General features: G+C 28.8%; 1 protein-coding gene and 1 pseudogene across 1 annotated transcript; both read right to left on the bottom strand.

The window, feature by feature from the left end:
* Positions 1 to 47,632: 47,632 nt before the first annotated feature.
* LOC136089676 (uncharacterized) lies at positions 47,633 to 48,542 on the bottom strand. Its single transcript, XM_065815729.1, has 2 exons — positions 48,476 to 48,542; positions 47,633 to 48,429 (listed from the first exon to the last, which is right to left on the bottom strand). Exons 1-2 carry the CDS (start codon positions 48,540 to 48,542, stop codon positions 47,633 to 47,635), a joined length of 864 nt encoding a protein of 287 aa, XP_065671801.1.
* An 8,990-nt stretch (positions 48,543 to 57,532) lies between these two features.
* On the bottom strand, positions 57,533 to 57,632 carry LOC136090410 (U2 spliceosomal RNA; annotated as a pseudogene).
* Between the last annotated feature and the right edge of the window lie 14,457 nt (positions 57,633 to 72,089).

The following is a 72,089-nucleotide window of genomic DNA, read 5'->3' as shown; positions in this document are numbered from 1 at the left end:
TTCGTTAGCTAAATATATGAGAGACGGTGACGGCAATCGCTATACACCCAATACAAACGATCATGTTACTATTGAAGATGTTTTAGCGCAAGCCGACCACGAAAATCATTTATTGCAAGAAGCAACAAGTGGTAATATTAGCGCAGAATATAAAGCTATATTAAATGAAAAATATCCTGGTTTTCCAACAGCTCAAGCTCAAGATGAAGTCATTGCTGTTAATAATCAAAAATTTTCTTACGATCTTACTTCCGACATGGCTAAGTTAATTACTTTTACCACTAAACTTAATGAATGGACATATCCACAAGATTGGTATTTGGATTTTGATTTTTTTATTTATAAAAATTTGACCACGCAAACAAGATTTACACCTACAACAGACGATGTTTTACTCAAAAAAATTTGTCTTTGCAACAACTTTATTCATGTTTTATTTAAAACTGTCAAGTTTTATCCCAATTATCAAAAAAACAACACTACTTGCGCTAACAATGCTATCGTTAATCGCTCTTATGATCGATTTAAAACAATGTTGATAAAAAAAAGTTATACAAAAGCTTTTAGAGAATTGATGATTAATCCTAACTTGGGATTAATAGAAGAAGCTGATACTACTGCTAACGCCGTCACTTTTGCCGAAACCAAAACACTGGTACAAGCAGCTGACCCTAATGGAGTCGTCAGAGCTCTCAATTCAGCAACACCCCCTCCTATCAAATAGTTCTAAGAGATAGATATAATGCTTTCTTGAATGGGGATAAAGGTTATAAATTTAGAGTACCTTTGAGTTTATTGTGCGAAGTTTTTCAAATGAAAGAATATTTTGGAAAAAATAAACAAATTAGATTGGAATTTTATATTGAAAATGATATGAATCAACTATTAGAGTGGATAAGACCTATTACCGACGCCAAAATAACATCACTTGCCAATGTGGGAGTAGCTATTAAAAACCCAATGATTTATTGCAATACGTATAGACTCAAACCCAGTTTACCCTTGGAAAAATCTTTTTATCTCAACAGTAAAAAAGACGAGATGTATACATTACTATGTATCGCTCACTACGAACAAGTTGTAACCAATGTAGAAAATGTCGCAGAAGTTACTGTCAATTTAGGAAGTATAAAAACAGCAGATCTTGTACCCCACAATATTATATTTTTAGTTAATTCAAAAAAAGAAAGCGATCATTAAAACAAAAATTGTTGTACACCCGTCGAAATGTCATGCAACATTATTAAAAAAGTCACCCTTTATAATTACAAAAGAACATTTGTTAATTCGGCGGGTGATACTACTGAATACGATATGACAAAGCAAGACGATCAATGGTCGATTTGGAGAAGTTATGCTTCCTGGTGTAAAGGAAATACACCCTCTACTTTTAAAATTAACAATTTTGCAGATTTTTATAACAGTGACGCGATGATAGTTTTTTGAGACATCCTAGTCGATATTTTAGTACTACTAACACTTCAGAACCTTTAGTCATTGACACTACCAGCGATTTTAATTTCATCAACGACAAACCTCCTGCTACAATTGCTGGAAATAATTCGTTTCAAATCAATGTTTAATGTACAGAACAATTAAGAGGAACACTTACTATGTATTTGCAATATCCAGCTCAACTTGTAGAAAGCGGGGTAGGAGACGAATATGAAGTCAACTATATTCCTACCAAAGTTAAATCGTCTTAATTTGTTAAAAAAAGATTTTTACTTTTATTAAACGAACCCTATTTGTATTCATTATTTTATAAGCAAACGACCATTTATTTCTAGAAAAAATCTTAAAAATCATAAATCTTGTTTTTTTTTTTAATTTCTTGTGTTAATGGCTCGCAGGCGTACAAGAAGATGCATCCACCGTCGTCGTCATCATAGAGGTAGCGCATGTCATCATAGAGGGAAAGGAAAATTATTTACCAATGTTCAAAATTTTGCTAAACGTCTACTAAAATCAAACGTAGGAGGTTACGCTTTGGATTATCTTTAAAAGCAACGCAATGCGTAAAAAAATTTGTTGCACCGCTTGTAAAATAAAAAAAAGTTCATGTAAAAAAAGAGGGAGGGGAAGAGTTTATTTATTTCCTTAAAAAGGTGCTGGTAGAAAGCGCTTAAGAAGACGAAGAAATTTACGAGGAGGAGATTTAGCAAACTCTTTAAGAAAATTTAAAGTTTACCCTTGGTATGTAGCTTAAAAGAAACAAATGCAAAAAACTAAATTTAATCATGTTAAAAAAACACAACTTTACAATATAAATTTACTTTAACCGACCTTAAACATGTTGTAATGCATAGAAAAAGAGGAAGAGGAAGAGTTTATTTACCTCCGTTAAAAGGCGCAGGTAGAAAATGTTTAAGAAGACATTTAAGAAAACGCATGCGTGGTAAATTTCTTCCCTTGTTAGCTGCAGTTTTAGTACCGACTTTATTAACATCTATTTTACCACGATAAAAAAATGTATAAAAGAAGACTTAAAAAAAGACATTATAAAAGACATTATAAAAAACATAGAACAAGACGTATGCGTGGAAAATATATAGGACCCTTATTAGCTACACTAGGAAGTCGTCTTATACCTCTTTTACCTACGATTGGAAAAGCTGTTTTGGGTGGCGCTATTTCTGGAGGAATTTCTTACGGAATTAGAAACTTTAAACCTTAATTTTATTATAATATACAACAAAAAAATTTACAATTTATTTTTTATTATTTTATTACAAATATATAGTCCCAACATTGTTCCAAGTAATATAAAAGCTGCCAATAACGCTCCAAATAAATATCCTTCCACTACAATTACAATAAACAAGCTTGAAAGTGCAAATATTGTTACTATTTTTTCTTTATTAATACACTTCAAAATATCGAATACGATCCCCATGCGAGTCGTGTGTACCACCATTATCTATTGGAAAATCAGGTTTATAAGGTTGAACTTCTGGCACTGTCATTGTAGTTTGAAGTTGTTGTAACGGTTTTTTTTCGATTCCATTAATTATGAAGCTATTTTTATTTTTTTTCACTCTTTATATACTTTTTTTCACGCTTCATTAAGCAAATTAAAATTCCTGAAAATAAAATTTTTTGTCAATACGCATTAGTTTTTTAACGACAATAAAAATTTTTCTTAAATCGTAAAAAATGGGTTCTTAAATCTTGACACACTTTTCCAACATTCATATAACATCATCACCATATATATATATATAAATATATATATATATATATATATATATATATATATATATATATATATATATATATATATGTATATGTATATATATATATATACATATATATATATATATACATACATACATACATACATACATACATATATACATACATACATACATACATACATACATACATACATACATACATACATACATACATACATACATACATACATACATACATACATACATACATACATACATACATACACATATTCATTAGGCCATGCCAAAATATCGCGATTTTCAGAAAATGAAAGGTCGCGGTATAAATACCTGTTTTATACATAAAATGAAGTATATAAACCAAATTTGACCTCTCTAGAACCATATTTAGTGCTAGAAGATGATTTTAGGTTTTTACGCAAATAGGAGAAATCATTGTTTTTTTCTGAAAAAAATATCCTTTTTAAAAAGAAGAAAAAAATAAGTTAGAAAAGGTATTTTTTAGTTTAAAATCAAACATTGTTACTATAACAGACTCTTTTCAATTTGGCCAGTGCACTTTGGTCAGCTTCTAATGATATCAACACCCCGTGCTCTCTGACAACTAGCAGCATATTTTGCCTTTTGTCCTCCTTTAACGCGCTACTGATATATCTTTGTATTAGATTGATATTCCGCTCTGCTGGGTCATTTGTAACATTTAGAGATTTATTAGAATTTTTTTAGTTTACTTTAACTTATCAAGTGAAGAATTTTGAAAAACTTTGCTTAAAAATTTGTGTTTAAACACTTTGTAAAAGTTTTAGCTCATTCGATTTTGCCTAGAACAATAAGCAGAGCCCAACCTTCCTCTGTAATCAACTCTATTACCTCAGAGGTAGGTAAAACTAGGACAGCATCAGGTTTACCATTGAGATTGATCTTGATATCTGGTACCTCAAAGGTCAACAGCTTATCTAGAACTGCAAGCTTCTCTTCAAAATCTTGATCTACCAGAATTAACACAGCAACCTTTGGGGCAAGGTACCAAGACTGCTGCTGAAAAAATTTCAGAAAAGTATTGCCAATTTTGACATCAAACTCTTGTATAACATAAGCTGACTTGAATGACAGGTAATCATTCTTAACAGCATATTCTGCATTAAATGAATGTAAATACCATGGAGCATAAAAAACTGCACATATAAAAGCTGACTTTTCCAGGTGAGGTAACTGATCTTTAGGCAAAAAATCTCTTATACCTAATGTCATAACAATAGCTAAATTGTAAAGACTGTCAGCCATGAAATGAGCATTGTGATTGGCTCCTGGTTGATGAATTTTAAAACCATTCAGCTTTGGTTATGAGACATTTAAATAAAATGCAGCATACTTGACAAGATAATTATAATCATCTCTTGGAAACACTTTGTAATTAAGAGCAAACCTCAGATATTCCTGAGCTTCCAGGTAAAGTTTATGAAGTTCAGATCCAACTTCCAGCTTCTCATCAAGTTTCTTAAAGTCAGGCAGGTTAGCTTTTGAATTATAGCATGGTATACTTCCTAGTCTTTCTTGAAAATTTTATAGAACTGTCTATCTAGTGCAGCAGTAACTCCAAGGATAGTTACAATTGCCTAATGTTTTGCTATTTTAAACATGTGATGTCTGTATAACAGCCAGAGAACATATAGCTCAACCTGGTTATAATTATATATATATATTAGGGATATGACTTTTTTGCAACCTACTAGGCCTGTATCGTAATTCAATGAACTTTTATGTAAAAAGAACGAATAGATGTTTCATTTTGACATATTTTGAAAAAAGGTCACCCCAAAACCAAAAAATCGAATTTTTAATAGGTACACTTTTGTACAGTAAATGAATATTAAAGGCTGAAGATGTTGTAAGAGTCATACTCCTGTTGTTATTTTATTTATTTATGCAACATGTACTGTGATATAACAAAAAACATTATGTGATATATAATTATACAAGTATTACAAAATTAACAGTATCAAAGCGTCTAGTACAACAATATACATAACTGTCTGTGTCTATAGGCCTACTGTGTTTAGTACATGGGTCACATGATGCTCACGTCTCATAAAGAGTCTAGCGCTTATTACTTAGAATGAATCGAAGTTGCAGTTTGTCTTTCTTTCTGCAGGAAGCATACAGGTCTTGCATCACCTTGATTGCACGTTCAGCTATCTGATTACTTCGTGGTATGTCGATGACGGATGGCTCTTTCTTCCAGTGATTTTTGAATGACTGCAATGCCTTTTTTTAAGGCTTCAATACATCAGATAAATTCTTGAAGTCATTGTCATTGTACTTTTGACTACTAAGCCAATGTTCTGCCCACTCATATGAAATGAACCTGCAAACCTTCTCCAAATTCTTTCTCGCTTCAGGCATAAGAATGAACGCCAGAATGGCGAGAATGGCTCTTGAGTTCCATCTGGCATTGCTCATATTAGGAATGTTCTGAAAGTGAATCAGAGGGAAGTTTCTTTGTTCTTCATAGAACCTAAACACTCTTGTTAAATGGTACAAAAACTTCATATCGTCTCTCCACCCTGATTTATCAAGAATTTCTACAGTTCCATTCACAAACTTATCGTTCAGTTCATCATACTTATTCAACAGTTCAGACACAAATGGGTATTCAATGTTTGGAGATTTGGTATCACCCCCAAGTTCTTCGTCCATCACCAGACGGAGAATCCTGTCTAGTACGTGATGCTGACAACCGATAAATTGTGGTATTGTGACACCCTTTAATTTAAACATACGTTGCAACTTCACAACAACTCCATTTCTCTTCCCAGTATTGACGTTTGTTGTATCAGTAATGATCATCTTAATTGAATTCCACAAATTGTATTCATCAATAAGTTTGGCAATTTTTTCAGCAACAGTTTCAGCTTTGCCATCTTTTAAACGCAGTGCATCAAGTTTCACGTCAGTTCTTTCATTCTGAAGTACAACTACCTGATATTCCTTATCATCTATTCGTTTGCCGTCAAAGTGTAAGGACCACTGTTCCATTTGAAGTTGTTGTATCATTTCTTTTTTTAATTTACCTGCCTCTTTGAATATGGACTTGTAAATTGCTGATTGACTTGGAGTTGGAATATCAATACCTTGTTGTGATAATACATTGCATATTTTAGCAGCTTTCTTTGTGGAAACTCCACTTGATGTAACCATACTTACAGCAAATTTACTTTTGTAGTGCTTTCTAGTTTTTTTCTGAGTGTCCTCATCATCGTCTTTATCACCGTCGTCGTCTTCATCATCTTCACTCTTACTTTTGCAGTTTTCAGATTCAGTACCACTGTCTGTGGTAGACAGGACTTGTGATGTGGAAGGTATTGCTGTTCCAGACTGGACTTTCCTTCTCTTGGAAGGGTGAATGGTTTCTTTACTTGCCACTTGTCCTGTTGAGTACCCCACCTGTCCTTTACTTTCTTTTTGTAGGTGGTATAGACGTTTATCTTCCGAGGATAACCACTGGCCATTCACTTTCGTGATGTCAAATAATGCATTGAGAACATCATATTTTCCACGCTTGACACATTCATCATAGACCTTCAGCACCTTCATAAGCTTTGCTCTTATCACTTGATGAGACACACGTGGAAAATTCAGTTTATTGTCCCACAATTTTGTAATTTCCTTAGAAATTTGGTCTATTCGTTCTTTTCTTCCTTTAACATATGCTCCGAGAAACTGGTATCTTCCTACGATCTGCAATTGAAGTGGTATTCTGGATTTTTCATCGAGTGAATGTTCTTCTACAGCCACGCTTCCTCTTCTTCTGTGTGACTCTTGAAATCTCACCAAATTTTTAGTCCGAGTCTTCTTGTTCTTTGTTACTGTGGTATGACTTTTCTTGTGAGACATCATATAATATTGTTACGACTTTACGGATAGCTGAGCGTAAATATCCGTTTAATAAAGTCGTTTAATTAATAAAATACTTTAACTGTATAGTAATCCAATTATAGTTCGATAATCCAGTCAATGTTGATAACAGTTCGATAATCCAGTCCGTATCCTAACGATAATGCTACAACTACTTATACTTCGTACACTTACAGCGTCTTTAGTTCGCTACAGTAGTTCCTTATTAGCTCAGTTACACGCAGAGTACTTCATAGAACTATTCACATTATCAACACTGAGCTCTGACAGCAGCTCGCTTATATAATTATTTAGAGCTTCCAGAATGTTCTACTAAGTTCTATAATCTTCTACAGTCTGTTACAGTCGTCTATATCACCGTGGTAACACAATGACGTCATCACATAACAATTCCAAGTATTTGCCGGTACACGGCCGTTTCGTTGCCATGGTAACGTGTGGCGTTATATTTATAAATTCATAACAAAATAATGAAATAAATAGAATTAAGCTGAGAATTAAGCTTAAGATTAAAACATCGGTCAAAAATGAATGTATAAAAATGGTAAATCAAATTTTTATTTTGGGGTGACCTTTTTTTGTTGCAGAAAGCTATTTGGGCCTTTTTTCATGATTTTAGGTAAAAGTTCATCGATTTATGATACAGGAAACATTTTATTTGAAAAAAAATTAAAAAGTCATATCCCTAATATATATATATATATATCAGGGGCTTTTCTAGGAAAATAATTTGGGAGGCGGTCCCCCCTGTGCTGGCACCTGCCTTTAGGAAGTTTAGCGGAAACACTCGCTAAAAATACAAAAAAAACAATATCAGCCATAAACACAGTTAAAAAACAAAATTATCAATTAAATATACAAATTTATCCTTAAGCCATTAGACAAGTTCTTCATTCATATCATATTTCCAATATTGATTTTGTTACTTTATGGTTGACTGGTAATGAGAGAAACAAAGAAATTTTCACATCTTCAAAATTCTGTGATAGTGACGACTCTGAGTACATGAATATTGCTACAGAATTTGTCTCCACAGCTGTTTTCTCAATGCGAGTGCAGCAGGTCAGAGATTTAAATCTCTCAAAGGAGACAGCTGAGTTCTTAGGTTTAAGACTAAAAAAACTTGCTGGCTCAAGGAAAAACATTTCATTTTACAGAAGTCAAGAAAAATAATTACTACCACTATTTCAACAAGATGTTGATTTTGTATTCTGTAGTGACATTTGATCTCTGATTCAGGAAATGGGCTATTGCTATAACTCATTTGACTGGAGCTTTTATAAATATTATATATTACTATTGAAGATTACATTTACTAATAAATATAATTTTTATAACTTTAAATATTTTTTTTGCTCTAGCCGAAGCCTCTCTCTCTCTTTCTCTCTCTCTCTCTCTCTCTCTCTATATATATATATATATATATACATATACATATACACATATATATATATATATATATATATATATAATATATATATATATATATATATATATATAGATATATAGATAAATATATGTATATATATATATATATATATATATATATATATATATATATATATATATATATATATATATATATATATATATATATATATATGTATATATGTATATATATATATATATGTATGTATATATATATATGTATATATGTATGTGTGTATATATATACATACATAAATACATATATAAATATATATATATATATATATATATATACATATATATATATATTGTTGTTTTGATTATGTTACAATTTTTTCGATTTGAGAGTGATCAATATAAAGTAAAATAATCACAAAATAGATCAATGAATAAATAAAACAGTAAGATGATAAAAAATAATTTTTTTACGGTACTTAAAGTTTCATGCCGTTTGCGGCACTCTTTAGCCATATATTTAAATCAAGAAAAAACCGTTCAAAAATACAATTAAAAAACCGTTACAAAATTAAATAAAACAAAGGAATGAGTTTTGACGTCAAATAATAATAATAGTAATAATAATGACAATAATAATAATAAATTTAATGATAATTTGGAAAAACATCTTTTTTAATCGCCAGTGTCATATTTGGAAAGAAGGAATCTGTTTCTATGTCTACACTTAGAAACACCTTTTATTCAATAAATTAGTATTTTTATAATATAGAATTTCATATTCTTCGATGAGACATAATTTGCATGATTTGGATGTTGGATTATATGCTTTACATCGCCTGAGAATTTTCCACTTAACTATAGGGGCTAAATTAGCTTCTTTTAACTTCCATACATGTTTTAAGAGTTCAGTATCATTTTTGTATTTAGAGATGTTAAATGATTTAACGTGATTAGCGTATCTTAATTTAAAAGGAGTCTCACTTATACCAATGTAGGATTTTTCATTAGGAGATGAATCAAGGTTATCTGTTGTAACAGTTGCTTGATATACAATGTTGCTTGTTAAACATTTATTAAACATTGGACAGAGATTTTTATTATAGCAGTTACAGTCCTGTTGATTAAGGTTTGTATTGTTGCATAAAATGTATTTGTTGTGCGAATTTATAATAGATTTTACACTTGGCATACAACTGTAGCTAACTTTGACTGTGTTCCTGTTAAAGATTTTATGCAGTTTATTATTATTAGGAAAATGTTTGTCAATAAGTTTCAAAAAACATTTTCCCACATTGGTGCTAACGTTTTTACTAAATGGAGGGTTAAACCAAATGATATTGTGGGCTCTGTTCCGTTTTGGAGTTGATATTATTATAGGATTATATGTTAGACTACATTTATAACCAGACTTTAATTAAGCTTCATTATATAGAGGAATAGTATTTTGAAATATTTCTTTGTTAGATGAATTTAGAAAAATTGTTTAGCTATGTATTATAAAAGACATTTTAACAAATTTTTATCAATTTTTTTTAAAGCCAAGAATATTTAGGCATATATATTTTCTTATCGATCAAATTATGCATATCTCAAATTTTTTAACTTATTTGTTTCTGTTTTACATAGTTTATACATCTCTCATTCACATAGAAAAGTTATTTTTTTAAAGTCATTTTTTATAAATGTATCTTTTCAATATTTTTCTGATCTAAAATTTTCGTATTTTTTTGATTGCATTTTTACAATTAATAAGCTTTCTGAATCATGCAATTCGATAAAAATTAAGAAAAAATAGAACAATATTTCAAAGATATTTATCGTTTTACTTGCAGTAACAGTTTATAAAAAATATACTTATCAAAACTTAGGTATTTAATTGTACAATGTTTGACAAGCATTCTTAAAAAATATTTCAAAACTTAATGCTTTGTTATAAGTGTATTTTATATATATATACATATATATGAGGAGCCCATATGCAAAAGGCGCTAAGTCCGAGTAAATTGAATTTAAGAAAACAACGAAAAACTGTACTCCTTATAGTTGCGCATCAAAAGAAATTGATATATTTCCATTGTCTGTTTTAGAACAAAAAAACTTTCAAGTGGTCTAATATTTAAATAGAAGATAAATTTTAGTATATATATAAATATATATATATATATATATATATATATATATATATATATATACATATATATATATATATATATATACATATGAAAATTTATATATATATAAATATATATATATATATATAAATATATATATATATATATATACATACATTATATATTAGTGACGGATCCAGGAGTTATTTTTTCTGGGGTGGGGGATGTTGAAATATTTTTGTATTTTGTCTCATCTATATAAGTATATACAAAAATTTTTGTATTTATATATATCTAACTTTTATATGTATATATATAAAACTTTAATAGTAAATATATAAAAATTTTATATGTTTATATATATATATATACAGTATCGGACAAAACGAGTGCAACCAAATAATGCTAATTTAGTTTCTTTATATTAAAGTGCTGCATTTTTTCAATTTAGAGAAATAACTATGTAACTGTATAGAGACAACGTTCTTCGAGTTTTATTCATCACAAAGTTCATTACTTGTGCACGAAAATTAATAGATTAATCAAAAGTATTAAAAAAGTCGATTTTCTTCTGGACAAAACAAATGCAACTCTAAAAAATGTTGACCAAGCTGTATTTCGCAATCAATATTTCGTGGCGAATCCTTTGTTGTAGATCACAGCCTTGCATCTTCGAGGCATAGATTTGATCAGGTAATCAATGAAACTTTGTGGAATCGCTGCCCATGCCTTTTAGATTTGTTCAAACAGTTGATCCTTATTACGAACACCTTCACGATAAATTTTGCGGTTGACGATCTCCCACAGGCTCTCAATGGGGTTGAGATCCGGAGATTGAGGCGGCCGATCCATCACCGATAGGTGGTTGTTTTGAAACCACTGCTTGATTACTTTTGCAGTATGTTTCGGAACGTTGTCTTGCTGAAAAACCCGTTTTATTGGCATATTCCATTCAACATGAGGTAACATAACATCTTTTAGGATATTTTTATACATAAAACGGTACATTATTCCATCGTTTTAATGTATTGGACCTAGACCGTTAGCATAAAAACTCCCCCAGACCATAAGATTGCCTCCACCATGCTTCACGGTCTTATGACAGTAACGTAAGTCGAGGCGTTTTCCGGCCGGTCGATGTACAAGGCAAATGCCATCGCTCCCAATGATATTGAACTTCGATTCATCACTGAGCAGGACAGTTCGCCATTTCTGCACATTGCAGTCAATATGAGATGTAGCAAACAGGAGTCTTTTCTTTTGGTTTTTTAGTGAAATCAGCGGTTTCTTTACAGTGCGTCGAGAAAACAATCCGGCTTCAACAGCACATCCTCTGATTGTTCGGTCCGATACAGGCAGCTCTAATTGCTTTTATATCTCGACTGATGATATCCAGTGACCCTTCTTGACGGATCTGACGCTCATAGAATTCTCTCTAGAAGTGGTGGAACGCGGTCTTCTACCTTTGTTATCTGCTGCCAACTTCCCCGTAGAACGATATTTGAAACATAGTCTTGATACGGTCCATTTTTTCACGCGATATTTATTACAAATACTTTTTTGTGACATTCCACTTACGTAATTGCCAATACTTTTCTTTCTTATTTCCGATCGAAGACTGTCGGGAGCCATTTTTGCACTTGAAGTCAAAAAAATAATAAAAATCAATAATCACGCTTCTCAAGGCTTACCGTGTTACATTTACCTTGTGATGATACAATAATGCTCTGTGGAACACAACGTCTTGATTGGATGTGGACTGTATTGATGTAATGAAACACTTGTCGTATTTCAGTTCTTGTATTGATGTTCTTCAATAAAACACTTTGATAAAACTCACTTCGATAAACTGTCTTGATAATACTGACTGATTGACTTCCATATACTGACTGAATTACATCTCGATTAACATGTCTCTTATACAGTAAAATGAACCTGTGTAAACCTGTTCTGGAAGCTTCTGGATGCGTCTGGATGCTTCTGAATGTTTCTGGATATTTCTGGATGCTACTGGATGCTTCCAGATGTTTCTTCTGGAAACTTCTGGAATCTTCTGGAAGCGTCTGGAAACTTTTAGATACTTCCTTTAGTTATTAAAAAACTTCCGTGACGTTGACACGGACCAGACCTAAGAAAATAAAACAAACCAAAAAAGTTGCACTTGTTTTGTTCGCTGCAAAATAGCACTTGTCAATGAAATTCTGCCTGTGTGCTGTCACCTGTCAGCTGATTGCTCATGTCATAGCATGCTATGACTCCAGACTCCTGAACTGTTTGCTGTGGTAGTATAGTTCGTTTCGTTTTTAAGTCATGTAAAATTAGGAACACTTTTTAGCATTGTTCGATGTTGGTTGCAAATGTTTTGTCCAATAGTGTATATATATTTATCCTAATTTAAATTTTGTTGTTATTAATTTAGCATTTGTGAAACCAAATGGATTTCATAATCTATTTTGGTTGGTTTGGTTGTGGCTACTCATTCTAGGTGTTGAAATACTGTTTTTGTTAAGGCTTAATGAGTGTCATAAGAAACAAAGTTCACTAATTTATTTGACTCAATAGTCAGTCAATACATGAAAAAAAAGACAGTATACTTGTATAGTGTATACGACGGTATACGACTTTATTAAACAACAAGAATTGGAGTTTCAAAGTAAAAAGTTTGACAGTAAACCAACCCGTGCAAAGTTTATTAGAAAGAATTCAACTTGACTTGAAAATGATTTTAATACCACATTAATGAAGGATAGTAAAAATAAACAATTCGGCAGACCTACATTATTATTTCAAGAACAATCATCAAAAACAAAGAAAAGAAAAGTTGCAGCTTCGTCAGACTTAAATTCTTGTGAGTTATTGTTTGCTGAGCTTGTACTACTTCGAGCATACAATGTCAAAGATTTTTGGTGAATGTAAATGCAAAATAACAACCATACAAGTTTTAAAAATTCTGTAGACGCTCGTAAAATCTGCTAATTCGAAAAACTAGTTACTTAAGCTAGAATATAGTTTTTTTTTACAGGAAAACAACTTTATCTAGTAACGAGTAATGGCACGTGAAATAACGTTAGTTAATCATATTAAACTTAAATAAGTTTTGCTTTTCACGAGCGAGGATCTCATAATAAAATACGTATTAAATAGTGTACATAGCACAAATAAAATCGTAGTGGACGCCGAGATGCAAAAACACCACGCACAATTATTATTAAGCTGTTAGACTACAAAAATAAGGTAGAAATTTTAAAAAATTCTTCTAAATTAAAGGGTAAAAATATCTACATAAACGAAGATTTTTGCTTCGAAACGAACTTAATAAGAAAAGATCTTAGAGAAAAAATGAAAATTGAGCGGTAGCTGGGAAAATTTGCATACATATCATATGATAAGCTGATTGTACGCGAGTGGGTGTCTAAGAAAACGAAAGAAATCCCGAAACCGTGTCAGTAAGAGTTTGGTTTATTACTTTTCTTTTAACTATTCCTAACTATTTTATTAACTATTTTTGCGTTTAATTATATATGTGTTACTTTAAAATGGAGGAAAACTTTATAATTGAATTTCTAGATAAAAATGTCGCACTCAGTGACGATGATGACTCTAATAACTTTAATCAAAAAATTGAAAGCCAATACTATACAGTTATTGAATCTTCTCAATATCTTCAAAAAAATAAAAATAGTTTTTCAATTTTAAACATTAATATTCGAAGTTTAAATAAAAATTTTGAAAATCTAAGGTTTTTGTTGGATGAATTAAAACACGATTTTAAAATTATTTGTCTAACGGAAACTTGGTGTAAGCGTGGTGAAACAAATGCCCAATTTGAACTAATTAATTACTCATCAGTTCATCAACCACGTGGTTTTGGTGTTGGTGGGGGTGTATGTATTTTTGTTCACAACTCAATTAGTTATAATTTACGTCACGATCTCTGTGTAAATGAAAAAGATTGTGAGTCATTATGCATTGAAATAATAAATAAAACCACAAAAAAAAATAATTATAAATGCCACATATAGACCTCCATCTTCTAGCTTAAAAAAATTTAAAACTCATCTTAAACCATTCTTAACAAATATTAATAAAACCCGAAGTCATGCCTACTTAGTTGGGGATTTTAACATAGACCTAATAAACCATGCTTCAAATAATAATGTTAACAATTTTATTAATACTCTTCTTCAATATAATTTAATTCCGTCAATAAACAAGCCAACGAGAGTGACTAACAACTCTTCTACACTTCTTGATAATATAATAACTAATAACCATCTTAATAACAGTCTTTACACAGGCATAATCAAAACTGACTTATCAGATCATTTCCCAACATTTCTAGTTACTAACAATATATTATTTAACAGTATTCTTTCTCAATCCATTATATTTAGGCGACAGATCAATGAAAACTCGGTAAAAAAATTTCAAAATCTTTTAAAAGACAACGTTGATTGGAATTTGGTATTGCAGTCACATGACGTTAACAACGCATATGATCTATTTTTAAATCAATTCTGCAAGCAATATGATAAAGCATTTCCTGAAAAAAAAATAACTGTAAAAACCAAAACTGTTTTAACTCCATGGATGTCTAACGGGTTACTAAAATCTTCAAAAAGAAAACAAAAGTTTTATGATAAATACTTGAAAAAAAAAAACTTATAAAAACGAAATGACATATAAAAATTATAAAAGTATATTTGAAAAAACAAAAAGGAACTCAAAAAAGCTTTGTTATGCAAAGCTAATAAGCAAAGCCACCGGAAACACTAAAAAAACATGGAGTGTAATTAAAGAAATAATAGGAAAAAATATTTATGCGAGAAACATTCTGCCAAAAAAAATAACAATTGCTAAAAACACAATTTATGATAAATCAATTATTGCTGAAAAACTAAACAGCTTCTTTACTAATACTGGTCCGAATTTGGCATTAAAAATTCCTATGAATTCAACACCATTTGAATCTTATTTAAAAAGTTACGATAAAGTCATGGATGAACCTAATTTAAAACTAATTGAATTGCAAACCGCCTTTTTTTGCCTTACAACTAACAAAACTGCTGGATTTGATAAAATTAACGTTAATGTTGTAAAATCAGTATAAAATATAATAGAACCCTCGTTATTTCACATATTTAATCTTTCACTTAAAACAGGTATCGTCCCTGAAAAGCTAAAAATTGCACGAATCACGCCGATATTTAAGTCCGGAGATGACTCAAATATTTCTAATTATAGGCCAATATCTATTTTACCTTATTTTTCAAAATTACTTGAGAGAATAATGTACAATAGACTTTTTAATCACTTATCAGAAAACGACATGCTGTATTCAAAACAATTTGGTTTCAAAAAAAAAAAATTCAACGGAGCATGCAGTGATTGAACTAGTAAATCAAATATCAAGTGCATTCAGTAGTAACTACTTTACCTTAGGAGTTTTCATTGATTTGTCAAAAGCTTTCGATACCGTTAATCATAATATACTAATAAAAAAACTTGAACACTATGGTGTAAAAAATAACAATTTACTTTGGTTCAAAAGTTATTTGGCCGATAGAAAACAATTTATAGTTTATGAACAAATACAAACATTTCCGACTGCCGTAACTTGTGGGGTTCCCCAGGGCTCTATTTTAGGACCACTGTTGTTCCTAGTGTATTTTAATGATTTAAATTTAGCAACAGGCCCATTAAATTGTATTCTTTTTGCAGATAACTCCAATCTTTTTTACTCCCACAGTGATATTAATACACTATTTGAAACAACAAACGAACAATTATTGAAAGTTAATGAGTGGTTCAAAAGTAATAAACTTTCTCTAAATGTGGATAAAACCAAATTTATTTTGTTCCACAAAGTTAATAAATCAAAAAATATTCCCATCAAATTGCCTAATCTAATAATAAATAACACTAACATTAAAAGAGAAAACTCAGTAAATTTTCTAGGCGTAATCTTAGACGAACATTTACGTTGGAGTTTACATATAAAAAGTATTGAAAATAAAATATCAAAAAATTTAGCAATGATATATAGGGCTAAACCATTTTTAAGCAGTAGTTCTTTGAAAAGTTTATATTTCTCTTTTATTCATTGTTATTTAACTTACTGCAATATTGCATGGGCAAGTACAAACCATACAAAATTAAAAAAATTGTACCGTAAACAAAAACACGCGTGCAGAATAATTTTTGGAGCTAATAGAACACTACCTTGTGAGCCTCTTCTGCGTATACTTGGAGCATTAAATATATATAAAATCAACTTACACCAAGTTTTAATGTTCATGTATAAAACAAATTTAGGATTATCTCCTAAAATATTTCAATCCTATTTTGACAAAATAGTTCATAAATATCCAACAAAATTTTCAAGTAACAACTTTGTTGTCCCAAAATATAATTCAAAACTAACTTCATATTCATTTCTTTATTGTGGACCCTACTTGTGGAAAATGTTTCCCAAAATTGTAAATACACATAAAACTAGTATAGAGCAGTTTAAAAATGAATCAAAACAAGCATTCTTACTTATGGATTTTAATATATCCGATTTTAAATGTTTTTCTTAATTAAAACTCAAATACATAAAATAATTAATACAAAATGTCACTGAGTGTATCAACATTTTTTTTTTTTTTTTTTCATTATGGTATTACCTCTATGACGTTTGCTAATTTATATACGTTATTTCTATGAAGTTGACTAATTTATTTTTGTTATTTCTATGGTGTATATTAATTTATTTACTTTTTATTTTTAAATCTTACTTTAAATTTTTTATTCTTAAATAAATGATAATATCTTACTTATTTTTTCTTATTCTGAAAAAATGATCTTACTCTTTCCTTAAAGTTTTATTCTTTAAGTTTTTTTTAAATGATAAGGAATTGTTATATATTTTACTTTTTTACTTTTATTTATAATTTTTTTTTTTTATAAATAGTTTGTTAACTATAGATATTTAAATATTACGGTTTTTGTAAATACGTGAGAATAGGGCTCGGTGATAAGGCTAAATTAGTCTTCTTCTTGCCCTGCCAATATTTATTTTTATTTATGTGCTTCGGAACTGTATGTATTATTTAACGGCAAAAAAACAAAAAAAAAACATATATAACTAATAAAAGTTAGCTGTTGCTAAGCAAAATTAGGTATCCATAGCAACTAAATAAAAAATATTTTCATTTTTTTAAAAAGCGCGACCTTATTTAGTACTTATGTAAAATTTGGTAAGCATAGCACTCGTAAAAGTATCTGCAAATACCAAACCAGAATTTTGCTATTCAAAATTTGGTATCCATAGCAACGAATTAAAAAAAAAATAACACCTTCTTATGAAGCGCACACATCATAATATTACTCATCCTTATTGTAGTCAAAATAGCCCTAATATTAAACTAGTTATAAATTTTGTCTAGTAAAAGTGAATTCTGGCCCACTGTGCATTGGAATTAGCAAAAGCTCGCACAACCTCAGATATAAGATCACATAAGATCTTTTAATTTCTGAAAAAGTCTAGAAACTTAAGAAAACAGGTACCCATGCAGCACAAAACATTGGGGCAGCATTGGCCTAACATTTCCAACAATGTTCTGATATTAGTCCAACGTAATTTACTGCTCGGGTATTGTACCCAAAATTGATAAAGTTGTAACTTTTGACATTTTTTTTAACGGTTTTTAAATGATATGGCTGAATGATTGTTGAATACCATCAAACTTTAAATTCTATAAAAAGTAGTATTATATATTTATATACATTTACTTGTATATTATATATATACATATATATATATATATATATATATATATATATATATATATATATATATATATATATATATATATATATATATATATATATGTATATATATAGTATACAAGTAAATGTATATAAATAAATAATACAACTTTTTATAGAATTTAAAGTTTGATGGTATTCAACAATCATATATATATAAATATATATATATATATATATATATATATATATATATATATATATATATATATATATATATATATATATATATATATATATATATATATACTTTATATATATATATATATATGTTATATATATATATATATATATATATATATATATACTTTATATATATATATAGTTTTAAAATTTATACAATTTAATATTGTATATTTACAGTAGTTAAGACATTTTCGACCTCCTGTAATTTTTATTTTTAGTATAAATTGAAGTTTTATTAATTTGATCATTTATTTCTGATGAGTCTTCATTGATGAAACACAGTGTTAAATGAGAAAATTTTTTGTTAAGTGATTTTCTACTAATTTATATTTGATTAAATCTTTCTTTCAGAGTTTGAGTTAAGCGACAAAAACTTCGGAAAATTATTAGATATATCTAGTTTTAGGATACCTGTTTGGACACCATTGTCGGATATATCTGTTGTAATAAAAATTCGATCAAAAACGTTTTTATTATTTTGGTTGTCCGATCGATCGAGGAAATAGCTCCAGCTTAAAAAAAAATCGTTAAAGTTTTTAATTTTATTATCTTCATTGTATAGAAAGCAATTCATACTTAAGTCCCAAAAAATGAAATTCTTTTTTATTTCCATAATACCTTTTTCAAAAATACGTTCAAAAAATTGCTCAAGTTCTCGCTCACGAGAGATGATCTTGTCGACCTCAAGTGGTCACTAAGAACAGCTCAATAGTATGTTTTTTGATTCATTTTCTATAATTTCAATAGGTAAAGTTTCTTTATCACCATCAGAAGTACTTAAACCATATATAAAAACACTTTTGAGCAAAATTAATTTAAAATGAGGAATATAAAATTTGAAAGTATTATTTAAATGATTCGAAGTATACGTTTTAGTAACACAAACTATATTAAAATGTTTTTTGTTTCCTCAAACAAGCTATGTGCAAACAATTTTAAAAAGATATCCTTCTAATTTACCTAGAGGTTTGATTATTTGATACCAGCAATTCTTAAGCGTGTCGTGGAAGAAATATATATTTAGGTTTATATTTTCATTAGTATTTATTTCAGGAAATTTAAAACTTATGGATTCAAAATTTCTTTTAAAAACCTAATGTTTAAGATAGGGTTTCTAAATTCTCTGCAAAAAAATAATATTTTGTAACACCATACTTCTCTTCTTTGTGTAGATTTTTTACTTCCCTCCATAACATTTAAAATTCCAAATAGTTTCCTTCGCATAATCTTTGTTAATAGACACACCGGTTTATCTATTTTCGTCACGTCATTAATTTGTATTAATGACCGTGTTAATTACTTTTAATGACTTTTAGTGTTCAAAAATAATGACAATAGGAAAATTGGGCCTTTTCGCCCTTGTATTTTGGAGTTTTTTAAGAGTGTAATCTTTGGTTAAACTCAAATCTATTTCTTAATTTCAACTGAATCCTAATGTTAAAATTTCTGATTATCGGTATTGTAGTTACCAGGCTTCGAGCAGCAAGGTAAAATGTAAAAAATTTAATCTAGGCATGAACATACTTAAGTTTGAAGGCACAATTTGCAAAAGTGACGTTATCTAAAAACTTCCACAATTTCTGCATGTCCAAAAGTGTCATAATCTAAACATTAAAAACTTCCGCCAATGCCTATGAAAACTGGACCAAAACTTAAATATGTGTCTCAAAATATCTTGCGACGAAAACATCAGTTTAGAAGACAATAACCATACATCATTGATGTATAAAATTGTTTTAAAAATAAGGTTTGTTAGATTAAAATGATGTTTCAATGTAAATAAACCTCTTTTCTCTACTGTAGTTAATAAAAATTATTGTCAACATAACAGTTTGCTTAAAAATATTTATTTGCTTTTGTACTTATTAACTTAGTGTATTCAATTATTTTGTGCCATGGCTGCAAAAATTGATTTAAGTGAAGAAGCATACGTATTGCTTTTAGTTAAGAGGTATTGGAATTGAATTAAGTGAGGTAAACGCATTGATTTTATATCAAAAAAAGATCAATGCATTTATTATTTATAGAACAGTGATTTTTGTGTTGATTTTAGTCAAACGATGAATTAATGAAAGAATTTACTAAAATTTTTAAAATAATTATAACAACTTTAATATAGTAAACTAATATAATATTTATTAGTTATTTATTAAACATTGTTAAATAATATCATTATATATAAAAATTAATTATTAAATATTTTTTTAATAGTACTAATAATAATGTTGCACGTAATTTAAAGTTTGAATTTTTTTTCAGGTTGAAATGTATTTTTATGTGCGAATGGTAATTTTTATCAATGGATTTAAATGCAATCTTATATTTGAGGTTGAAAGCATGTACGGGAATGATAACATTAATTGCTTAAATGGTAAAAAACCATGCAAAGCTTAAACTATGTGTTTACAAACATCAAAAATATGAGCTATTTAACTTTAAAGATTTTAAAAGGAGTACACGAAATTTCTACAGACATTCGGGTAAATGATTCAGTTTCCATGGAGATAGTGTCTTTTGACAATGCATTGCTCAAATGCGTTAATTCATCTGGTTTAACATTTATTTTTTCAACGAACATTACAATACGAGGAGTTACAATAAAAAATTGCGGTGCAAAACATAATAAGATTGAATACAAAAAAGAAGGAAACTTTTATCACTCCTTCATGAGCACTGCAATTTGTTTTATTAAATGCAAAGATGTTTTTATAGATGATGTTATATTTCAAGAAAATGAAGGTGTTGCTCTTGCCTTCTTTGACGTTGGCAGTTCTGTGCAAATTTACCAATCATCTTTCGAATCAAATGTAAATTATATTACAAGAGAAAACATTTCAGTTGGCGGTGGGATGTATGTGACTATTACCAATTATACAAGTTTAAACTCTTTAATAAATGAAGGTACCAAATACCTTATTAAAAAATGTAATTTTTCAAATAATTTCTTGGCCAGTGGATTAAAACAAGCTGATATGTCCATCAAAGTCCAACGGAAAACTTATGCTAGAGGCGCTGGTCTCTTCATTGTATTAAAAGCCGATGCAAGAAGGAATTTTTTTAACATTGTTGAATGTTTGTTCATAAATAACACCTCCCTTTAAGGAGATAGTATGTTTGTATTACTAGCAGAAGCATCTGAAAATAACTCTATAATAGTCAATGGTTGTATATTTAAAGCAAATAAAGCCTTTTTAGTTGGTGGTGGCATTCGTGTTTATGATGAATCCAAGCAAAAAATATCAACGAACAAAAATAGTATTAAACTAGAAAAAGTCTGGTTCATTAAAAACATAGCTATATGGTGAGGAGCAATATTTATTAAAGGTGCCATGCAGGCCTCATACAAAAATGAGCATTGGATTTGTTATAAATAATTGTTTATTTTATAAGAATCAAATGACATTGACTGAAGATGAAAAAGTCAGAGGTCAAGGTTGTATTTACTTCAAAGAAGCATTCCTAGTACTTACTGGCAACAATAATTTCACATATAATCAAGGAACAGCTATTGTGTTGGAATCCGAATCTTTAACATTTGGTAACTTTAGCACTTCTGTGTTTCAAAATATTTCGGGGACAGAAGTAGGTGCAATTGCTTTGTATGGAACGTCATGGTTAGAACTACAAAAAAATTGTAACGTTATTTTTGATCGAAACTCAGCATTGCGAAGAGGGGGTGCATTATTTGTCAAACGTAGTGGTCCACATCAAGTTAAGTTCCAAAATACAGAATTACAGTCTTCTCTTTGTTTTCTACGTTGTAACAATATAGATACATATGATTGGCCTGATAACATAACTTTCCGAGACAACAATGCCCAACCAAGTTCAGGAAATTCTATATACGCTTCAACGCTACAATATTGTCGCTCCGAAGGTGAGAGTCGCATTAACTCAACAGCTTTAGTTTGGCCTTTTATAAAATACGAGAGTTCAAGTCAAAATCCAGAAATTGTAACAAGTCCTATAGAACTAAACTTTAATAAAGAACAATGGAACGTTTCACCGTACTTTCCTTTTTCAACATATGTCCGTCAAATTGATGAACGTGGACAACGTCTTTCGGTTCAGTAAAAATAATTATAACTAGCAAAAACCAACCGGTAAAATTAGATCCTCCATATTATGATTTTCTTGTGCGAGATAAATCTCTAAACTAAAGCTAGTAGGGAAGGCTCTAGCAAAGTTTTCTGTGACATTATTAACTATTAAGGATCAACTAGTTGTTTCGCCTACATATAATGTTTCTTTAAGTTTTCGTTTATTAGGCTTCCGTCATAAAGAAAATAAATGTGTTTGCATGGATTCCGAAGTCGGAGATGTTGTTCATTGTTTAGAAAATGGTACGGTGTATATTTTACGTGGCAGGTGGGGTTATGTACGTAATAAAACCAGTTTGCTTAAAACGATAGTGTGCCCAAAATCTTACTGTAAATGCTATAGTGATATCGAAGAATATCTATGCCAGTTTGATGTAAAAGTGCAATGTTCTCAAAATCGACAAGGAAGACTTTGTAGTCAATGTTCTGAAGGATATAGTGTGGCTGTACTCAACGAAGATTGCAAAATCTGTACAACAAATGGGATGCAAATTGCTTTAATACTTTTACTTATTTTATGTTTGCTGCTATTTTATTTCATCCTGTTAGTTGCTCTCTTATATTTTGATGTAGATTTTTGTGGATATTTTAATGTTTTCTTTTATTGGTACCAAACAACTGATTTAGTTATTCCCGCAAATATACAGCTTACCCGAGGTACACTGTTTTTAGTTGATTTTTCATCATTAACTGGAACAGGTGGAAACACAGGCTTTTGTTTATATAATGGACAAGATAACTTAACAAAACTTGTATTGAATTACATACCTCCAGATTTGTTTATAATTACTGCTGTTATGTTGCATTTTGATTGCATATGGAGACTATTTCGTCAATTTAAATTTAAAAAGTTATCGATAAAGGAATATAGTGATCAACAAAAAATCTATTTCGGAAAAGCATTGGGCTTTGTAATTGTCGTAACATTTTTTCAGATTATTACAGGTTCGTTTAAACTTCTTGACCCTATTGAAATTGATGGTGAGTTATATGTATACAACGCAGCGTTTGCTAAATACTTTCGACCTCCGCATATATTTTGCGGATTACTTGCGGTGTGTTTTTTATTTATAATTGTGTTTAAAAAAGTTTATAAGAAGTCATAAATATATAAGGAAACAATATTTTCGATATATTGTCCCTGTTTTTGATGCGTAAAAATCTTGCTCCAACAAATCAAAGTTAATTGGTAAAGATACAGCCAACAGGAAAGAGTAATAAAAATAAAGTCAAAGCATTAGCGAATGTTTGCCGCTTTTTATTTTGTGTGCAGAGTTGTAATGATAATGATTTTTGTTATTATTAATAACGAAATTATTAAACATATGTTTCTCTCTTCAGCATCTGTTATAATTTTGACAATTTTCGCTACTTATCAGCCTTATAGAGAACCTAGTTTTAACTATTGGGATATTTTAACTTTAACTAGTATGTGCATTGCTAGCTTAATTAGTTTGATTCTTAGTGTTCCATATGCTGCAAGTCATGCTAACTTTAATGGTATTTTAGTGTTTTTGGAAATCCTTATATGGCTGCCAATATTAGTTTTACTTGTAAGTCTTGGTAGAACTATTTGTATATGGTTTATAATAAAGTGCGGTTTGAAAGATTCCTACAAAGATGATATGTTATGTTTTGATTGTATATGTTTTTTAAATATTTATTGCTTGTTCCTTTTTTTATGTGTTTTTTTTTTTAACTTTTGTGCAACTGTCGACTTAGTATAAAAACACAGCTTTATATGATCATGGCTAAATTAGAATAAAATAAATATTCTAGAAGTTAGTAACAAAACTAGAAAAAAATCTATGTAATGCAATCTTCTGTTGCACCAAAAATAGCTAGTATGGTGCCATACTGAACTCTCACATATGAGAGACTAGTTCTATCCATATCAGTTTCTGTTAATTGCTTTGATCACAACTGCTGATTTATGAGGAGTAGTAAAGTTTTTTTCTACTTATAATTATTTAATTTTGTCTTAAATCAAATTGATTTTTAATAGAATTCTATAAAAATAAAGACTAATAAAACAAAGAAATTACCAGAGTAACAGCATATATGCTTTCACTTAAATGATTTCTTTGTTTTATTAGTCAATATTTTTTACAACATATTTTAATGATATACATTATTTTGTTTGTGGAATTTGTTGCATGATTTAGCTTAACATAGCTATGAAAAGTAATCCCATCAGTACGATCTCTTGTAGTACATCCATAAGTAAAACAAGATGGCATGTCAAGTTTAACCTTTTTATCGTTCTTATAGATTACACTCAGTATAAATCATGTAAAGCTAAAAAAATGAATTATTTAATATATATGTATTTAGTTGTTTATATATATATATATATATATATAAACAACTATATATATATATATAAATATATATATAAACAACAAAATATATATATATATATATATACTTGTTCATATATTTACTTGTTTATATATATATATATATATATATATATATATATATATATATATATATATATATATATATATATATATATATAGAGAGAGAGAGAGAGAGAGAGAGAGAGAGAGAGAGAGAGAGAGAGAGAAAGAGAGAGAGGCATCCCGAGGAAGGGGTGTAGGGTGGTATCTAGACCCTAAAAAAATTTATTAGTCGGCAATGTGGACGCTGCACAGTGGGCCAGAATTCACTTTTACTGGACAAAAATTATAACTAATTTAATATTAGGACTAGGGTTGAAAATCTCCGGGAAATTTGGCTCAAAATTCCGGAAACTTTGAAAAAAATTTTATAGCAATAAACTTCATAGTTATATAGTTATATAAAATTCACTTCTTTATTTCAAAATTATGTGCTTTAACATCGTGGTATTTAGGTATTCTTTAAATATTTCAATAAAAATTATAAAATAATAAAGACCCTCAAGCAAAAAATACATCTTTTAATAATTACGCATTTTTTTTAAAATTAATCAAATTAACGCTTAAGTTGTTATATTTTACTTCTGTTGTTACATTACTTCTGTACTTACATTACTTTTGTAAAACAAGTAGATGTTTTCCGCGTTAGCTTGTCTTTTAAGTTGCTTATAACGTATTCACTTCTCTCAGCTACGATGTAAAATATTTATAAAAAACACAAAGAATGCTGTCTTTTTTTTTGAGAATAATAAATTTTATTGCGTATTTTTTTTGTAGAGTGTTTCAAAGAAACAAAGATTTTTCATGCGTACATATTTTTTTATTTTTTAGGTGCTCCCAGATGTCCTTACGGTCTTATCACGGAGCACCGCGGGAGAGCATTTAACAAGTCCACGCCTCCTTCCTTAGCAATGTCACTTATCGGGCTTGAGCCGGGATCGAACCCGGGACTTCTTGTTCTGAGCCAGAAATCTTACCAATGCGCCACGGCTAACTCAAATATTGCATACAAAGACGATTTTAAGGGGAGGGTGTGTTGGGGAAGGGGATGTTTTACCCCCTCAAAAAAAGTGATTTTTAAGTTATAGTCGGTTTATTGACGAATTTAGTTGGGTATTTGACACGATTCAGTCGGGTGAATTTTAGTTTAGTTTAAAAACCTCTTATTTTTATTTTTAAAAATAAGTCATTATAAGTTTTATTTCAAAGTATAAACATAATGCTAGGACACTTTGTTTAAACTACGTTTTTAATAAAGAATTCAAGATAAACTTGCGTAAGTTTCATTATTTAACAAGAAAAACCTATAACCACGGTTAAGCGCGGATTTTTTTTACATTAAAACCGAAACCGCGGTTATTTATAAACGCGATTTTTTGGAAACCCTATGTAAAACTAAAATTATAATTTTGTAAAAAGTAGCAAAACAGCTTTACTTGCTAAATAAAAGAGGTAAAAGAAGAAAAACTTTGCAAAACTCGATTTTTACACCTTATTAAAAATTAACCTTCAGAGAGTAACACAAAAATGGTGTAAATTTAGAACTTTTGCTTACATAACTTTTAAAAAGCACCGTTTGAAGTTATATTAACACCAAAACGGTCTAATTTTACACCTTTTATTTTAGAGTGAGCTGTCGCAGATAAGTACAAAAAACATTAAGACTGAAAGTTTTGGACGCAATTTAAACTAGTACTGAATTAGATGACACTTAACCCTTTCGTGACGAGTGACCCGTATGGCGGTTCATAAAATTTGTTTCTAAATGACGAGTGACCCGCATGGCGGTGTATAAACAATTTTGAATATTTCAAATCATCTATAGCAATTGGGGAAAACTTTAAACTTATTTTTGAAATGTGAATAATTTCTTAATGAATAGTAAATAAGTTAATGCTTCAAACCGTTTGTTAACTGCTTTTATAGATCGCTCAAAAATTTATTTTAAAAAACGACAAAAACAGATAAAAAGTCTACTGTCATGAATGAGATCCTTGATATTTTTTTCAGTAATAGTGGTGAAGATTTTTTTTGTTTGATCACCAAAATAAATGTATCATTTATTTAAATTCAAAAACGGTATGTTTATGTATTTCTTCTTTATTTGTTAAAGGTTACATATAGAAACTATATATTTTTGTTAATTTCAACATGATATATTTTGATAACGTTACTAAGATAATAATTTTTTTTTTTAGTTTTTTAATTTCATGAAAGCCAATTCTTTGACAAAAAAAACAAGGTCTTATTTGTAAAATTCTGACTAGTAATTTTTATTTTATACTCTTTTAATTGATCATGATCCTAGATCGTTATTTTACTCGCAGTCATAAAGCTGTTTTTAAGTCAGTCGCGAAAGGGTTAATTATGGGTAAAAAATTAAAAACAATTTTAAGCGCTAACATAAAATAAGTTAGCCCCCAAAATGATATAACTACATATTACCTTAGTAATATATATAAACTATATATATGCATAATAGTATAACTAACCTATTAATTAATCAGTTTTGAAATAAAACCTCCTTCAAGTATGAAAAGACATGTTAGTGAACTTTTACATGACGCACCCAAACTCGGTAAGATTCGTTTTTAAAACCAAAGTATTAGGAAGGCAATTATTTCTGGGAGTCCGCCGACTAGACTTTTGTTTCTTATTGAGATTCTTATTTTTGCAGCAATATAGTTTTACCAAATTTAAATTTTTTTTAAAAAACTGTTTATGCTTTATTCAAACTGAAAGCTAAAAAATATATTTTTAATAGAAATTCTGCTTTTTTTATTTATTTATTTTTTTAAGTTTCTTTTATCATTTTTTGTACATTGTTCTGTTCAAGAATTTGTTACTATTACTTATATTAGTAAGTTACACGTAAATTTAGTTTTAAAATACCCCCTTTATTTTTATTTTTAAGAAACGGTTCTTTTTACAACTCCCCCTACCCCCTCATTTTTAATATATTGATTTATAAAGTCAAAAATCTCCTTGCAAAATTGTGGCGAGTGAGACTTTTTTTTTTTTTTTTATTGGCGCCCCAAGATGTCCTTACGGTCTCATCACAGAACACCGCGGAAGCACATTTGATAGAAAGTTTACGCCCCCTTCCTTACCAATGTTGTAAAACTTGCCCTGAGGTGGCATGGAACAATGAATCTGTAGCTTTTAAGGCTAGCGCGATTACCGCTGCGCTACGGCTTAAACGCACTTATTTAAACATAGTGGTGGACTTAAGAATTAAAAATCACTAGTTTTTTATTTTCATCGCTAACTTTATATTTAAATAGTTCAAATTTAGAAAAAATATTTTCCATACTTTTGGCCTTTCATTAAATCAATAACGTCTTTAAATCAAGAAAAAATTGTAAAATACTGCAAATATTGATATCAAATCTTTTTATATATAATTTTACAGTTTTCAGTAATTTATCGTTAAATTTAATAAATATTGACAAATACTGCAATGAACATCAATATGCACAGCAAATAATAGGATAAAACCGTTTTAGAAAATTTTGAAAACAAATGATTATAGTTGCTACTTATAGTTATAATGAAAAAACTCAAAAAAATTCCAATAAAAGTGTTTTTCAAAGGGGGTTTTTTAAAATTTGTATGATCTACTTCACAATATTTTACAATAAAATTGTACATAACTGCCTAACTAAGACATAAAACTTTACCCATTAATTAGAAAATAACTTATCTTTTTTGAAAGTTCAAAATTTCCAAAATTTCCCGAGTTAAAAATTTCCGGAACTTTTGCAACTCCAATTAGGGCTATATTCACTAGAATTAGCAAGAGTACTAAATTGATGTCTACGCTTTTTATGAAGGTAGAATTCTTTTATTTCGTTGTTATGAATACCTTTATTTTGCTTAGCTACAACCTATTTTTGGTATTTGCAGTTATTTTACGGGTATAATATATCTGTAAGTATAGTAAATATAGCTATATTACGATATTTGACATGAATATGAGATCACACTTATAAAAGTGATAATTTTTTTTAAAGATAATTTAGTTGCTATGGATACTCATATTGCTTAGTTAATAGTTACTTTCGTTAGTTACATTGAAGTAAATTGATTTTTGAATATATTTTTTCGGATTTTCGACCCACCTATTTTGAATAACAATTAAGTATTTAGCTAAATAATGTTTTGGCAATAATAAAAACAAAAACTAGTACAAGAAAACAATTTTAAAATACATCAAAAATTTATAAAACAATAATACCGTTTGAAGGTTGTTTGAGTAATTGTAAAATATCTGAAGGAAATGTTTTATGATTTGTTCGGTCAGTCTTTTTCCTTTCCTAATGAGCTTCTCTGACATAAGTCCGATGGGTTATGTAAGGCTTTTATTTATGTCATGTCCATGTATCAATACTTTGTGCACAGATTGAGCCACGTACTACCGTGGATAAGAGACACATATAGTTCTAACAGAGTCAGAAAAATAATAATTGAATTTTAAGCAGTCTATTTTATATCCTGAATAGAGTGTTACCAAGGCAATGTAAAATCTGAATATAAGGTTTCGATCATCACCTAGAGTTTCAGCTGTTTGTTCATATGTTGCAAAAGCAGGTCTTGAAGTATTGCCATCATTGCTTGTTCTAAAAACACCACTTCGAGGGAAATGAACAACAAGTCCAATTTTGTTTGTAAAATAAATCTGAATCATTTGTTTAGCGACAGATACCTTTTCTTTGTATTCTTTAAATCTTGCTTGCCACTTTCTTGTTTCTTTTTTATACGCAATGTGCAAAATTATCCCAAAAAATCGAATCAATGCATGGACAATGGAAAGACTATGTTTGAACTTTCTGTTAGTATGATTCATATTAAGGATATAAAAACTATTCGTATTTTTTGGAGAGAAACCACACACTAAACAGCATTGGTATGAGTTTTTCCCCATGATATTGTTTGAACCTTCCCATCAATCATTGTAAGTTCAATAATAAAAATCACTTCAACAAAAGATCCGCAAGCCTCACATAGAATTATACCCAAGTTTTCTATCTCACTTTTAATGTACTGATCTTCTTCAATTACAAGTTCCTTGGATTCCGTTTTGTATGCAAACCTAATGGGTCCAAAATAGGCTGTGGATGACAATTTTTGATTTATCCAAATAGGTAGATTTTCGTTGCTATTTTTAAATCCTGTCAAATACAATGGGATTAGACAAGTAATAAATAATGATTCTTCTCGTTTTAAATTTTTTTAAATTTCAGATTCTGATAAAGCTTGTAAATAAATGCTTTCGCCAGTAGCACCATCAAAACGATGATGGTTTTCTTCTTTTAATTTGTAAAGACTCCAATAGTCACATGCTTGGCCTGGGTATTTACATTCGTAAGAATTCACCTATTTGTTAGAAACTTGGTTTGAATTCACAGACTATTCTTTTATACGCTTTTGTTTAGCACCACTTCACTTTACCACCTTTCTCTTTGTTCTATATCGCTATCCTTCATTTCAAGACTACACTGTTTTTGATGTTATTTCTGATCAAATTAACCAAGCCCTCTCTCTTTATCCATCAGCCAATATTTTTGTTTTTGGTGACTTTAATGCTCATCACACAGAATGACTTGGCTCTAGAGTCAATGATTCTACAGGCGTTACAGCCCACATTTTGCCTTTCTCAATCCCTTACTCAAATAGTAAACTTTCTTACTCGCTTTCCAGACAACCCGAATTGTTTACCTCTCTACTCGACTTATGTCTTGTTTTTGTTCCTAGTCAGTGCTCAGTTTTTCCAAATTCACCCTTAGGTGGTTCTGATCAAGGTTTGATCTCTTTAAAAGCATTATTTCATTCTTTTTCATCATCAGAAATCCCTTATCATTGCAGCTCTTATTTAACTATCTTGAAGTTGACTGGGACTATTTCTGTGACTTTCTTCGTGATGGCCCATGGGTTGAATTCTTTTGTCTTGCTGCTGACAAATGTACTTTTTCTTTAACAAATTGAATTCAGGTTGGCATAGAATTTTTTATTTTCTCTCGACAATTCCAAGTCAAGCCTCACTCTTCTTCATGGTTTTCCTTTCATTGTGTTTTTGCAATTTCCATTCAAAACCATTACCTCCAAATCTATAAGCAAGACAATTCTCCTGAAACAGACGTCTTTTTGATATTGCTAGAAACCATTATAAAAAGATTTTGTCTAACGCCAAAACCCGCTATTCTCAGGTCATGAAATCTCGTGTTTTATCACAAAATTAGGCTCTCGCGATTTCTGGAGAATCTTTCACAGTATCAATACTAAGGGCAAATTGGTTATTCCACCTCTTTTGTATGGTTCAGACTTTGTCACCTCACCTTAAGACAAAGGTGAATTGTTAACTTAGAATTTTTCATCAATATCATCTCTTGAGTCCATTAGCTGCATTCTACCTGATATAGCCGTCAAACAGGTTGATCCATTGCTTGACATTCATATCACTCCAGCTTCTGTATCTTAAGTGATTTTCTGCTTAGATTCTTCTACAGCTTGTGGCCCGGACAACATACCTGTTATAGTCTTTCAGAAGTGTTCTCCTTAAGCTGTTGTCTATACTTTCAAAACTATTTAACAAGTGCTTATCAGAGTCTTGTTTCCAGCCTGCTGGAAAGCGGCATCTGTTATCCCTATTTTCAAACATTCTGGAGAGCGGTCTGATTCGTTTAACTATTGTCCATTTTGGCATTTTGAATGCTGGTCTTCTCTATAAGATTTGTTCTTACGGTGTATTAGGTAACATCTTCAAGATCATAGAATCCTTCCTTTTTAATCGTAGCATATAATTTATCCTCGATGGACAGCAGTCTTTGTCATATCCTGTAACTTCAGGGGTTCCTTAAGGTTTAAATCTTGGCCCTATAGCTTTTTTTAATTTACATTAACAATCTTCCAGATAATCTCACACGCTACAATTTCTTCTTGTCATGATAAGAAGCCAATACTCTCTGATTGCTTAAAGGGGGCATTTGAGCATAAAAAGGATTTCACTTCTGTTACAGCATGGGGATCACAGTGGCTGGTGAATTTTAATTCAGATAAAACTCAATTTTTTTAGTCAATCGTTTTCGCAATAATTTAGATCTTCCTATATTTATAAACGGTAATGTACTCAATGAGTCATCTACCCTTTATCTTCCAGGTTTAAATCTTACTTCCAATCTTTCTGGGAACTGTTTATCAAATCCATTGCAAAAATAGTATCTGCTAAGGTTGCATCTCTTTATCGAGCTCAATACTTATTCCGGATTCTATTCTTTATCTCTATCTCAAATCCATTTTTGTATGGAATATTGTTGTCATATCTGCGGCGCATATTCTAATTATGCCCTTTCTCTTATAGATAAGGTGCAAAAATGCATTGTAAACATAGTTGGACCTGTTCTTGCAGCTAATCTCCAATCATTATCACATTTTCGTAATGTTGTTTCTCTTTCTTTTTTTTTGCAAATACTATAATGGGTACTGTTCTAAAGAGCTAGCATCTCTTATGGCATCTACAAAAATTCATTCTCGTGATACTCGTCATTCAAATTAGACTCCTCCTTTCACTGTGACTGTTCCTAAGTGCTATAAAAACTTTTATTTGTCTATTTGTTTTCCTCAAACATTAGTTCTTTGGAATTCGCCTCCTTCATCTTGCTTTCCTGATTTATATAATTTGCAATTTTTAAATCGTCTGTCAAACCTTATCTTGCTCTACAATCTTTATCTTTTCTCTTCCAGTAACTTCCAACTCTAATAGTGGTTGCTTGCAGCCTTGTTGGAAACGAAGATTAAAAAAAACAAAATATTGCGGACAGTTTGACTCGAGTTTAATATGTGTTTTTGAGGTTTTAAAGTCAAATTTAAATGTCGCATGCTTTTATTAGTGGTTTCACATTTCCTACGGAATTATATTATAATATAATACTACGTTTTTGTAACAGTGAAACCATTAGTATTTTGACTGGTATTTATGGTAAATAGTAATAGTTAATTTCACAGAATGAAAACCATTCTTGACACGTGTTATTCTTTTTGTTTTATAACTTAACAGAAACCAAGCGTAACTTTTTTCTGAGTTGTGCTGACTGGGATGTCACTATTTCATAATTCACTTGAGATTTATGCTTTTATACCTAATTTATTTTACAACGTTTTTTTATAATTCAACAGATTCTTAAAAAAATTATATATGGAATAAAATAATTGAACATTTTATTACAACAACTACTGCAAGTTAAATACTCAATTTTTGTAGCAATACTTTTTTTGTGGTAATAATTTTTTGTAGTTGAAAACCTTTTGAACTGATGCTACCTAATTAAAATATTATCCTATCAAAAAAAAAAAATACATGCAAAGATACTTTTATAGTAACGTGAAAAAAAGATTAATTGTCGTTGATATTCTAAGCTAATGGAACATATCACAAAATTAAACTTTAGTAATTTCATTTACAATATCTCTAACATCTTAATAAAATGTTTTTTGAATTTTTCATTGATATAATTTTAATAAAAATTTTATTCAAATAATTTCAATAAAAACTTTATTCAAATTATTTCAATAAAAATTTTATTCATATAATTTCAATAAAAATTTTATTCAAATAATTTCAATAAAAATTTTATTCAAATAATTTCAATAAAAGCTTTATTCAAATTATTTCAATAAAAATTTTATTCATATAATTTCAATAAAAATTTTATTCAAATAATTTCAATAAAAATTTTATTCAAATAATTTCAATAAAAATTTTATTCAAATAATTTCAATAAAAATTTTATTCAAATAATTTCAATAAAAATTTTATTCAAATAATTTCAATAAAAATTTTATTCAAATAATTTCAATAAAAATTTTATTCAAATAATTTCAATAAAAATTTTATTCAAATAATTTCAATAAAAATTTTATTCAAATAATTTCAATAAAAATTTTATTCAAATAATTTCTTTCAAATATTTCAATAAAATTTTTATTGTTCAACAAGCTATTTCGGCGAAAGTGTCGACTAAAGTTGATTTAAAGTTAATTCCGGAGTTTAGGGGGTAATGATCAACAATCAGTTGCAGAATGGCTGGAAAAAGGTGAACTGGTACGCAAACTAATTGATATAACTGATCTGGCGAGTGCTGTTCCCCTTCGTCTCTTGAGTTTTTTTTACAGTATATCAACAGTTAGCAGAAACTGATAAAGAAGATTTTGACCGGATAAAAGAAGCGTTGCTAAAAGTATTTGTCTTTGATGCATTTACAGCTTCGAACAATTCATTAGGAGAAGGTTAAAGCATGGAGTGGCAGTTGATATTTATTAGGCGAAACTGCGAAGATTTTTTACGCTAATTGGTGAGCAACCAGACCGAACAATTGCATGTGCTTTTGTTTCTGTGCTCCCTGAGGAAGTTTGATGGATGCTGAGATCAAGTTCTCGCATGAATGATCTTACTACTATACAAATACTTGCACGAGCACTCATGATTGAAGAACGAAACGATGGAGCGAATAAAAATTTTGGTGCTGCAACAAGAAGACGTGCTGAGCCGAGGTCGTTTAATAATGAAATACAACAAGTTTGCTATGAATGTCAATTCCCTAATTATTTTGCAAGAGATTTTCATCTACGAAGAAATAGTAATCAAAACAAGTCGGGTCTAAGAAGGGAGAAAAGCGACGTTTTGTGTTACTTGTTTTAAGAGAAAGGACACATATCAAAAATGTGTCCAAAAAACGTATCGAGGAAGATGTTTGCGCCAGCTCTCTCCCTAAACAATTAATAATGACGTTACCTACTATACGCTTGGACATTAACGGCGTTCTTCAGTATGTGTTGATCGACTCAGGATGTACCTGCTGCATTATTTATAAAAAATGTAAACAAAAAATTACGAAGAAAGTAGTTAGCGTGGTAACTGTAAATGGACAATAACAACAATGCGATGGCGTTAGCTGAACTCGAATTTTCACACTGAATGAAGTTTTTGTGGAAGCAATTGTATTTGACTTTAAACCTCATGGTTATTGTTTTTGATGGGTATTGATGGAATAGTGGCTTTTGGTGGAGTATCAGTATCTGTAACTTGTGATCTTTGTTTTATGCGAAGAAACAAACTATGTTTACTTGGACTAAGAAGTGATAGACCAAAAGATGTCAGTAATTTAAATATAATAGCTCGGGATTTCTCCCAGCTTCGTTTGAGAAACAAAATTGAGAATAGATAATGGTAAGGAAATGGAATAATGATTCTCATCCTGAAACTCTAGTGAATAAGATTGCTGAATACACTATCCCTATTGGCATAAAACACGATTACAAAAAAGAAATTGAAGGGTGGATAGAGAAAAAATGGCTGCAAAAAAACAATGCAAAGAAACACGGTCCAATAAAGGGTTTGGCTCCTCTCATGGCAGTGGTTCAGCAAAAAAAAAGGAAAGGAACAGCCGGTATTAGACTACTGGGAGCTCAACACGTTTATTAAAGCATTCACTGCGAACACAGATGCGTGTGCTGGCAAACTTCGAAACTTGAGACGGTTTGGAGAAAATGTTTCAGTAATTGATTTATCTTCAGCTTACATGCAACTTAAAATTGATGAGAAACTCTGAGCTTACCAAACTGTTGTGTTCCTTCAAAAGATTTTGTTTAACTTATTTTGGGATTTGGACTAAACGTTACGCCAGTCATAATGAAGGCGGTTTTGGAGAAAGTGCTATCGTAAGACAATACAATCTGGAAAGGAACGTCATCATACTTTGATGATAGTTTTGTCAATTAAGACATACTTTGATGATAGTTTTGTCAATTAACACCTTGTCACACAATTATCTGAAAAAAATGCTGAATGATATTGTTAGAAGAACACGGAATGACAATCCTGGAATTTGGAGTGTTTATAGTAACGAAACAACAATTTGGGGAGATGCTAGTTCAATAACACTAAGCGTGATTGTCGAGGTTGATGGTAATATAATCAAAGACGCTTGTTGGTTAAGAAAAGATGACAAAACACATATAAACATGTCCGAGCTCGATGCAGTAATTAAAGTACTGACTATGGGCCTTAACTGGATAATGGAAGTTTTGCATATCTGCACTAATTCAAAAGCGGTATTCCATTGGGTTACCGACGCCCACACTAAAAAATCTAGATTGAGGACAACACTTCAAACAAAATGCTGAGAAGAAGAAGACTCCAGAATATTGAAAACATAATGGAAGAATACCAACTCTATCTTACTCTAATCGACTGTGGACTAACACAGTTTGCAATATGGCACAGTTTGCAAACCAGTGCATGTGTTATTCAAAAATTAAGTGCAATATTTCTCGAACCAGGAGTTCCAGATGAGATTCTGACGGTCAATGATACTGCATTTCGAAGCACATTGTTTTTGCAGTTTGTAAATCAATGGAGCGTTAAATTTTGATTCAGGTGTGCTTATGTACCTTCTGGAAATGGAATTGCATAACAATGTCATCAAAATATCAAAATAATGGTGAAGAGAGTTCCGTGCAGCATACTGAAGGCAGTTTATTGGTATAACATTAGTCCAAAAAATAGTTGTAGGTCTTCTACTGCACCTACAAATAAGTTATATCAATGCTAAATTAGAGTAAGAGGATTTGACAACAATAAGAACGCACATGATCCTTATAAGAAGATAACTAATAAATTTAAAGTTGGCGATAAAGTATGGCTTAAATCCCCGGATGACAGATGTCACTCTCAATACAAGATTGGTATAATTACATGGATAATCTCGGAGCAAATGGTAGAATTGGATAAAATGTATTGCCATGTACAAGATCTAAGAGAATTAGTTTGTATATAAATTATGTTGAATTGCATTAAGATAGATGAGGCGTTTAACGCTTAAATTATAAAATTATTCTTGATGTGAAAAGCATTTTTTGGTGTTGGAGGTTGCTAACTTTCAAATATGGAACAAACTCCAAATATCTATATATTTATTCTTATGTCAAACAATGATGTTTTGTAAAAAATTACGATAGTAGGAGGCTGGGAACAAAAAAGTCCATAAATTTTATCCCCTACCCCATCCCATACGACAACAAGTTGATAAATTAATTTTTGGTACTATTCAACTAGACTTATATTCATTGATAAATTATAAGTTTTATAGTATTATTTCCACGCATTCAAAAATTATAAAAGTTATTATACAAAGTTAAAACGTCTCAATTTGAGGGTGTTACAAATTTGTTCAAACAACATAAATAGCACTAATGTAAAATTTATTCCTAATTCTTTTTATTTTTCAAACTTTTATATTTGAACTCTATGCAATAATTTTTGACTGCCAAACTGTTTATAAGAAAGTATCGACTCAAACGGAATTGAGTCGACTCAAACGGAAAATATGTCAATTATTTTTATTTATTGGTACATTTAGACAGGCTTATAGAGACAGAGGTGGTTCGACGAATAAAATAAGGTGGGGGGGGGGGGCAGTGAAGCATTAGAAAGTAACCCCTTCCCATCCATCCCCCACCCACACACACACCTTAAAATTTTCTGTGTAAACGTTCAATAATTTAATAAAGAAGTTATTTACTAATACAAACAATAATTTATCAATTACAAAACTAAATTAGGTACTTGAAAATAAAAAAAAACGTAAAAATTGTGCACATTTTCGGTGTAGTTAAGGCGACTTACAAATTATTTGAATTCTTTTATTTGAAATTAGCATGATTTTAGCAACATATTATGTCCAAACAAGAGCATTTTTGCAAAACCCAAAATTTCAAATCCGTCTTGAAAAAATATTTTTAAGATGGATTTAAAATTTTGCATATGCTAGCAACAGCTATAAGAAACCATAAGCGCAGTGAAGTGTACATACAACAATTGATACAACTAGCTATGGGCGCTGTAGTGTGTACATACATTAACTGAGGGTTTTTGGCATCTATTTAGTATTACAATACATCTAGTACAATATGTTAGTAGTACAATCTATTTAGTATTGTTTAAAAGATACTTTTCCCAATACGTATAAAATAATGTAAAAAAGCAACTTTACAGCTCTTAAAAGTCAACTTATTTATACAATCATATTAGCTTTTAGTATGAATAATCAATATTAAGTTAATTAAGTTGTTAAAAAATAAATAACAATATTAAAAACTTTTTGATAGTCAGTTTTCACGGAAACTAGCAAAAACCATTCCTTAATAGTCGTGAACTTTCACTGAAAAATAGTCGTTTCTTAACATCCGTAAATTTTTACGGGAAATAACACCAAGCCAGTTAATATCAATGTTATTTGCTACCCAGCTAAGGCAATTTTTTAAAGGCTGGCTATCCAAGAATAGAACTTTATTGTACTTTAATGAATTCGCTGTCATAGGCTAGTCATTATCGGTACAGTATATCCTTGCTGTCTGGGTTATTCTTTTTTATTGTTGTTCTTTAGTAGTAGTAATTTATTCTTTATTTTTCACAATTTATTCTTTCTTATTTTGTTTTGTTTATTTCTACCTTTTGACTGTAGGTTTCTATTTGTATTAGAAAATATTAGAAAATGCGAATAGTCATTAGTAAAATAAAAATGTAATCTTTATAAACATTTCTAAACAAATAAATTATAAAATTTAAAAAATATAATATAAAAAGCATAAAAATAAAATATCTGAAGCATTTAATGTTAATATTTCATTTTAGATAACATGTCGATTAACAAAGCACCAATACAGGCATGGAATGTATACCTAATTAAAAAGTTGAGGAAAACCAGTTATAAAATTGTCCAAAATTCATGAACTTTTTTTATATGTATTATTTTAAATGTATCAATTTAACAAAATATATGTTTATAATTTTGTACGTTTTAAATTTTTTTTGTAAAAAGATTTAAATAAAAAAATTTTAACTTCATAATTTTTTACAACTTGTGGGGTTCGGCAACATTATTAACTAAAAATTGAGTGGAGCAAGACATCTTTAGGCAGGAAGTCCCAAGATGCATTGTTGAAAGCTAGGTAAAAAGTTTTATTTAATTTTTGATTGTATTATTTTTATCTTTATAATTGGGAAAAATGGGTAAACACAAAAAGTGAGGTAATTTTCGAATTAAGACATGCAACAGTGTGCGCAATATTTTAATCTAAACTAAAGGCAACGAATAAACAAATAAAATTTTAAACACTGATATTAAAAGTAAAATATTTGTTACTTTTGACTGATTTTTGTGAAAGTGGCATAAATTACATATTTGCGAAAAACTAAACTATATAAAATGATTATACAAGACCGTTCTGATTATGCAAGACTGTTGTAAATGAATCATATTCTCCAGGAAACCCATCCCCGCTGTCAAAGTTCTCATTTTTACAAGAAAAAGTTTTCGAAAGCCAAAGCAAAAAAGCAATGGTGTCTAACTTTTTTGTTATTTCTCAAACCACAGGTCTGAACTTTTAACTATTTTATACTGGTCAAAAGAATTTTTGTAAGAATTTCGGAGTATAATGTCAAATATTTTTAAAGCTATTTTTCTCGCCGTGCAAAGAAGTATATCGCCGTGCAAAGAAGTATTTCAAACAGAGTCGGTATACCCTGTAAGTATAAATAATGGGCAACTCTCCTTCGTAACTAAGTCTTTTAACCTACTATCAATGCAGAAAATAACAGCAGAAAGAGCTTCTACAAAAACCTTTGATAACTCATCATTAGAAAAACTTTAAGAGCTTCTCAATAAATAAAAACGTAGATTCTGCTTACAATTCAGGATCACTTAACAATAGTAAGATTATCTTAGGAGACAAACACCATGTGTAGTTATCAAGCTTTTCTAAATCGAGTTTCCAATTTTATGGTCTCATTCTATTTGAGCTGTTTTAGCAATTTTAAATGCATTTAAATTATTAATACATTTAACACTTTGTTGGATTTAAGTAAGGCAGGTGCATAGTAAACGGCTAAAATAAATGCTACCGTAGAGACAAAACCTATCTTTTTAGGAGTCAGATATTCAACAAATGTGGATATCATATCAAACATTAGAAAGTGTATGGCATAGGTCATAAACCATGCTTTGTGAAAGGCGTTAAGCTTATAGATGCGACTAAATATAAACAACACACCATGAGATAAATATATTTAAGTACACACCCTTCTTATATATTCATATTCAAAATCTCGCACCAAAATATTTTGAAACAAAACTTATGACTTCTCCAACTAATAGCTATTCTCTTAGATGGAAGGCTTATATATACACTACCTCGTAAACTAACTAAATATAATGAATACAGCACAACATATCGAAACCGAAGATATTGAATAGAAAATAATCATTTCAGTATGGTGAATTGAGTAAATCTATTTATGTTCAAATAAAAAGAGAACTTTTGAAACGAAATTACAATTTTAAAGTTTAATATGTACATTATTTTATAAAAACATTTTTTTTTTATTCTGAGTTTAATGTTCATAAAGAATATTGGCTTACTTTATTGAGCAAAATCTTTTTTTTTAGATCCAATTTGATTAAAATTTTCAATTTCCATTCATTACAATGAATGGACATGAAAGTAAAAAACGACAATTGTCATTTTAAATACGTAAATGTTGCTTGTTACAAGTAAAAGTAAAAAACAAAAACTATTATGTCAAATAATAGTATGATACCGCAAGATTGCAAGATTCCACTATTATAAGTGGAATCTTGCAATCTTGCGGTATCATACGTTGTTTTGGTGCATACGAGATCCCGCATTAACTAATGCGGGATCTGAATAATCTGCGGGATTTAAATTACACAATTTATTTAAACAAAAAAAACATAAAATAATCAAGATAAAGTAATTTAAATTTAACAAACTTAAATGTAACTTAAATTTGAACAAGCGTATGGAGGCTAAATACATTAATTTTGGACTGATTTGGATCCATTTGTCGTGGAACGCAGAATGTTGCGTCAAGTTAGTGGCAGAAAGGGTAAATAGTTTTGATATTGACTTCTTAAAAACCATAACCACTAAAAGAGTAAGTGTGATGGCGAAAGTCGGTATATTGATGTCGTCCTATCAATAAACTATGCTATGCTTAATACTATATGGAATACAACTGTTGTCTATATAAAATATTTGGGAAGAAGATGAACAAGATAAGTCTGATGGTGATGAAGTTTTAGATAAAGACTGCAACTTGACCATAACTTTGGATCAACCATTTGCTGAATTAGTTAGTAATTACTAAGATCTTATTAAAAAGGGAAAAAGTTATAAAAATCTTTAGAAACTCTCCTGTTAAAAATAATAAATATTTACATAAGTATGTCCAAAATGAACAAGGTCAAAAATTAAGTCAATTTTTTATTGAAAGACGACGCGTAACAGTCTGCTCGATATGGTAAAACAATTTTAGAAATTAATGTTACATATCGAAAAAGCTCTAATTGACATTGCATTAGAATATCGTTTCATAAGTAAAGAGTCGTCTGAAATCAATGATTTAATTTTTTGCCTGGTACAACTGAAACTGCCTCTTGAAGTATTATGCAGAAGAGAACCGAATTCTCGTCACTGTGGAAGCAAACTTTTGATTTATTTTAGATAAATTAGATATGCAATATTCAATTTAGAGCATTGATATAGCCAATGCACTGGGTAATAGAATTACACAACGTCATAGTAATAACTTAACTGGTCTACTAATTTACTTACAAAATCATTCAAAATACATCAAGAAATTAAAAAAACTAAAAAAAATATTTACAATATATTTAAAGAAAACTGTTATGCATCAAAAAAGACCGAGCTAGCTTTTTTAGCTGCTTGTTATATATGAAGTCCTTTGAGATGTAGATTGGGAGACGATACTTTGAGTCTGTTTATTAAGATGATACTTTGAGTCTGTTTATTAAGATTACGTTTTTTGTAATGTTATTCTCATATTTGATATGTAAATAAATATTTTTTTTTTTTTGTTTTATAAAAGTTTCGAACTATATTTTTTTAAAAATGAAATGCTTTATTTTTATTTAAAACATCTTTAAAAATCTTTTTAAAAGTATCAATTTTTATGCTTATTATTTAATATAGTATTTTAAAATAATAAAAGTTTCCACATGTTTCTTTCCTTTAAACCTATGTGAGTTAACTATTAATTATCTCAATTAATTGTTGTAACACTTTATTTTTATAAAATCTAACAAAAAGTAGTTAATCCATATAACAATAACAGGCGATTGTTTTTGTATGCCATGTAAATAAGAGCATCCCGTACTTTTCAAAAAACATATTTTTTCATAAAAACTTAGCCCCAAACATTTTTTTGCCTGAACATATATACATTTTAGTTCAGTTTAAAAAAAGTTTATTTAAAAAAGTCTTCATTTTCAAAAATTGGCCTTTTGTTGACCAAAAAGTTAACTTTAGACAAAAACAGATATTTAACGGAAGCAACGAAAAGCTCAAGAAACTTCTTCATAAAATATCAAACACTTAGGAATGTTTGGGGTAGAGTTGTTAACCGGAATGTTTCGTACAATTCCGGAAAAATAAAGTTCTTTCGGAAGGATATTGAGAATAAGGAATTTTCTTTTTTCGTACCGAATTTTAAGAAACAAAAAAAACCGCCGATGTTCATTTCGCAAATGCTTCTTACGAAATGTTGTCTTCCGCAAGTTGAATTACGAAACAAAACTATTTTGCAACACACGAAAATAGGGCTTACGGAAGTCGCACTTGCGAAATGAGCTATTTCGCTAAACGACGTTTCGGAGTCTATAACAAAATTTTGTTGGCCAAACTGATATAATTGTAAAAATTAAATTTTTTATATACCAAAATGTTTATAATAAAATTTTATTTTCAGTATTGCAACATATGAACATTTTAAGGTTTTATTTTTTGAAATAATGATAAAAAACCAAATTTCTTTCGAAACGAAACTCTTTCGCACTGAAACTTGCGAAACAACTTCATTACGGAAAAACACTTACGAAACGCGGCATATTAAAAATATTTAAATACGTTTTATGAATCAAATACGTATGATTAGCTAGGTAACTAAAATACTAATTATTATAATAATTATTGATATGTTTCAGTTAGTAAATTTTTATAAATAAACCTAGACTTTCATAAGATATACTAAAAATGTCTTTCAATGAACAAGAGTTAAATAGTGAACATAACTTGAACAACATAAACTTTCCCATTTTGAGGGAAAAAAGAAAATTTAGAGCATGTAACTCATTTGTTTGGGATCATGTAGATTTGCCTCAAATAGTAAATCGGTTAAAAAAAAAGGGTCGTTATAGAACTAATTTTTAATGTAAACTTGTCGTTGCATAACTCAAAGGCAGTTTTTCTTTTCAGTTAATGGAAAAAAAGAAACGGTTTTATACGAATAAAATTGCGTGATTGGGAAACAATGCTGTCGTTGAAATCAAAAAAAGATATAGGTCATGTAGTCAAACCTAAAAAATAACTACTCCATAAAGTACGTACGCTTTAAATTTGATCCTCCCCTCCCCCGCAATTTTCAACATCCCAACGTTATTGGAACTATACAACCGCTGAAAGTTTTAAAGCTCTGGCTAATTTGGAGAGCAGTAAAAATTTAGTTGCAAGATTTTGCAGCAAAAAAGCGGGTACGTAAAATACAACCCGTCCCGAGTCTTTGCCCCGGAAAAAAATTTAAACATAGAAGCTCACCAGGATTATACAAGCGCTGAAAGTTTTAGAGCTGTAGATAGTCTAAAAATTAGTGATAAATTGACATAAAATGTAATGGAACCAAATATTTTACTAAGTTTTTATGTATAAGAATATAAATAGTAAACCTCCATTTCTGAAAAGCCAAAGACAATAAACAACCGAATGTCGGAAGTGAACCAAAGTCGGTACTTGATAAATATTAATGCATGTAAACACTGGTATAGGGACAAGTTGCGGAGGAAGCGTTGCCCTTTCCCTCAAAACTAACTTAAAGTTTCAGTTTTTTCTATTTAAATTTTAGCTGCGTAACTTTCTTAACCTTTCTTGGTCACTGTATATATATATATATATATATATATATATATATATATATATATATATATATATATATATATATATATATATATATATATATATATATATATATATATATATATATATATATATACAAGTATATATATATATATATATATATATATATATATATATATATATTATATATATATATATATATATATATATATATATATATATATATATATATATATATATATATATATATATATATATATTGTCCTTTCCGTCAAACTAACTCAAATTTCAGTTATTTTTATTTAGATTGGAGTTGCGTTAGGCCCCCCTTATATTCTGTTTCAGCAACTCTTTCCCCCTCCCCCCCTCCCTCCCCCACCTTCGTCCTAACTTTCTTAATCTTTCAAGATCACTGTATATATATATATATATATATATAATATATATATATATATATATATATATATATATATATATATATACACACTATAAAATAAAGGTAGAAACTTTTAGTTAGGGTAGGATATGAGATATACCCTTAGTAAGGTATAATTTTTTACCTTATAAGGTAGAAAATTATACCTTTAAGTTAGAAAATTGTATGACAAATAATTGTTTTTAATATAATTTTCTACCCTAAATGGTAGAAAATTATACCTTACTAAAGGTATATCACATATTTTATCCTAAGGTAGAAATTTCTACTTTTTTTTTTAGTGTGTGTGTGTATATATATATATATATATATATATATATATATATATATATATATATATATATATATATATATATATATATATATATATATATATATATAGATATATATATATATATATATATATATATATATATATATATATATATATATATATATATATATATATATATATATATATATATATATATATATATATATATATATAGATATATAGATATATAGATATATATGTAAAAACTATTGAAGAATCATTTAACAACATTAATTTATTTAAATAGTAAATAATAATTTTTTTTTGTATAACAGTTTAATGAATACTTTCGAGTTAATTCCGTAAGCGCTCATTCCGAAACGCTCCTTCCGTAAGGAACTGTTTCGCAAATAATTTTTCGAAATGATTTGTTTCGCAAGTTTCTTTTCGTAAAGAGCTATTACGGAATAATTATTATTTATTTTTTTCGTATAACGCATTACGGAAGGTGAATTTGCGAAAGAACAACTTCCGCAATAACAAATTGAAATACGGAAGATAAAAATGCGAAATTTTCGTAAGTTTTTGTTTATGGCGAACAACCCTAGTTTGGGCAATATAAATTATTTTAAATATTTGTTTTAAAGCGTTTTTCAATATTTTATTTTAATATTCAGTCATATAGTCATATAGTCTTAATAAAAAATATATATTCAGAAATGAGTAGTATAAAAACAAGAAAAAAAGCAAGCACAGTAATGTCCAATTTAATAGATAATAAAATTGTTGTGATTATAACATTTTCTTTATATTATTAATATTATTTTAATAGTATTACAAAAATAATATATATAATGCAAATATAATATTATATTCACAACAATTATATCATATAATGTTATTAATTTATTTTATTACAATTATCATGAGTATTAATTTATATTTCATTGTATAAAATTTTATCAACAACAATATTATAAACAGTAACCATTTGATCAGCAGAAATAGTAAGAGAAACAATAATAATAAATTAAAAACTTTATATAATGTGATAATATTTTATCTCCAGGAAAAGGAGGAGACATTATTCCATGTGAGCTACCACCTCTTGGTGCTGTTCTTCGTAAAGCTTTACTGTTTAAAGATCCATTGGATGATTTGATTAGGGAGACAAGATTGGGAGTTGTTAATCAATGGAAAAAATCAAATTCAGATTTTTCATCTCCAGTAATATTTACAGATAAGTCCATTGACAGAAAGATCAAAAAAAGTTATTGTTATGTTCATGATATTTGTAAAAAAATATTAACCAAAAGAGAAAAAAATGACAGCATAATGGGTTTAATGTCACAACTTTTTGATATAACTAAATGTAAAGGTGCACTTCTTTACTGTAATGAATCAAATTGCCTGGGATATAAACAAAAAGTTCAAATTAACTGTAAATGTGAAAAATCAGCAATTATTCCCTTGATAGAGATCGATTTATTCAATCACAGAGAAACAAAAAGGGGGGGCAAAGCTCAAGTTGTGATAGGATCAAAAGATTATAAAAAAGTTAAAAGGAAGCATAAAGCAATTGAGCGAAGCAGTAAAAAGAATGTGATCTGAAAAAGTTTAAAGAAAAGGAGATGATATATAGTTACTTTTTGAAAAAAGCATATGATGAGTTTTTGAAAAGTTTTAAGGACGAAAAAGAATGGTCAGTAGGGTGGAGTGAATTTTAGTTTTTTTTTACAATTCGTTTAGCCTGGGTGTGCAAAAGTTGTCTATTCATTTCAGAAATACTCTGGAAAAATATCAATGCTCTAGGAAATTATCTTGAGGTTCCTCAAGACCTTTAAAATTTTGATGAGTCCCTAATATTATGTAAAAAAAAGGTTTTCAAAAGTATGTCATGTTGGGTCTCAAAAGAAGCAAAATTTTATAAAGATTCCAAAACTAATATTCATTTTATAAAAAAATTATTATTTAAGATTTTTTTGAAATTATAATAAAAAAAAATAAACTTTTTTCATAATTAGCTTAAAAGGTCATTTTTTCTGCAATAAACTATAAAATAGCAATTTTTTTTCTAAAAATAATTGTTATTTTTGAAATTTTTATAAAATTTTGCTTCTTTTGAGACCCAACATGACATAATTTTGAAAACCTTTTTTTTACATAATATTAGGGACCCATCAAAATTTTAAAGGTCTTGAGGAACCTCAAGATAATTTCCTGGAGCATTGATATTTTTCCAGAGTATTTCTGAAATGAATAGACAACTTTTGCACACCCAGGCTAAACGAATTGTAAAAAAAAAACTAAAATTCACTCCACCCTAATGGTCAGATAGTGAGTTAGAGTGTTCTGATATCTAAAAAATCAAAAATCAAACCTGCTGAACATATTGCAAACAAAATATTTCAGTGGTGTAATTTGCATGGGGTAGATGATAGCTTACAGGGTTTATGCGAAATATATAACAATTTTTTTAGAAAATATAAAACATTCTTTAAGAAAATATAAAACATTTTTTAAGAATTTATAAAACATTTTTTTAGAAAATACAAAACAAATTGTAAGAAAATAAAAAACAAATTTATAAAATTATAAAACATCAAAAATATATATCTAAAACAATTTTTAAGAAAATATAAAACATTGTAGTTATTTAAGAGTGCATTTATGATATATAAAGTTATTCATAAATTTCTAAAGAATAAAGTGTATTTTTTAAATATAACTATAACTCATTATATTTAAAGATATAATATAAATAAAAAAGTATCCACTTTAATAAAATTCTTGCCTTGCTATGCCTTTCAAAACCCATCTTCTCATATTACATCACCAACCACAAGAGTCAATGCCAATTAACGGTATAAACAAACTTAAAGTAGCCTTAACTTCATTGCTAATTTTTGGAAACGGCCTTATAGAAGTATAATTAGCTTTAAGACAACTAAAGTTTTCCTCAATCAGGTTTAATTGCGGTGAATAAGGTGGCAAAATGTAAACTGAAACATTGGATTGGCATGGCAAATTGATTACATCTCTTCGACGATTAAATGCACAGTTATCTAATACTAGTACAGAATGAGGATTCGTTTGGAAATACGGTCTTAAATTGTTGGTTATAAAATCACAAAAAATATCGCCAATGTAGACACTATCCACTATCTTAAAGCTTAGAATACCATTAACTGTTATCGCGGCCATTAGACTTACATTCGCGGCCATTAGACTTACATTCGCGGCCATTAGACTTACATTCTTTCCACGATTTGCTGGCACTGTAACAAAACATTTTGTATTCATTATAGAATAGCCATATTGTTTAGAAGTATGTAAGTTAAAGCCTGTTTCACCAAGAAATACTAAGTTATTGTCAGGAGTCGAATTAATAGTCCTGCAAAAACTTTGTCTTGAATCAACGTTTTGTTGCGAGTTAATTTCTTTTGGTACTAATGTAAGTCGTTTTCTAGTCAACTCCATCGACTTCAAATACTTAGATATTGTTGGTATAGATGCATTAATATTCCCTTCAATCAAAATGTTTCTCAATGATGCTAAAGTATGAAATGGATCATGCTCAATCAACAATCGAGTTTCAGATATAAGTGTCTCGTCATAAGCTCCTGCGCCTTCCTTTTTTTACTGATGTGATTTCATCATAACTAAGTCTTTTACTGATTTTATCAGAATTAGAACGTGTTGCAGAAACTTCAACTTCCTCCGCTATTTCTTTTAACTTCATTTCTTTAAGAATTGACTTTTTTATGGTTCTTACAATATCCTTTGTAATAAGAGTTATTTTGTTCCTTTCTCTCTACTTTTTCATTTATCAACTAAAACAACAAAATAAAGCGTGAATAATATATTTTAATTATAAGCATAGTAAGACAAGATTGCATACGTATCGCATTTAAAAAGTTTTCTCTGGATAAAAAAAAGCATTTGTTTAATATGGATATAGTAATTTTTCTATTTTTCATTGTACTTGATATAAACTTAAAACTATAACGAACATTACTCAGCATATTAAATCTTTTAAGTTTTAGAATAAAAGTTTTATATCTTATAACTATAAAACTTTTATTCCATACTTAAAATTCTGATTCCAAACTTTAAGGTTTATTTTTTATAGTTTTCTTCTTTGTCATAAATAAACCTCATAAATTCCAAAGTGTTATAGAGTAATTACGTAATTAAATGTTTTATATTTTCGTAAAAAACGTTTTATATTTTGCATAAACCCTGTAAAATTCATTAGTTGTGATTGCACGGCAACAAATACAGGTCAAATTGGAAGTGTTATCCATTGTTTAGAAACTAGATTAGAAAAAAAATTAGGATGGCTGATATGTTCACACAAATTAACTTTGTATTCGACATTTAATAGAAGAGCTTTAAGGTAAGACAACCTCAAAGACAAGATTTTCTGGACCCATTGGGAAGTTGCTTACAAAGATTACTAAAATGAAAAGAAATTACAGTTTTAAGCCAATATCTATAGATCCTGGCCTAATTGAACTTCGTGAAGAAATAGTAAGAGTTATCGGTAAGAGTTCTATTAATTACTGTCTGGCATATTTTATAGGCATATTTCTGATCTGAAAAAGGTTTGCCTAACCAAAAACCAGGTACTTTAGTCCATTCAAGGTGGCTCAATCCAGATTCATAGGTTCTCAATCTACAGCTTTTAGGTTATCCCCCTCCAACCATGCAAGCATGGGTTAGAGGGGGACAAAAATCTAAAATTAATTGTTAAGTTTCTTGTATCAGTTTACTTTCCTATGTGGTTCCAAATTAAAGTAAAGCATAGTTGGATAGAAGAGCCACGACACATCTTGAACCAACTCACCCTAATAAAACTTCAAGATGAAAATGTACAAATGATTATTGAAAAGTATACAAAATCTTCTGCATGGAGTTCTCATTCCGAAATTTTATTTCAAATATTTCTCTGCAGCGAAAATAAAATTGAAAGAGAATTTGCTGTTAATAAAATTCTGGAAATTAGAAAAAATTTGGAAATGGGAAATCAAGCTACCATAACATACAAGCTTCCTTATTCAAACTTGGATGCAACCATATTAACTGAGCTTTTAACATGGGAAGAGGCCTATGAACCTATATTAACCTGTCAAATGAACATAAGTGAGCTAGAAATGATTATGGGTTGTCCTATGGTAATTCCGTATTTCCCTGTTCACACACAAGGAGTTGAGAGGGCAGTTAAAGGGTAAAGGGTTTTTCCTTATACTTAATAATATGTTAAATAATAGAAACTTTCAAAAAATCTTCTTAAAACATGTTTTATTTAAGGTAACTGCAGCTTCTGAAACAGTGTTTGGTTTTGAGAGGCGAGATGGATTTATTCATGCAAGAGCAGATAATTAAGCATTAACAGCAAGCTGAACCTTATTTTAGTTTAGCATATTATTTTTATCATTTTTAGTATCTCTAATATAATAAATTAGAAAGATAGAGACATGAGTTTTATTTTTGGCAATTTTACCCGGTATAGCTTTTATGGTGTAAAACAAGTAGGGCTAGCAAAACCGGTATACCGGTTTACCGGTTTACTAGTAAATTGGTTAAAAATTATGTTTAAATTTACCGGTAATTTTCAAATAATTTAGGGGTAATTCGGTAAAATTTTATGGAAATTCTGAATAAATTATTAGTAGTATTTTTTTCTAACTAAAAAGAAAAATTTTACAAAAAGCTAACTTTTTTACATATTATAAAAAAACAGTTAAAATCGCAAAAAATTAAGAACTTTATAATGAAAAAGAATTTTGTTTTCTTACAATATTACAATATGAATTTCTTAAAAAAAAAAATAAAGCCTACTTGATTGATTTTTCTTAAATTTTTGTTTTTTAATAGAGAAAGAAAAATATTTACATACAATTAGGATTTGTTTATGTAGTTTATTTATAATTACATTCTGTTTATTTTGTGCTCGCGTCCCATCTGGTTACAGTTACAGGTGACATTTTATTTAATTTAAATAGTGCGTTAGTGAGTTTTTTTTTAATTATTTGGCTTTTTGCACTGAATGATAAAATTATTAAGTATCATAAAAAAAATTGAAAATAAACTCAAAACATAACTTTGAAAATAAAGCGAATATTCTATATTTTTATTGTGTTGAGTAAGTATTTCACAAAAAGTCTTTAAACTTATATTATAGAATATACTTGTATTGTGTTCCAAAATTTACATATTGAATTTTTTTAAAAAAAATAGCCTTATCTATGATGTCTACTGGATCCAGACAAAATCAATTGTGGAATCATTTTCTACGTACGAAAGCTGGCGATTCAGCTATATGCAATGTATGCAAAAAAAATATAAAATGCTCTGGCGGCAGCACAAGTGTTTGCACAATCACCTTATCAGAAAACATAAAATTAATCTGCTAAAAAGAGTTCAACATGATGATGCAGAAGCTAGCTGTTCTAATATCAATACCACAACTTTCGTTACGAATGATACAAATTCTAGATCAAAAATTTCTGATTATTTCAACATTATTAAATTGATTGATGACTCATTTCCAGCTGTTTTAGCACAACTGACAGCACGAGATTGTTTATCATTTGAAAAGATTTGAACATCATACGATCTTCAGCAATTATTTAAATCCAAAGGATATGATTGCCCAAAGTCTTCAAAAACAATTAAGAAAATGGTGTTGCAGTACGGTGACAAAATCCGAAAACAAATCGTTACAGAATTATCAGAAAGAATAGCCTGTGGTGAATTATTCAGCTTGACTTACGTTGAATGGACATCTCTCAAAAATCAAAGGTTTATGAATGTGAATGTCCACTCGTATGATAATGTATTTTGGAATCTCGGATTTGTTAGGATTAAAGGATCGATGCTTGCTGAAAAATGAATAATGTATCTTCAAAATACACTTAAAGAATTTAGTATTGCGATAGAAAATATAATTTCCATTACTACGGATGGGGCCGCCGTAATGAAAAAGGTAGGCAGATTACTGGACGTAAATCATCAACTTTGTTTAGCCCACGGCATCCAGTTATCAGTAGTTAAGGTGCTGTATAAAAGATCTGTTTCGGATAATATTTCCGTAGAAAATCAAGAAGTGGCTATTACTGAATTTGAACATGTTGAAGATGAAAAGGACAATGTAATAGAGATATTGGGGTTTTGACGATATTGAGGATAAATTAACTACTGATTCATCAATTCAACATGAAAGTATAGGTCCAATAATAAAAAAAATTCGAAAAATTGTTGTCATGTTCCGTAGATCACCAACAAAAAATGACATCCTCTAAAAACATGTTAAAGATGAATTTAAAAAAGAACTTACGCTAATCCTTGACACAAAAACACGGTGGAGCAGTATGTTGATAATGTTGGAAAGAATTTATGAGATTAAAATTATGTTCGTAAGAGTCTAATCGATATCAAATCCGATATAGATTTATCAGAAAATGATCTCAATGTTGTATCAAATATAATAATGGCTTTGCAACCTGTTAAAGTAGCTGCGGAAGCTCTCTGTTCAAGGGACACGAATCTATATGTTGCAGATTTGACAAATAGGTTCATGTTGGATGAAACGAGTAACCAAAATAATTTCTTAAGTAATAAATTGAAACAAGATTTAATATTTCGAATAAGTGAGAGAATAACCGTATATTCTGATATATATTCATATCTTCATGAACCGTGTCCACGTACAGCTTTAAATAATGAAAATAATTATGGCGTGTTTAATACAACAAGTAAATTGGTTATGGAAAAAAATATTATAAAAATCATTCAACAATTTTTAAAAAACGATTCCGAAACTACTGATCTGAAGTTGTGCAAGTGTATGAAACTGAATCAACTAGTGAATCTACGGTTTTATCAGCAGTGGCGACATCAAGTCAAGCAATGCCAATGAAGGAAAAACTTGATTTAGTAAAAAAAAAAAAAAAATGATAACTATTGCTCACGAAGAGATTAGTGATCCGAAGACAACATCCGGTGTTTTAAATATATAGTCAGGAAAGAAATGGCGTATTTCAAGAAACAAAATATTAAAGAAAATTATTTAAACAAACTCCAAAAGTATATTTCACCAGTTCGCCCAACCAATGTAGAGTCGTAAAGAGCTTTTTCTGCAGCAGGTTTAATTGGCACAAGGTACAGAACAAGTTTAAGCGACGAAACATTAAAATAATATATTTTATATTAAATATATTTTATTTTATAAAAAAAATCTTTTTGATTGTGTAATTTATTTATTTTTAACTAGGATTGACCTGTAAACTGATGCTATTTTACTAGTATATTCATTTGTTATGCTTTTTGTTGTTTTCAGTTTTTAGATAATTACTATTTAAGCCTTTAGAAAAAAACCCGGTAAATTACCGGTAACCCGGTAATAATTTTATTTTTACTGAATTACCGGTTTTTTAAAATATCGGTAAATTTACTAGCACTAAAAACAAGCATTTAAGCAATTTTTTTATATATAGTAAAAGGGAGGATGAGGGGGAGTGTGCATCAATTCTATATTTTAGAACTGTTTTCTATTTACTTTAATGAAAAAATGTTAAAACAAAAAATTTTTTTTTCCATCTATATAGGATATTCTAAGACATGTGATTTTTGGTCCCCCTCCCCATTTTAATAAAATTTTGAAAAATTAAGGTCTGCTTTTGCAAATGATGCATATGTTCTGGTAAAAAATTTATCTTTTCTTAATTTGTATCTAATGGCAAAAAAATCCTAAGGGTCGACTTTTTTAATAAATGTTGAAAAGTACTGGATGCCGTAATGTATATGTTAATGGTGTTTCTTTTATTTAGATATAAAACTTTTTAACATTTTTCATAAAAAAATTTTTTTTTTTTTATAAAGATGAAAATAAAAATTCAATAATGTATTTTATAAATTGTAATAAATTTTGATATATAAGATACAAAAACAATGATTTTATAGAATTTTTAAATAAAAAATTTAAGAGAATGGCTTTTTACGATTGGCTTTAAAATATTTTGTATTTAGTGAAGAATAAGAAAGATATTCGCTTATTGCACCCAGTGTATAAATTGATGTAAAGTAAGTATATTTATTTTTTACTGCAAATTTTGTTTTATTTTATAATTTTAACAACTGCCTCAAATTAAGCACTTATTTTTAATTTAACAACCTTAACGGTTTTACAATCTTTTCACGTTACTGGCAAATACGAGGTAATTAAAATTACAACTTATTTTTGATTTACATTCTTCGCTATTAATTACCTAAAGCAAATTAGTTGTTTTTAAAATTTTAAAATAGATTTTTAGTTGGCAAGGATGTAGTCATTTTAATCTATAATTTCTGCTTCTAATCTACTTTGTATAGATTTTATTTAATTCCACTCTCATTATATAGTAGTGGTGCTGCATAAATGTAAACAAGCAAAAACTTTCAGATACCACTTAAATTTACACTTAAAAAGGTGCCTAGGATTTTTTTTAAAACTAATTCACTTTCTGGGAAGCTGAAAGCAAACACTGTTTAGGTTGGGAGTTAGAGAAAACATTGAGTTAAGGTAAACACCTAGAAAGTGGTTAACAGAAGACTGCAGATTCGTAGTTAACAGAAGACTGTAGATTCAGGAAAAAATGAAGACAGATGAAGATTGAGTTTAGGTTGATGAAACAAGAGATGATAATTTGTTTATTGATTGCGCCACCATGATAGAACTTGTAAAAAAGGATGTAACTTTACAACTATGGGACATAGGCTGAAGTTTGGCAGCTAGAGCATGTCTAACTACATTTACAATGCGTTTTTAGATCCAGTCTGCAAAAGAAAGGGCATTATTAGAAGAACCAACCCTAATCAACAACAGTATTTTATACAAAGATGAGTAAGAAATTTATGGAGGCAGAGAATGGAATCAGGAGTAGGAAAATTGTACGAAAGAGGACCTAACTTTAATTCAAAAAAAAACTTAGTTGCTAATAATCATTAACCTTATCATGCATCTTAGCAGATCCTAACTTTGCAATGGACTGTATATGAGGTTTCTATACGAGGCCGTAACTAAAAGAAAATCTGCAATAACGTAAAATAAAAGACAGTAAGAATTTTGTTATTCATCAATAAAGAAATATCAACAACATAGCTATATTTCAATAGTTAACAGCGGTAAACAACTGAGTTTTGTTTGGATTTAATTTGACAGCCAGTTCAAGTTTCAAGTTACTGAAACAAGATTAGCTGCCTGTTCTAAGTAATCAAAAAAGATGACTTTTTGTCAAGACTAAAGTTGTGTTGCTAACAAGTAAAGTTGTGAGTTGTATTGTAAGCAAATAAAGCCACATTAAGTGTAAGATTATCATTAAGATCATTATTAGAAAAAACAAAGGAATACGATTGGAATCTTGTGGCACTCAAGAAGTTACTGGAGTAACTTCACGATTTTATTTGTATAAACTCGTCAAACTAGTCATTATAAGTATTATTATAACAACTTTCTTGTACCTAAACCTGTACAAATGAGTAAATGTGAACAGGCCTTTTAAATTCTTAAAAACGTTCAATTTCTAACAATATTAATATAATGATAATAAATAAAATAAAGAAAAAAATGGTTAAAAGTTGAATGTTATACTTTAACAATTTGATGTTAATTGTACTCTTATAACGTCACATTGACATTATTTAGTATTTAATTAATTTGCTAATTTATATTTAATAATTCTCAAATGAGATTTCGCAAATTAGGTTTTGGTTATTAAGTATAAAATATAAAAAAAATTCAAATTCATGTCTTTAAGATTAGATCTAAGTTATTTTGATCTATTATAAGTAAAAGTTAAAATTAAAAAAAACTACTTTTAGTTTAGGTTGATTGAAGGTTATTATGCAGAATTGTATTCTTTAATATTTATTTTTTCTATTTTCAGAGAATCTCTGAGAACACTAAAAGAATATAAAAGTTCTGGTATTGAACGAGTTAAGGTAGTTTACTTAATAAACTTAAGATATGAAAAATGGCCTGCAAATTCATTCGTTTTTAAATAATTTTTTTTCATTTTTGAAAAATTTTGTTATATTAGTTTATGGTAAATCTCACAAGAGCTATAGGTAGAAAACGCCACATATATGGAAGATCTAATATTGACTATTTTTATACCATTTGGATTTAAATATACATGGCATTTATATAAAATATGTGGTAATTTTCACCTACAAAATATTAATCCCTACAAAATAATAATCCCCACAAGTGCTACATGCCGTAAAAAAATACGTATATAACCCATGTAGCATTTACCACCAATGTACTAAGTGGGATTTCCCACAAAGAATATTGGTGGTAAACCCTACAAAATCCATTAAGGTCTTTAAAATATGTGTTAATTACCACCTATATCCCATGTGAGATTTAACATTAAATCCATGTGATACAAAATAATAATCCCCTCAAATGTTACATGCGGTAAAACACATGTGTATCCCATATAGAAATTGCCATATACAACCCATGCAGGATTTACCACCAATGTTCTATGTGGGATAAACCACATGAAACACACGTGGAACAAAATAACAATCTCCATATGGGTTGCATGTGGAAAAAACTATGCTTATATTATGTGATATTTTTCACTGGGAAAACGCTGTTAGTTTAAATCTAAAATACCATTATGTAAATCCGGCAGAAATACTAGCAGTTCTTATCTAGACATTAATTTAATTCTAATCTAGAAATTTATTATTAGTTGTTTCAAAAATCACAATACCTAAAATAACAATAAACTCTAAATATTTACAAGTTTGTACTTTTTATTTGCAACGCCCTAATTGCTTAAGTCGTTTTCAACAATATTATTGAACAGTTTTTTAAAAGTGGATTGTGATTAGTTTATATTTTTACTCTAGCTATATTATATATTATATAATATATTATAACTCTATGCTTACATTTATCTATGCTTACATATATGTCTACATAACTCTATGCTTATGTTACATGCTTCTACATAACATACATACTCTATGCTTTTGTTACAACTCTATACATATGTTACATAAATCTATGCTTACATTTGTCTATGCTTTCATGTCTATAACTCTTAACTTACATTTAGCTATATTATAAATATTATAAATATTATAAATATTTTAAATATTATAAATATTTTAAATATTATAAATATTATAAATATTATAAATATTTTAAATATTATAAATATTGTAAATATTATAAATATTATAAATATTATAAATATTATAAATATTATAAATATTATAAATATTATAAATATTATAAATATTATAAATATTATAAATATTATAAATATTATAAATATTATTAATATTATTAATATTATTAATGTTATTAATATTATTAATATTATTAATATTATTAATATTATAAATATTATTTTTTTTTTTTTTTTTTTTTTTTTTTTCCAACCAACTAGAGTGACCTGAAGCTGAAACCAGACTTATACAGGGCCCTAGAAGGCGGTGTTATTTGGGAGCCGAGACTCCGTATTTTGGCCCATTTAAGGGTTATTTGGCCCATTTAAGGGTTTAGTTGCCACTCAGCCGAAACTGAGCAGCGCCAACTTAATGGTTTATCTCCATTTCACGTCCGGAGTGGACGGACCGCTTTGAGATTTCCGGACGTAGAAGTAGACACTGGAAAAGCGACTACGCCAAGAACCTCTATCGACTGTCACGGTTTTGATCTTGTGCTGCTTCTGTTTTCTAACAACACCGAAACCAATTGAGAGATGGTTCGGAGCCGAAATAAGAACAGATACTACACTTGATCTTAGCCATTAGGCCGAGAAGCGATAAATATTATAACTTCATTATTTTTGCCAAAGAGTTGTTTGTATAAAATCATTAATGGCAATGTTGTCAAATAAATTTGCTCTGGTTTTGTAACACTTGTGGGTTTATTAATAGTTGATGAGATATTTAAAAAAATTTAAAAGTATATCTTAGAATAATTTAGTCACCGAGAATATATGGGCTAATATTTTCTTTATTATTTTTGTAATAGATTTTTTAATAAAAATTTCGAATGAATTAATTTTACCTCATTGTGGACAATAAACGCAACGGAAATATTTATTTCTGCATTTTTATTTTCGATGAAAAGGCTTTTAAGGTTAGTATTTAATAAACGCAATAAAATTTTATTTTGTAAGCATATTCATCTAAGACATAAACCCCCAATCCTCCACCTTTTTTTTGCTGGTTCTTGCTTGGCCAATTAGTTTATTAAAAAGATAATTGTATACAGACTTAATTATGAAGGACTTTCTGAATCATACAAAGTCTCTAGGGCCATGGCAAAAAACACATACGACACCCCCTACCCCTCTATGAAAGACCTCTTCAGACGGCCTTGCAAGTCTCTATAGAGATATGATGTCGAACGCATAATCTAACGTAATTTAAAGACATATTCAAATGATATAATCATTCCAATTATTTTTTAAATATAAAACCAAAAATATTGTAAAAAAAAATTTGTAGCTTTACAAATTTTTTAATTTAACCACCTTACAAAAACATGTCCGATCACTTCATAGTTTTGAGTATTATCCTTAGATTAAACCTAAATTAAAGTCTAGCACATGCTTTAGATTTCTGTCAAGAATATGATGTTGACATGCAATGAACTGTGGCTGATGAAATTTTTTCTCACAAATTAATTTTGTAATTTTACAACATGTTCATTGGTTCTTCCTATAATATCTACATCACTGACAATATTTAAGTTCTTTCACAAATCAAATTAAACCATTGTAATTCATTAGAAATATCCTGTGACAATTTAATGTTATACTTTGCGATACATAGTTTCAATTCTCTAATTGAAATCGTCAAACATACCACATAATACTCGTGATTAGCTGTTATTATTGAAATAAATGCAGACCTGAATTTTTTCTTTAAATATTTAAATTTAATATTTTGCAATTAAATTATATTTTTTATACTTATTTTTTTATTTTTGCAAACCAAATAAAATCTTTTAATATCTAAAGATGTCTGGAAACTTAAGCAAGCACGTACCCATGCAGATTTTAACGTTGTTCTGACGTTGGTCTAACGTATTAAACGCATGATGGATAACTTTCCGTTTTTATTATTGGCAACACTATTCCGGTTTTTTGTTTTCAACGCTTTTTCTTAATTTCACTTGCGAAATTATTCCGTTTTTTTCCTTTTCGACACTATTCATTTATTTTTATTTTTTTTATTTTTTTAAATTTCGTCATTAAAAAATAAGCTTTTACAATGTTTTTACAACATAAAAATATAACATTAAAGTTTCGGAGCCGGCAGAAGACATGGTCTTATCATCCAGCCCCGTTAATATAACTAAAAAATTCGATAAAAATGAAAAAGGAAAATAGAAACTAAAGAGAAAACTGATTTAACATTCAATTTACTATTTGCAGAAAAAAAAGAAAAAAAAAAAAAAATTTAATTATTTTTTAAAATCATTATTTTTTCTTCAATTCTCTATTTTATTCTACTCTTATTTTTATTATACACGCACGCACACACACACATACATACAAATATATGTCCGTTCATATATACATGCAAAAATAAATTCTGTTTTATATTCCATCTACAAATGGCGTAAGTTATAATAAATATTGCCTTTTCAAATTGCGTTATTATTATAATATAGAATAATATCAAACATGTTTTAAGTACCATACAATATAATTAACATGTTGCGTCAATTTATTAGATATTAAATAATTAACATTATCAAAATTTTTAATAAAAAGATAGTAATTGCTTTGTATCAAAATCAAATAAGTGTTGTTTTGTTGCACGTTTATGTTGTTGAGTTGAAGTTAAAGTTTTTATATTACTCGTTAAAACCAAGTTCCATTACCGCGGCCCTCGGCAAGATATCGAAAAATCAGCTTGTTTTAATAATGTTTTTGGTATAAAAAAATTATTTATTGAGTAAATAGTTTCGTATTTGTGGTTTAAAGAAAAAAGTAAGTTTGGAAAATGCTTGGTAGCATACCATTTTTAAACTTAAACATAAAAATAAGTATATTAAGAATATTTATTTTATAGACATTAGGCACTCCAATTTCTTTTAGTAGTGGTCTGGCACTAGCGTATTTATTTGCATTTAATATCAAGCGACTTGCTCGTTTTTGTTTTTTGTAGATTGTATTTAACTTTGAAGGATAAGTACTTGCCCAGATAACGTTGCAGTAGCTGATGTAGCTATGAACAAATGCAAAATAAATATTTTTTAAACAATTTGTGTTCAGGAGATGTTTTGTTTTATACATAATACCAATATTTTTAGATATTTTCTATTACTTTGATATGATTACTCCAGCTAATATGTTCATTAAGAATTACGCCTAAAAACTTGATTAAGTATTCTCGTTTAAGTTTTGTTTTATCAATTAGTAAATCAGGCATTTTTAAGGGGAGGGTTTCAGATTTTGATAATTTTGTAAAAAGAATATATTTACTTTTTCGTCATTTAAAGAGAGTTTGTTAGCCTTAAACCATTCGTTCAGGTTCTCAATTTCTTGATTAACAGTGTTATATAATAGGCTAATGTTTGTGTGGCTAAAGAATACTTGCGCATTGTCAGCAAAAAGCACAAAGTTAAGTATGTTAGAAGATAAGTAGATATCGTTAATGTAAACGAGGAATAACAATGGGCCAAGAATTGATTCTTGTGGGACCCCACAAGTAATGCTTTCAAGTCGTGTTACAGTGTTGTCATATGATAAAACTTGTTTCCGATTATTAAGGTAAGAGCAAAACCATTTTAAATTGTTATTTCTTATTCCATAATTATACAGTTTATAAAGAAGAATCTCATGGTCGTCTGTGTCAAGCGCTTTTGAAAGATCGAGAAAAACTCTAAAAGTGTATTTATTTTTGTCAAACCCATTTAAAATTTTGTTGACAAGTTTGGCTACAGCGTGTTCTGTAGAATGTTTTTTTTGAAAACCATATTGGTTATTATTTAGCAGGTGGTGGTTTATCATGTAGTTATAAAGTCTATTGTGCATTATACGCTCTAATCAGGTCTAGATGACATTAGCGTGAACATTGTAAAAAATGTCTACCATATTATTGAATATTTTTGAAATGCATGATAAAATAGAAATAGGCCTGTAGTTAGGAGCTATAGAATCATCTCCGCTTTCAAATATAGGAACAACTTTTGCTAGCTTTAGCTGATTAGGAAATACCCCATTTTTCAAAGACAGATTACAGATATGCAGAAGGGGATATTCAATAATATCGTAGACATTTTTTAAAACGTTCACGCTAATGTCATCTTGACCTGGAGTTTTGTTTTTTTGTATAGTATTAAATGCATTTTTAAGCTCATCCGGAATTATATCAAGCTCGTTCATAACTGACGTTTTTTTTCTAAATACGATTTATAATATTTTTTTCCAGGAGTTATTTTGTTAGCTAGTTTTTCCCCAATTTTTATGAAATAATTATTAAATTTCTCTGCAGTATCTATTGCCTTATTAGCTACTATATCATTCTTATCTGTTTTTAAGTATTGCGGAAATACTTTGGTGGCATCTTTTTTTTCCTTGTTACCTCTTTAATGACGCCCCAAGTTTTTTTGGTGTTACCGCAAAAATTTTCTAGGAAATTGCAATAATAGTATTTTTTTGAATGCTTTTTTTAATTTTTCAAATAGATTTTTGTATTGTTTATATATTTTTTCGTTTTATAAGTCTTTTTTTTTTTAAACTTTTCATAAAGTTTTTTTTTTCTTTTTGAAGATTTAATAAGACCTTTTGTCATCCAGGACTTTTAAGGTTTTTGAGTTTAGTTAACTGCTCAAGCTTCGGAAACGCTTTTTCGGACAAACTTGTAAAAGTGAGTTTAAAAATATTGTAAGCTGTGTTAGTATCTTTGCAATTAACAACCTGATCCCAGTTTTCCATTGCTAAGTTGCTTCGGAACTTTGTTATATTTTTTTGATTTATATGCTTTTTGTTATAATCATTGTTTTGTTTTCTTTTTTGTTGTTGAAATTGTTAAGTAGAAAAAATATTGGAAAAAAGTCACTTATGTCAGATTTTATTAATTCGCTTTGAATGTTAAATTTTATAGTACTATTTGTAAATATGTTATCGATGAGGATAGCGGTTTGGAGAGTTACTCAAGTCGGTTTATTTATTACGGGTACTACGCCGTGCTGTGAGAGATTATTTAAAAAGCATTTGACATTGCTATTAGTTTTTATTTTTAAAAGATCCAAATTATTATCTCCCATTATACATAAGTGCTTATTTTTAGCCAGTTTTAGGTACTTAATTATATGTTTTTAAAAATATATCTGGTGGTCTATATATGCCAGTTATTTGCGCATTTGCTTTACTCTGGTTTGTTAATTCAACCGTGAAAAGTTTACTGTTTGCGTTCAGTATGCTGAGACTTTCTGCTTTTTTAAAGTGTATTGTAATATTTATCTAGAAACATATTCCTCCGCTAGTACCTCTACTACTAGTTTGACGGAGAGCTTTATATCCTTGTAATTGAAAATTTGATTTTATGGTACTTCCGTCTTTGCATCATGTTTCTAAAAGGCATATTACCGTAAATTCGTGACTTATGTCTTTTAGCATATCTTTAAAGTTTTCAAAGTTTTTACTCATTAAATTCATTTGCGACATTATTCCTTATTCTGTTATTCGACAATCAATATTGCGACAATTTGCAATACTATTCCTTTTTCACATTTTTGACAATCAAATTTGCGACAATCAAAATTTGAGATAATTAAAATTTTGCGACACTCCTGAAGTTTTCTTTTTAAAGCAGTATACAATAAATTGAAACTTTATTGGGAACACAAATAGGAAAAGATTCAGAGGTAAGACAGATAATTGGTCTGACATAATGTAATCTTCAGTAATCTTAGAGCTAAAAACTATTTGTTGTTAAATTTCATGTAAACTTTCTAAATTTAATTAAAACCTTCCACAGATAAAATTTACGTTGCGATTTTTGATAAATTCAATTTTAAGGCCAATTTAAACCTAAGTCTTGTCAATATACATTAAAACATTTTGTATAACATATAATGCCCTAAAATGCCCTAATTGGGCATTGATTCCGAAAACCAGTTTACAAGCAACAGCGTTCAATACGTTATATTCTTTGTTAAATTTTATTGTATTGCAATCAAAAAAGTCTCGTGTGACGTTTAATCAACAGTTTTACGTTAAAGCATAAAAAATTTCTTTTTTTTTTACACTTTAACGTTGTTAAGTACATGTACTAAACAAGTATGACAAGAAAATAGAAATTTTCACGTGAATGATTTGACATTAATGATATTATTGATAGTCTACTACCATGGATTGAGAGTATACCATCAAATACGTATTGAGATATGCCTAAGCAACTGTGACCTTGATCTGCTTTATTATTATGGATGGAAATTAATGGCTTGGTAGCTCAGTTATTTAGAGCGTCAAACTATTTGTTAAAACAACTTTTTGGTTTACAAAACGAATTGTTAGTGCAGCCGGGGCGCAGTGGTTAGAGATCTGGCTCAAAACCAAGAGGTCCGAGGTTCGGCACCGGGCTCAAGCCCAATAAGCTATATTGGTAAGGAAGAAAGCGTAAACATCTTAATCAAAAGCTCCTCCGCGGTGCTCTGTGATAAAATCGATAGGACTTTTGGGAGCGCCTTCATATCCACTAAAAAAAACCCGATCTGTTGTGAAAGATGAGTTCAAATCCAGTCACTGCCAACTCATCGTAAGAGAATTTGAGATGTATTATAAATCGTAAATATTAAAAAAAAGTTTTGTTTCAGTTTCATAAAAAGTTTATTTAGTTAATAAAAGAAACCCAGCGGGCACGGGTACGTTCATTGTACGTCCGGACGGAACGTACAACTTTAGATCAATTTTTTGTTCAGATTGGAAATACTGAATGACGTCAAAATCTGAACGTACAATGTACATTCAAATTGGACGTTCACTTTCGGTCCAAATTGGACGTACATTTTAAGTAGGATTTTGATTCATATTGGAAATACTGAACCATTCTTGTATTACATTTTATTTATTATATTTGTAACGTATTACATATTTGGGTGAAGAACCTTACTTGACTTTTTACTTTTTCTTTTTCTTGACTTATGTAAAATAACTGACACAAATATAAACAAATAAAACAACTCATGTGGGGTCATAAAGATTTATTATGAAAAAAATCTTCCTTTTCAACAGCTTTACCACCACCACGACCACCACCATCTTTTCTGTCAGCAGCACGTTTCAGAATATTGCCAATAGAATGGTGTACTTCATGTATAGTATACTTCATCATAGATTCTAAAATATAAAACTACTACATACTAACTACTAGAAGCTAATTTTACTACATCAGAATGTTCATTATCAAACTTTTCAAATTCTTCTAAATCATCAAATTTTTTCACATGTTATAAAGAATGTTCTGGTTCATAATGTGCCCTAATCTTACACTGCTCTTCAAGAATTTGTGTGAGCAAATGAATTACTTTGTATTGGAACGCTAAAAATAAACATCAAATTGTCCTATAAATGTTTATTATATTAATATTAATCACATAAACATCATAAAAACTATCTTTTCTGACAAATATTATCAGATTGAATCAAGAAATACTAAGAAAATATTAAAATGTTTGGTTATAACTGCATTTCAGAAAGTCTCTTTTGCCATTAAAAAAATTATTATGGTATTTTAACTATTTACGAGTGTTTGTCATAACAATATGTAATTTGTTTAAATATTTTATGTTCCTAACATTTTGATCTTTCCATATAAAATTGTAATTAAACAAGGTTGAATAAAAACAATTTAACAATAAAACGAGTAACAGCTTAATGGCTTATTTTTATATAATAATTTACAATAACTCATTTGTTTATTAAATTTTTTTCAAAATTGAGATAAACTAAAAAATGAAAACTTACTAGCTTCAGGAAGAGGAAATTTAGACATGAATATTTTTGGAGAGACTGACACTTTGGTGGAGACACTTTCTTTAGGATTGGAATTTTAGATACAGTAGGTGATGTAAAGTTAGGACAAGAGCTTGAAGATGAAGGCATCAAAACTGCTTCTGTGGAGGTATTTGAAGCAAAAGATTTTATCGCTAGTTGAGTAGAACCTGAAGCAAGTTTTGAAATAGCAAGAGATTGTGAAGCTTCTGGATTTTGTAAAGGAAATAATATTGGAGCTTTTTCTTTTTTACTAAATGCAGCTTCATGAACTCTTTCAGTTCCAGAACTTGCACCTTTATATGTATGGGCAGATATTTTAAAAGGAGATTGTGACCTAACTCTGTCAAAAGTAAGCTTTTTAGGAAATGTAGCTAAATAAAGAAAAAAATATATAAATCTTAAATATATATATCTAAATAATTGTGTCTGCTTGTTATATATATAAACAAAGAAATTACAACTATGTCAATTTTATAGATATCAATATCACAATACTTACTATGACAACACTTTCCCTTAAGGAGCGGAAAGCAAAACCAATCATTTTGAAATATTAACTGTTGTCTACATGCTTTTAAAACATTAATACCTTTAGGCCATTGCACAAACTGCCTTTCATTTGGAGCTCCTTCAACCCCCACTAAAGGGATTGTCAGCTTTTCTTTAACAGACCCTTCCAGCCATACTGCTCTACACCAAGACATATTTATTTTACTAAAACAAAAGCTATAATATCATAATAATATCATAATAAAAACAAATATAAAAGAGTTCTAGACATAAAAAGTTTTATATCATAATAAAAAGCAAATATATAAGCGTTTTAAACATAAAAAGAAGTTTTTCTCCCAATTATTTATATAAATAAGCTAGTTTATAGATCTACATTTCGAGTTCAGAAAAAAACTAAAATCAAATTTTTTCATCATTGGGCAGTAATGGAAATATTGATAAATCTTTTTTTTCATTCATACAAACACATTTCCTTTGAAAATCTGCACAACTAAATGTTCTTTGGACAACTTTATTAAAATGTTTGGTGCGAAACAATGATATATTAAACTGCATTGATGGAGCTGAAGTATCAAAGACATTGTCTAAGTATTTAGTAACAATAACATTACATTGAAAGGTACCAACATTGTTCTTAGCCTTTATAAAAGCAATAGAAGAGTTGTGGAGCAAAAAACAATCTTTTCTGTTGGCTGAAATTTTAGTTTCTAAAGTTTTTTTAGGTAATTTTCCAAAACAATTTTGATACTAAGATTGTCGTTTTGAAACTTGAGACACTGGATTGAAAGAATTCCGTATGTTTCTTTTCATTCTTAGAAGAAAGTTCTCAAAAGGAAAACATGATATTCTGTTAAGAGAACATGAATGAATACGAAAATCGTCAACTAAGTACAAAAGAGTATGCACATTATAAACTGTAAATGTACTGTCATATATGTTTAGCCTCATTTGCATAATCTAAATATGGAACACGTAGATGGTCATCATCTTCTAATAATATGGTCATTGCAATACTTAGGACCAAAAAATGTTCATACAACTTCTTTGATACTATACCTCTTAATGCAACTGGACCAGTATATAATACAAATAGTCGAAATTCTGTCGCTTTCCATCTATCCAAGGCATTCAAACTTCTAGGTTGCCGAGAAAACTCACTTGGTATACATTCATTATTACTCACCAATACTTGAGATACCTCAGAAATTTGGGCAGCAGATTTTTTCCCACCTGGTCCTTTTTTCAGATAATTTAATATGTGACGCATTCCACCTAAACACACAAGATGCATGTAACCTAGTGTCAAAGAATAAATGCAATCAATTTCAATTCCAGTTAAAAGAGAAATAGATCGTTGATGATTATTGTAATATCTAAACTGTTCAAAAGTAAATTTTTCTCTCAAATGAAAATCTTCATTAAACACCACTCTTCCTTCATGTGTTCCATGAATAATGCATCTTTCGCAGGAATAACCAGAATGAGAGACTATACACTTTAAAAAGGCTCTAGAAGGTGCATCACAAACCAAAGATTTAATCTCTATGCTTATCTAGTCTCCACAGAACATAATACCAGTGTGCCTTAACTCATTCCATTCATTAACAAAATCTAACAAATATTCATTAATATTGCCTGGTTTATGATCACCATAAAAGATAGCAATAAAAAATATATCAGAATTATGAAAGCGTGCAAGAATTGGCCACATCTGCATACTTGATGATTTAAAAAGAGGAATTCCATCAATACTTAATGACAGCTTGATAATATTACCAAGAACATCTTTTTCACTTAGAACACTTTTAATTCCTTTAAATATTCCACAATATGCATAATCCCCACCACATTACCTTTCTAATGGTATTTTTTTTGGTGTTTTTAAAAGAGTTCTTGCATCTTTAGGAAGAGGACAACCGTTTTCACAATAGATAGATAAAAGATCATTAATAGATGAAAGAGTCTAACCATTTCTAGTTGCACATTGAACAAGCTTTTTATCTAATGATTATATTTCACCCTCATTAGAATCATCACTACTGTCACAATCTGTATTGTTACTATCAGATTTACTACTGTTCGGATAATAATCATCAGGTAAGCAAGCATTGTCGCACAAAAAATATTGTTTGACATACTTATACTCTCCAATAATTCATTGTCACTATTCACTGAATATAAGTTATTAAATGAAAATGAAACAATTGTAGAACCAAGCGATGTTGATTTTTCTGTAATAAGAGAAATATCAATAACATGTTATTCAACAACTGTCTCATCCTTACTTGACGAATCTAAAAGTGCATTTACTTTTCTATTGATACCTTTCCATTTTCTTACATTGGATGCCATTAAAAAACACTAATTTTCAGATGTGAGTTATGTGAAAAACACCACGATACTTAGATAAGATGCCCGCTTAAAAAGGTGATAATAGATAGTAGGTGATAACGCCAAATTTTGGGTTTATATAAAATTTCACGAAATATAAGTTTGAAGTTTAGTTGCTATTTTGGAACTATTATTTAAAAAATTATTTAAGGTTCATTTCTAATCCGAGAACGGACGAACGACGTTTGGACATACTTGTGCCCGCTGGAAATTTTTTAAATAAAACTTAAACTTTTTAAGTAAATAAAACGAATTGAAACCAAATTTTGTGAATCATAGTCAGCACGTCTATTTACTTTAAATATTTATTTTTTTCGACACTTATTACTAAGTATGTTAATTTTTTTTATTACTTTTTTATTTTAAAAAAGTATCACTTAAACTATATAAATTTAAATGGCTAATTTTATAAATTTTACACAAAAAATATTATAGTATGATGAACCAAAACTCTTAAGACAAACAAAACCGAATGGATTATGTGCCTCAAAATAATTCTAGAAGAGACATAAGATAAGTATTTTTTAGGTATTATTCTAGTTAACAACCAATATTCATAATAATAATTTGTAAATTTTGTCTACTTATTAGAGTTTATAATAAGTAGACATAATTATATTAGATAATATAATTTTCTCTTTAGTTGAGTAAATTCTGTATCGAATATATTACTATAAAAATATATTTACGAAAGCATTTTTTTGTATGTTGCACTATTTCGATAATGTTGTATATAATATTTAATAATATTAATATTTAATGTTGTACAATATTACTTAGAGTATATACTGGTTGGTAAAAATTTTTTTTAACATATTTGAAATTTTGAATCTTTTTTTTTTAAACATTTTTTATAAATTCACACATTTTTGGATTTTAATCTAGCTATTTAGTATTTGTAAAATCATTTGGATTTTAATCTTTTTTTATTTATTTTTTATTTTTCACTTTTTAGGTGCTCCCAGAAGTCCTAACGGTCTTATCACGGAGCACTGCGGGAGAGCATTTAACTAGAAGTTCAAGCCTCCTTCCTTATCAATGTCGCTTATTGGGCTAGAGCCGGGTTCGAACCCAGGACTTCTGAGTTCTGAACCAGAACTCTAACCACTGCGCCACGGCTGCTATCTAGCTATTTAGTAAAATCGTTTATCATCATAAACTCTTTACATTATACTAAAAGGAAACATTTTGTTTTCTTCAAAAAATTGTTTTAAATATTAAAATGGCATTTCTTCCTCATTCCGCAGTTTTACTAGTTGTTTTTTTGTTTCAAATAATTTTATTTGTAACTGCAATTTAAAATTGATTTTAAAGTTGCCGTTTGACATAAACTTACATAAATTTACAATACAGTTTTTTAAAATGGATATAATTTTATTGTGTCTTAGGGCATCGACCCAATCTAAAAACATTTGTAGCGTTTTTTAGACAAAAAGAAAGCAACTACAATTAACTAGCTTATTAATTAAACATTCTTTAGTTTTTATTTACATCTTTTGAAGATATTAACAGATATATATTAACCCAACCTGCACATCTACCTTCTTTTTCGGAATAAAAATCTGTATAGACACGTGTTTGCACAATATAGACGTAAACCAAAAAACTTGTATATTACGGGCTGTTTTTATTTAGTTTAACACGTGTTTTTTGATGTTTTAAAGACAAACTTATCAGTGGTTTTAAATTCCCTACAAAAGTTTATTAAAATATTAAACGGAGTTTCCATAACGGTGAAACCAATAATATTTTACCTGGTATTTTTGGTAAATAGTAATAGTTATTTTCATGAAGTGAAAATCATTGTTGGCGCGTTTTGTTCCATTGGTTTTAAAAGGTTATAAAGACGCAACAGAAACCATGCATAAATTTTTTCTGAGTTGTGCCGGCTAGTTATTGGTACTTACTTAATGTTATAGAACATTAAGTAAGTAAAGGTGCTTACCATGACTTATTTACTTAATGTTCGAAAAAAATTTAATTGCTAAAAAAAAAAATTTTAATTTACATTTCTTAGATGCATATAGCTGTAGATTGGGTTAGAACTCCTTTTTTAATCTTTATTGTTATTTCAATTTTTCAAACATATGTTTAAAAAGTTGTTAAAAATATTAATGCTATATAACATTAATACTTTTAACAACTTCCCATAAAAAGCAGTAATATATAGTATTAGTGTACATTAAAATCAAGTTTTTATTAGTTGTTTGCTATTATATTCCTTAAAAGTTATTTATCTATCTCTCTCTCTATACCTGTCAGTTATGTTATCTTATGAACATTAAAAGTTATTTATCTATCTCTGTCTCTATCCTTGTCAGTTGTTTACTCCTAATATTATTAAAAGCAAACAAGTAATAGGGATAGCTACCCAGCAAACATGTCAACGTTGAATCAACTTTGAAAACCAGTCGCAAAAGATGATGCGGAAACGTTGACAAAGTAATCGATTTTGCAAAGATATATAACGTTGTTTAATAGACGTTGATTAAACGTTATTGCGTAACGTTGAAAAAACGTTACTAAATGACGTTACAAAAATGTCGCAACTAAAGGTTGAAAAAGTGTTACATAAAAAGCGTTGTATAAACGTCTCAACTTAACATTGAGAAAACGTTTCTTTAAAAGCGTTGCATAAACGCTGTTAAAGCAGTCTATTTTGCAAGAATTTGTAACGTTGTTAGTAAAACGTTGATTTAACGTGACGCGAAGACGTCGAGTAAACTTTAAAATATAACGTTGAATCAACGCATAAATGCGCTGTAGAAAATATCGCAAAATATAATTAAACTTAATTAAACGTGGCTATAATATATAATGAATTGGCAAATAAAACTAAATTGTAAGTTGAACTCTGATCTCGCAATATTTCCAAAATCATTTTTAAATACAAACAGTAATATACAATGACAAATTTATAAAAGGCCTAAAATATACAGTTCATAGATATACTTATATATATAAAAATATAAAAAATTTCTTTCAAATTTATGTGTGTGAGTGTTTGTATATATATTTATGCAATATATAAAAATACAATTAACAAGATATCGTATTGATAGGCCAGGATATCATTGAAATACAGAACCTAAATCAAAAAACAAAACTTGTACCATTAGTAGTCTAAAAGCAAATGTAAAAAAAATGTTATTGAATTAGTATAATTATTATTAAACTTAAAAAGTAAAAATAAATAAATATATATATATATAAATATATATATATATATATATATATATATATATATATATATATATATATATATATATATATATATATATATATATATATATATATATATATATATATATATATATATATATTAGTAGTAGAAAATGACTTAACAAAAATTTTTTCCATTTAACACTGTGTTTCATCAACAAAGATTCATCAGAAATGGATGATCAAATTAATAAAACTTCAATTTATACCAAAAATTAAATTACAGGAAGTTGCAAATGTCTTAACTACTGTAAATTTTCAAACATTTGTGGAATTTGCTGACACTATTATAAAAAGAATTCTTTAGAAATGATTACTTATGCTATTTTTTTAAAAATGTTTTTTTAAAAAGGGTAGTTAATGTAAATATTATTAGAACTCATTTATTTTTATAGTTTTTTAGGAGAAACTTATTTTCGTGCCTACATTTAGAAATTAATTCCGATCTTTTGTTTAATAAGCATTCTTGATTTGCATGTGTAATTATTTCAAATTTTTCTTGTAGGCATAGTATGCATTTTTTTGAAACATTATTATATGCAGGCGCTGTTTTAAGGATAGACCAATTCAGTATAAAGTCATCAATCTTTTTTTCTTTTAATTCCCATATATATTTTGACAGCATGGTGTCCTTTGAATACTTTTTCTTCTTGAAAGATTGCTTATGATTGGCAAAATATTTTTCCATTCACCCTCTGTTAAGCCAATATATTGATTATCAGGTACATTCTTAAAGGAAACAACACATTAATATACTACATTTTTTGATAAACAACTTCCACTCATTGGACAATTGATTTTTTGTTTACAATTACAATTTTCTGTAGTTTTTTCATTTAGGATTTCTTTTTTGTTTAACAAAGCCTTATTGTGACCTTTTATAATTCTTTCCATATTTTTTGTGCAACTGTAGCTAATTATAATTGTATTTCGATTAAAAATTTTATGTAATTTTTTAGATCGCGGGAACACACCCTGTAAATATCCATGGCTAACATCACCCGAAAGGACCGAAGAAATCCTTTTTTCCCAGAAGGTCAAATAATTATTGGAAATTAAAAAAAATGAATTTCATTTGAGTTTAGTTACTTTGTAATGACTAAGCATCAGCAATGAATCTATGTACATGTACGCAT

The sequence above is a fragment of the Hydra vulgaris genome, chromosome 13 (genome assembly GCF_038396675.1).
Source record: "Hydra vulgaris chromosome 13, alternate assembly HydraT2T_AEP".
Classification (NCBI taxonomy): Eukaryota; Metazoa; Cnidaria; class Hydrozoa; order Anthoathecata; family Hydridae; genus Hydra; species Hydra vulgaris.
The sequence above is the reverse complement of the archived record's forward strand: the minus strand, read 5'-3'. Positions and strand labels throughout refer to the sequence as shown.

What these genes read in the sequence shown, in the direction of transcription:
- LOC136089676 (XM_065815729.1), bottom strand. Translation starts at nt 48,542, where the DNA reads ATGAAGTTAAAAGAAATAGCGGAGGAAGTTGAAGTTTCTGCAACACGT. An exon ending in TTCTAATTCTGATAAAATCA is followed by an intron (nt 48,430 to 48,475) that starts GTAAAAGACTTA and finishes AAAAAAAGGAAG; the next exon opens with GCGCAGGAGCTTATGACGAG.